The 72089-nt window shown below is 44.4% G+C and overlaps 1 protein-coding gene across 1 annotated transcript; it reads right to left on the bottom strand.

Annotated features, from left to right (window-relative positions):
- Positions 1-35821: 35821 nt before the first annotated feature.
- On the bottom strand, positions 35822-56441 carry LOC100273613 (putative tetratricopeptide repeat domain containing family protein). Its single transcript, NM_001148029.1, has 16 exons — positions 56069-56441; positions 55018-55152; positions 54857-54930; positions 54532-54571; positions 53651-53696; positions 48153-48232; positions 47881-48056; positions 47675-47800; positions 47244-47318; positions 40032-40157; positions 39580-39649; positions 38247-38329; positions 37661-37774; positions 37084-37183; positions 36395-36430; positions 35822-36100 (listed from the first exon to the last, which is right to left on the bottom strand). The coding sequence occupies exons 1-16, from the start codon at positions 56429-56431 to the stop codon at positions 36002-36004; spliced, it is 1743 nt and encodes a 580-aa protein (NP_001141501.1). The 5' UTR covers positions 56432-56441; the 3' UTR covers positions 35822-36001.
- Between the last annotated feature and the right edge of the window lie 15648 nt (positions 56442-72089).

Raw genomic sequence — 72089 nt, 5'->3', positions numbered from 1 at the left:
ACTCCTAACCCCCCCTTATTATCCCCTAAGACCCTCATGAAGCATTATATTCATCTTATGCATGCACCATGATTTCTAGTAGCACTTCACATAGAGTATTTCATTTTGGACACCTAGGAAATTATAAGAATTTTTGTTTAAAGGAAAATGGATTAAGAAAATGGAAATAGGAAAGAAATAGAAAAGGAAAATCCCCCCTCGGCTGGGTCGGATCTGGCCCAAGTCCCCCCTCTCTCTCGCGCACGCGCCTCTTCCCCCGCTCACGGCCCATGGGGCCCATCTCCCGCACGCCCGCCCACGTGCCGCTCTCTTCCCTCCCCCGCTGACTGCCCGGTCCCACCCACCAGCTACGCCCTCTCTTTCTCCCTCGCACCCGCTCTTCTGCTGACAACCTGGTCCCGCTCGTTAGCCCCTTCTCTCTCGCCCGTGATCGGCCATCGACGCGATCGTCGTCGGCCACCGTCTGCCACATCTCCTTGCCATTACTCGCCCACCAGCTGAATTGGTGCCTTGCGTCCTCGCGCCCTGTGACCGAGTCGTCCCGTCGCCACTGCCTGCCCGAGCCATCCCGTCGCCACCACTGTGTGCCATCATCGCTGTCGCAAGCGCGCCTCGCCGGTGCACGCCACCTCCTCCTCCCCCCTCCCCGGCCGCCTATAAAAGGACCGCCCTGAGCCCCTCAGCTCCTCACACCAGCCTCGGCCATCCCTCACCCCTCCCCCGAGCTCAATCGAGCCAGCATCGCCGCGTTCTCCCTCTGCTCCGGTGAGTTCCCTCTCCCCTCTCAAGTAGCCTAAGATTCAATTAAGTTATCTCATGAACTTCACCACCTCTCCACGATCACGAGACACCACTTTTGCCTCCCCGTCACGACCAGTGGTCTCACCAGCGACCTCACCGCCATGGGAGCCCGCCACCTCGCCATGGACCGGCCATCCCAAGTGCCTATCGGTCAAATTGACCCCTCCACCATGACCCTCTACCCCTACACATGCTTCGCGACCTCCCCAACCACCCAGAACCGGATCACCATCGTAGAACCATCGTCGAACTCCGGCAACCGGTTTTTCCCCCGGCCAGATCTCCCCGTCTCGCCCCCTTAACGTCGTTTCCCTCCCCCTCGCTGGCACGTGGACCCACGCCCACGGTGCCGTCCCCACGTTGCTCCTGCTGGCAGGCCGAGTTGGGTCGGCTGCCCACGTGGCCGCGCACGCGAGCACGCTCGCTGGGTCGAAATCTCCCCCCTGAGTCCCAGCTAACCAGGAATCCCTTTTCCTTTTTCCTTTTTTCCCTATTTATTTTCCTATTTTCATATATTTGTATATATGTTGATATTTTATGCGCCAAAATAGTCCAAATATTTTCTATGACGCAAAATAATAATATTTAAAACTTGGCACACTTTGGTAAGCCACAATGGTTGATGTAGTGTTTATTGCTTGTTTGTACTAGGAGAAGAGGGATCCGATCCTCCGGAAATCGTAGCTCTGGAAGAAGGGCAGGAGCCCGACCTCTCGGAAATAGACCTTTCGTGCCAAGAGAACTTCGACGAAGGCAAGTCCATTCTTCCTTTGATGCATGAATTACCTATTCTTTCTACCACTGCCTAAGCGAGGATAAGGGTTGGGTCTCTTGCATTGTGAGTAGAGAGATGGCCCGCATTAAAGAATATCTTTTGAGTACAAAATATGGGTTGAGGAAAATGGTGTTTTTTTCTAAAAAGGAAAATGTTTTCAAAAGTGTATGATGAAGGGTATTCACCCTTATCACCTTTTGAGTGGGATAGTCAGGGACTCCCTGGTTTAGGGGAGGGCCTCAGGTGTTGGCTCAGCCGGGTTAGGTGTGAGCAGAAGGATTGTCCCCTCATATAAGGACTGGTTTGTCATCCTTCACTACCTGTACTCATGACAAGTACAACCACTCGGGACTGTATGGGTAGTCACTCAATCTGAACTTGTACAGTCCAAACCCAGGGTTATGATGGCTGGGGAGCACCAGGAGGATAAGGAGGGGGAATGTTTTGTCCGGTTTGGGCATGGCAGTGGCCTAACTCCTTCCGGTATAACCGTTAAGGTAAGGACGTGCAAGGAAGGAAAGAGATTTGAATTCGGGTCTCATTGGCCATGAGACCGTAGAGCCGGACTAGTGGGTAAAGTGTACACCTCTGCACAGAGTTGAAACCTATTCGAATAGTTCGTGTCCACTGGTATGGACAAGTCTGGTGTGGTATGACAATTAGTGTATTTGATCTTCATAAACAGGGAAATGTGTGTGGGTGTTTTGGAAATAAAAGTAATACCACGGGAGCGGGAAGCTCAGTGGTGGTTGAGTGTGAAAATGTGCTACTTCTCTCTCTGGGGTGGTAAACCATCAAAGTATAGCCTTTCTCTGAAAAAGAAAAGAGTGACTTCAACTCCACCATACGAAGCATGTACTACATAGGTCTCTATCTCATTACGGACGGGATGGGCTTGCAGAATACCTGGTGTATTCACCCAGATTTATTTATGTTTTTTAGCAGCTGAAGACTTCTTTTCTGCTATGTTCGACTAGAAGGGGGTTGTGTCTGCACCCAGTCTGCCTGTGGCTTGGGCTAGATGATCTTCCACTGTGCTTTGTATTCCAGGCTCGCTAGAGCTTGTATTTTGGTATTGTAATAACTGTTATTCGAAACTCTGTACTATTTGAAGTAAGGAATGTGTTTACTAGCCTCCTGGGACTAGTAATTGTATCACATTTGAGTCCCAAAGGATCGGGACACTTCAGGTGGTATCATAGCCATAGGACTGGTCGTAGACCGTAGCCCTGACCTAAAAAGCTTTCCTTAAAAAGAAAAGACCTCTTAACCTCTTAAAGAACCTTCTCTTCTTTCCCTGATATTAACAACCCTTCTTCTCCTTGCTACCAGATGGAGGGCTCCTTTGTCATTAGGACATCCTACTGCTCGGATGTGGAAGGATTCCCTCACCTTCTTCAGAGTTACATGCTTCGCATGGGGATCTGCAAGAAGCCAGAGTATGTCTGGAAAGAATACCGCGAGAACGGGATTGAAAAATGCTCTATAGAAGTCTACCTGGGAGAAAGCCGAAACTACCCAAATCACCCTCCCTTCCAAATCACCGCCACTGGACACCGCTTCCTAGGCACTTGCCAGAATGCTGCCCAAAAAGCCCTCCGTCGGCTATGCCAAAACTACAGCAGGGAAGTCTCTGAGATGCTCCTTCGCTACTTTCCACCTAGCAACAAAAATACTCCTGCTTGGAGGAAAAGACTCTAGGCCTTGTCAGGAAGAGATCCCAATGAAGATGACCCTACCTTAGTCTACATGGCCGGATATCTCCACACCCTCGACAACCACTATGATGACCTTTTCTCCCACTGCACCCACCTAAATTCCCGGGTGGAAATCCTAGAGCAACAAATCAAGGAACTGAAGGAAGAAAACGCGTCTCTTCAAGACAGCCTCGAGATGGCGAAAGGCGAAGAAGCCAACACTCGTGAGGCATATCGGACCCTGAAGATGGACTGTGCTAAGAAGTTAAAGAAGCTCGCCCCTGTCAAGAAGATCCGAAAGCGATTCAAGAGCCAAGGATGCCAGACTGACCCGAAGGAGGAAGCCTCGCCAACACTGCCTCCCCTAGGGATAGAAAACTTTTCTGACGTTGAGGAAGTGTCCCTGGAGCTAGCCTTGACGATCTTCTCAGGGAGTTTGGGGACACCTTAGAGAACGCTCGTGCGTAATGTGGTCAGTGGTGATTGTATGCTTGTAATGAACTGGAGTGCTGAATAAAATAACATGTTTGAGGAAAAAATATGGCATATTCATAGTAGTAATCCTTTCTCCCCTCTAGCAGATGGCCTCGGATAAAACCACACCTACCACCTCAGGGATTGGAGCAAGGTCTCCCCTAGGTGCTGAAGGAGAAGTCGGTGGAGAAGGGAGTGAGACTCACCTCCCCGCACCTCCAGAGCTGCCATTAGACCTAGCCCAAGTTCTGGCCAACCAAACTCGACTCATTGAAGTCCTCACTAGAAGCCTTGAGACCAGCTCCCGAATGGAGGAAGACCTCAGGACATAGCCTTGAGACCAGCTCCCAAATGGAGGAAGACCTCAAGCCACCCACATTCGCCGGATCCAGCAACCCGCTCGATGCTGATGATTGGCGCGCACAGTAAAGAGGAAGTTAGAGGCCATCGGATGCCCTGAAAACCAGCATGTTCATCTAGCTGCTCATCAACTCTCTAGGATGGCCCTATCCTGGTAGGATACTTTCAGTGTTGCCGTCAAAGATGCTACCTGGGCAGAATTTGAAGCCGCTTTTCGAGAGCATCATGTGCCCATGGGGATCGTCTAGCTCAAAGAAGAAGAATTCTGGGAGTTAACTCAGGGAGGGAGATTTGTAAGTGAATATGTTCACAAATTCACAGAACTGGCTCTCTATGCGCTTGATGATGTCAGCACAGAAGCCAAGAAAATGGCATGTTTCTTGAAGGGGCTGAGACCAGAACTCAAGACCATCCTTGCTAGCCAAGATTTTCTCAGTTTCTCGCACCTCTCAAACAAGACCATTCAGGTGGAAAGAGCTCAAGAAGAAGAAAAGGGTCACCTCAAGAGGAAGTTTCAAGTTCTCCGAGCTTAGCAGCAGGACAGGCACCAGAGAGTTCGATCTTTTGGGTTTCCTCCCAAAGGACTGAGCTTCAGCAAGCCAATAGGGCCCGCTCCATCACGTTTCAGCCAGCCGGGTCAAAATTCCCTCCACACCCCATCTATTGCAAGCAGCCAACCTCCAGCCAATGCTTGTTGGCACTATGGAGACCCCAGTCACTACAAGAATAATTGTCCTCAGTTGAAGACATTCGTACCTACCTACTCCAACTCGGTGAATGGCCCCAAGAATGTTTCAGCACCTCCCTCCAAGGCACCCTCCTCCAACAGCCAGCTAAGCAAGACCCGGTTTCACGGCAGGGCATGAGTGAATCACGTCGACGCTCAGGAAGCCCAGCAAGCCCCCGGAGTAGTGCTCGATGAGTTCCTAGTCGAGTTTACCCCTGCTGCTGTACTTTTTGATTCTGGAGCATCCCATTCCCATTCATTCATCGCAACTAGTTTTGTGGAAAAGCATGGCATTCCCACTGCATCTTTAGAAATTCCTTTGGTCACCTGAACCCCAGGGTCAGACCTTCTATGCCACCTCAAAAGCTCCCAAGTCAGAATTCTTTTAAGTGGGGTAGTATTCTTGGCGGACTTAGCCGTACTCCCATCCCACGGAATTGATGTGATCCTAGGGATGGATTGGTTGACCAAGCACAATGGCATCATAAGTTGCGCAGATAAGATTATTCTTCTCATTGACTACCAAGGAAAATTAGTTTTGTGTAAGGCTCAGCCACCAACCCAAGATCCAATGGTGTTTAGCCTAGCAGCAGAAAGTATATCTATGGTAGAAGTCATGGATGTGTTCTCGGAAGAATTGCCAGGAATGCCTCCGGAAAGAGAGGTAGAATTCTACATTGATCTCATCCCAGGCACCGCACCAATCGTAAAGAGACCATACCGCATGGCTCCCACAGAATTGGCAGAACTGAAGCCCCAGATAGAAGAACTTCAACAGAAAGGGTACATTCGTCCCAGTTCATCTCCTTGGGGATCACAAGTCTTGTTTGTCACCAAGAAGGATGGAAGCATGAGAATGCGCATTGACTACCGATCCTTAAATGAAGTTACAATCAAAAACAAGTATCCACTACCTTGGATTGATGACCTCTTCGACCAGCTTCAAGGGGCCAATTATTTCTCCAAGATTGATCTAAGGTCAGGGTATCATCAGTTGAGAATCAAGGAAGCAGACGTTCAGAAGACGACATTTGTCACCCGATACAGACAGTATGAGTTCACAATAATGCCCTTTGGACTAACCAATGCACTCGCCTTCTTCATGAATCTAATGAATAAAGTATTTATGGAAGAGTTGGATAAGTTTGTCGTAGTCTTTATTGACGATATCCTTATCTACTCCAAGAGTCGTGAGGATCATAAGCATCACCTCTGGATTGTCCTCGGAAGACTCAGAGCACATCAACTCTATGCCAAGCTCAGCAAATGCGAATTCTGGTTAGAGAAGATAGCCTTCCTCGGGCATATCTTAACAGCAGAAGGGATAGAAGTGGACCATCCAAAGTAGAAGCAGTGTCCAAATGGAAGCAGTCATCCAATGTCAGTGAAGTTCGAAGCTTCTTAGGAATGGTAGGATACTACCGCCGTTTTATCAAAGGATTCTCCAGCATAGCAAGACCCATGACCGAGCTCCTCAAGAAAGACAACAAATTTGTGTGGACCCCAAAGTGTGAAGAAAGTTTCCAAGTCATAAAGAAGAAACTCACAACCGCGCCAATTTTGACACTACCAGACATCCACCAAAGTTTTGTCATCTTCTGTGATGCTTCGAGACAAGGTTTAGGATGTGTACTTATGCAGAATGAGAAAATCATCGCCGATGCATCTCGCTTACTCAAGCCTCATGAGCAGAATTATCCAACCCATGATTTGGAATTAGCAGCCATAGTGCATGCTCTAAAGATATGGAGACATTATCTGATTGGAAACAAATGTCATATACTCACAGATCACAAGAGCCTAAAGTACATTTTCACCCAACCAGATCTCAATCTCCGTCAGCAAAGATGGCTAGAGCTGATTAAGGATTATGACATCGAGATCCACTACCACCCTAGAAAGGCCAATGTAGTAGCAGACGCCCTCAGCTGGAAACCTTTCGGGGAGAAAGCAACCAACTTCTTGGAAGACTGGAAGAGAGAATCAGCTTAGCTAAATGCTTGTTTGGGAGAAAATGGCAGTATCGAAGTTAAACCGATGCTGGAAGATCTCATACGCAAAGCTCAGCGTTTGGACACCGAGATGGCAAGACTTGCAGAAAAGGCTAGCAAGGAACAACTTCCGGATCTCAAGACAGATGAAAAAGGGGCCCTTTGGTTCAGGAACCGTCTGTGTGTGCTGAAAGGAGAGGCACGAGGAATCCTGCTGGACGAGGCCCATAACTCAGCCTATTCTATCCACCTAGGGACTACCAAGATGTACCTATACCTCAAAACCAGATACTGGTGGAGACGAATGAAAAAGGAGATAGCTCAGTATGTGGCCCAGTGTGATACTTGTCAATGAACCAAGGTAGAGCATCATAGGCCTGCAGGCCTACTGCAACCCCTCCCAGTGCCCAAATGGAAGTGGGAAGAAATAGGCATGGATTTCGTAATCGGACTGCCCCAGACCCAAAAAGGGAACGATTCTATCTGGGTTATAATTGACCATCTTACCAAGGTAGCTCATTTCATTCCAGTAAAAACTACCTTCGGGGGAGCCACCCTTGCATGGATATACCTCAAGGAAATAGTCAGAATTCATGGCATTCCACGAAAAATAGTGCTAGACAGGGGAACACAATTCACCTCGAAAAGATGAGCCTGCAACAAGCTATGGGCACCAAGCTAGACTTCAGCACCGCCTACCACCCCTAGTCAGACGGACAGACAGAAAGAGTCAACAAAGTCCTCGAGGATTTATTGAGATCTTGTGTGTTGACCTTCGACAGAAACTGGGAGTCCAGTTTGCCGTATGCAGAGTTTTCATATAACAATAGTTACCAAGCCAGTATCAAGATGTCACCTTTTGAAGCCTTATATGGAAAGAAGTGCTAGACCCCTCTGATGTGGTCTAACATAGGGGAGAAGACCCTAGAAGGGCCTGCCTTCATTAAGCAAGCAGAAGAGAAAGTTACCCTGATCCGCAAAAGACTACTTGAAGCTCAGAGTCGGAAGAAGAGTTACGCAGACAACAGAAGGAGAGAACTCAGTTTCGAGGAAGGGGATTTTGTCTACCTCAAGGTCTCCCCAATGCGTGGAGTCAAAAGATTCCAAGCAAAAGGGAAGCTAGCTCTGCGATTCGTCGACCCCTATCCTATCATCGGTAGAATAGGGCCCGCAGCTTACCGCCTTCAATTGCCAGAGTCCATGTTAGATATCCACAATGTATTTCATGTATCTCAGCTCCGCAAATGCTTGAAAGTACCAGAGAGTCACATTGCAGAAGAGTCAGTTCAGATTCAGAAGGATCTGCAGTACCGAGAAAAGCCAGTAATGATTCTCGATTCAGGCATCCGAAAGACCCAAAACTCATAAGTAAGGCTCTATAAAGTCCAGTGGAGCAGAGAAGGAGAAGAGGAGGCTACCTAGGAGAGTGAGGACTCATCGAGGAAGTAATACCCTTACCTTTTCTCGAACCCAGTCTGAATCTCGAGGGCGAGATTCTTTTAAGTGGGGTAGGTCTATAACATCCCAATTTTGATCCCAAGGTAAGAAACCCTAAACTCCTAACCCCCCCTTTTATTATCCCCTAAGACCCTCATGAAGCATTATATTCATCTTATGCATGCACCATGATTTCTAGTATCACTTCACATAGAGTATTTCATTTTGGACACCTAGGAAATTATAAGAATTTTTGTTTAAAGGAAAAAGGGATTAAGAAAATAGAAATAGGAAAGAAATAGAAAAAGAAAAGGAAAAGGAAAATCCCCCCTCGGCTGGGCCGGATCTGGCCCAAGTCCCCCCTCTCTCTCGCACACCTGCGCCTCTTCCCCCGCTCACGGCCCACGCGGCCCATCTCCCGCGTGCCCGCCCGCGCGCCGCTCTCTTCCCTCCCCCGCTGACCGCCCGGTCCCACCCGCCTGCCACACCCTCTCTTTCTCCCTCGCACCCGCTCTTCCGCTGATAACCCGGCCCCGCTTGCCAGCCCCTTCTCTCTCGCCCGTGATCGGCCATCGACACGATCGCCGCCGACCACCTTCCGCCACATCTCCTCGCCATTACTCGCCCACCAGCCGAATTGGCGCCTTGCGTCCCCGGGCCCTGTGACCGAGCCATCCCGTCGCCACCACTTTGCGCCATCATCGCCATCGCAAGCGCGCCTCGCCGGTGCATGCCACCTCCTCCTCCCCCTCCTCGGTCGCCTATAAAAGGACCGCCCCGAGCCCCTCAGCTCCTCACACCAGCCTCGGCCATCCCTCACCCCTCCCCCGAGCTCAATCGAGCCAGCGCCGCCGCGTTCTCCCTCCACTCCGGTGAGTTCCCTCTCCCCTCTCTAGTAGCCTAAGGTTCAATTAAGTTAGCTCATGAACTTCACCACCTCTCCACGATCACGAGACACCACTTTCGCCTCCCCATCATGATCAGTGGTCTCACCGGTGACCTCACCGCTGTGGGAGCCCACCACCTCGCCGTGGACCAGCCATCCCAAGTGCCTATCGGTCAAATTGACCCCTCCAGCATGACCCTCTACCTCTACCCATGCTTCGCCACCTCCCCAACCACCCAGAATCGGATCACCGGCGGAGAACCACCGTCAAACTCCAGCAACCGGTTTTTCCCCCGGCCAGACCTCCCCGTCTCAGCCCCCCTAACACCGTTTCCCTACCCCTCGCTGGCGTGTGGGTCCGCGCCCACAGCGCCATCCCTGGGCCACTCCTGCTGCTAGGCCGAGTTGGGTCGGCTGCCCGCGTGGCCGCGCGCGCGAGCGCGCTCGCTAGGCCGAAATCTCCCCCCGGGCCCAGCTAACCAGGAATCCCTTTTCCTTTTTCCTTTTTTCCCTATTTCTTTCCCTATTTTCATATATATATGTATATATGTTGATATTTTATGCACCAAAAATAGTACAAATATTTTCTATGACACAAAATAATAATATTTAAAACTTGGCACACTTTGCTAAGCCACAATGGTTGATGTAGTGTTTATTGCTTGTTTGTACTAGGAGAAGAGGGATCCGATCCTCCGGAAATCGTAGCTCCGGAAGAAGGGCAGGAGCCCGACCTCTCGGAAATAGACCTTTTGTGCCAAGAGAACTTCGATGAAGGCAAGTCCATTCTTCCCTTGATGCATGAATTACCTATTCTTTCTACCACTTCCTAAGCCAGGGATAAGGGCTGGGTCCCTTGCATTGTGAGTAGAGAGATGGCCCACATTAAAGAATATCTTTTGAGTACAAAACGTGGGTTGAGGAAAATGGTGGTTTTTCTAAAAAGGAAAATGTTTTCAAAAGTGTATGATGAAGGGTATTCATTGTTATCCCCTTTTGAGTGGGATAGTCAGGGACTCCCTGGTTTAGGGGAGGGCCTCAGGTGTTGGCTCAACCGGGTTAGGTGTGAGCAGAAGGATTGTCTCCTCATATAAGGACCGGTTTGTCATCCTTCACTACCTGTACTCATGACAAATACAACCACTCGAGACTGTATGGGCAGACACTCAATCTGAACTTGTACGGTCCAAACCCCAGGGTTATGATGGTTGGGGAGCACCGGGAGGATAAGGAGGGGGAATGTTTTGTCCGGTTTGGGCATGGCGGTGGCCTGACTCCTTCCGGTATAACCGTTAAGGTAAGGACGTGCAAGTAAGGAAAGAGATTTGGATTCGGGTCTCATTGGCCATGAGACCGCAGAGCCGAACTAGTGGGTAAAGTGTACACCTCTGCGTAGAGTTGAAACTTATTCGAATAGTTCGTGTCCACTGGTATGGACTAGTCTGGTGTGGTATGGCAATTAGTGTATTTGATCTTCGTAAACAGGGAAATGTGTGTGGGTGTTTTTGGAAATAAAAGTAATACCAATGGAGCGGGAAGCTCAGTGGTGGTTGAGTGTGAAAATGTGCTACTTCTCTCTCTAGGGTAAACCATCAAAGTATAGCCTTTCTCTGAAAAAGAAAAGAGTGACTTCAACTCCACCATACCAAGCATGTACTACATAGGTCTTTATCTCTTTACGGGCGGGATGGGCTTGCGGAATACCTAGTGTATTCACCCAGATTTATTTATGTTTTTCAGCAGCTGAAGACTTCTTTTCTGCTATGTTCGACTAGAAGGGGGCTGTGTCTGCACCCAGTCTGCCTGTGGCTTGGGCTAGATGATCTTCCACTATGCTTTGTATTCCAGGCTCACTAGAGCTTGTATTTTGGTATTGTAATAACTGTTATTCAAAACTCTATACTATTTGAAGTAAGGAATGTGTTTACTTGTCTCCTAGGACTAGTAATTGTATTACATTTGAGTCCCAAAGGATCAGGACGCTTCATTATGGATGGGGGATGCCTTTGCCCAGCAAAGCTAGCTAAGGTGGAGCAGCGAGGGGTGCTGAAACGGGTGGAGCTGTTACGATGGCTCGCGAGCTTTCTATTAATGATTACTTGCACGAGGGTGTGAGCGTGTTCGATGCCCACACCGGTGTAGCAGCTGGTGGTAAGTATTTTTTGCTCGTCTCTGGGGGATTTTGTTTTGTGTATTTTGTCAATGTTTTGACCCGAGTGTGCTAACCAACTAGTGAATTAGTGTTGCGTGTTCCGATCCAAGTGGGTGATGCAAGAAGACACAAGATCTATCTTGGTTCAGGCAATAGAAAGCCCTACTTCCAGCGGGGGGATGAGACATATATTATTTTGCACATAAGTTCTTGTATTAGGGGGTACAAGCTGGACGAGAGAGAAAGTGGACCCCAAGTATCTACGGATGATTGAGGCAAGTGCCAATATCGATTGTGGGGGAACCGGTGAAGTGTTCTCCTCCTCCCCCTAGAAGCCCTGGACTCCTTTTATAGCCTCAAGGAGGGTACCTAGGGCCACCAAGGTTGTCGTAATGTGGAGAGGAGGCGAGCTTGAGTCCCTATATCAGTATGGCCACCGGAATGGCTCTTGTCCTTGCTATTGTTTTTATCATGAGAAGGATGGTCGGTCCCTATATCCCGTATCTTGGCCAAGCAGATACTAAGGCCAGGGTCGGAGACTCGGACGCGTACCCGAGGCCATCTTGTGGATGTGTCGTAGTTGTTAAAATAGTGATAAGTATGGTGAAAAGTGCATGGTAATTCGTCCCGTATGGCGTAAAGTAGACTTGACACTAGCCCTATTGTTTCTATGGTGAAAAGTAGATTGAGCTCAGGCAAGGCAGAGTTTCCTCCTGAGGCTGAAGTTGACTTCGGGCGAGGCGGAGCTCTCTCCCGAGAGTGAGGCTGTGGCTAGACGTTGCATGTCCCATCCAAAGTTTGTTCGAGAATAATGACCATAGTGGGGGAGCAGTATCTGGTATTCGCGGGCGTGCATAATTGTAGACGGTGAAAAGTAGATGGGACAGTGGTCCCATCGTCCTCTGTTGACTGCGGTATCACATGGAGCGGATATTTGTATCGGTCGCATTTAATGCGCACATCCTCATGGTTCCCGAGAACTTTGGACGAGGCTAGGCTCGAGGTTGTCCTATGTTCGAGATGCACTCGGGCGAGACAGAGATTGCTTTCCATAAATGGGGCCCTTCGGGTGAGTCGAGGATCGGGCACAACCTTCGTTCGATGGTGGGCCCGTGCGAGGCGTGGTTTTGAGCAACCGTCGAGCGGGTCTCGTGCGAATCATGATTCGACGTCGCTTGACCTCGGGGAGCGCGTTTTTTGGTTTATGATTTCTTGGTACTCATGTGTTAGGTGTGTTTAGGGGCATAATCTAGGTACCCCTAATTATGATACCTAACATATTTTTCTATTTTTTCTACTGTAGTTTTCGTTTGTAGGGTCGGGGTCTGGCCAGGTGGTTGCGACCAAGGTGGAGTCAGCGGTGGAGACACCATCTGACCCGTGGGCGCAGTTCTACGTTGTTGTCGACAGAGGCGAGGTGTCGCTGAGGCATTTGCAGTGGCAGCTGCGCTATGTAAGCAGCTCTCTTTATCATTTTTTGTGACGGTGTCTGTACATGTTAGGTTGCTGCCTTCGCTGAATAAGTGGTGTCTAGGACGCTAGTGGACCTCACAACCTCATAGTTGCATTCTGAGATGAAATGGCTGGAGTACAAGGTTGAGCATCTCTAGACGCAAAATACAGAAGCTATCGGGGACAAATCTACTACCGAGAACAAAATTCGCAACCATTTTGTAATATCCTAAAAAAATTTGTTGACCAAAAGTTGATCTTCGGTGCGTGGATGAGGGAAAGTGTTGTGGGCCGTTGGATGCAAAGTCAGAAGTCATCTGAGGCGTCGTTTCTTTCTCCCACAAAACCCTAGGTGGCCACCCCTTTTCCCTCCCCCCCCTCTCTTGGCTGCCACCCCCCCTTTTCCCCTTGGCTGGCCGCCCCCTCTCCTCCCATTGCAGCCACCCTCCATTTCTTCCTCCTCCCTAGATCTCCCCCCCCCCACGCAGCAAGGATCGAGAAGAGGAGGAGCACGTTGAACTGAAGAGGAAGAGATGTTCTACCCCATCTCTTCTTGCAGATTTTCTTGGGGAAACCCTAGGTAAGGATAAGATCCATGTTCCTCCCTTTAATTATGTGTTTTTGGAGGTTGTGGATCATGGGGATTGAAGGATCAGAGGATGGATTAGATGTGGGGTTAGATTTTGATCTCGAAATTAGTTTTTGCAGAATGACAGATTCCACAGTTTCTGTCCATACCAGTTTTCTGTTCTCTTAGTTGCCTCAAAAAAATAAAAAGTCTATCTATGAGTCGTAGATAATTTGTAGATCTTTCTGTGGCCGTGAAGAACACCTCAATCGAACATCAGATCAGAAAGTTATTGTAGTTTGATTATAGTAGTTTTTCAGTCTCATAATTTTGTGCAGAATCTGTTCTCTTAAGATTTTAGGCAGTTTTATCAACAGAATTAAACTTTAGGTTGGTAAAAGAAGTTGTAGATAATTTCATAAGATTTCCAGATTGTTAAAGAGTGCATTCATATGAATTTTGAAACTCTAGTTATGTTTGTTTTACTGTGGCTGTTTCTGTTTGCCTGACAAAAATGAGCGGGTTTGTTCACTGGTTTCATCTAGTAAATTGCCGAATTGGCTCTTTCAACTATGGAGACTTTTGTAGAGGGATGAAAGTTCTTACTTCCAGCAGAATGTCATAATGTTTGGTTGAGTAGTTTTGGAGATATAGAATTTTGAAGTTAACTATGCTGCTGTCTGAAACAGATTCAGTCGGTTATCTTGTCAGATGTTTTAGAACTTATAGATGGCAGATTTTAATTTTCCATTGAATAGCGAAGTTGTAGAGTATTTTGTGTAGATACTTCTAGAGTATTTGTTTGATATCACCATTGTTATAATTTTAAAGATACAAAATTAACAAATAGCGCTGCTGCTGTATGGCATGTGGCTCAGGGTGTGAGTCTTTCCACTAGGTCTTGGTTTCAAGTGTAGGAGCGATTTGTTGATTGTTGGCAAATGTTTGTAAAATATTTGTACTAAGTTTTATGCCCGCTAGCAGGTGGCTACACTCTAGATCATGCCTAGTACATTTTTCTTCTTCGATGAAGACAAGTGAATGTAGCGGCGGTTGCTACCGTTTTGACATGTTATTTCTATCGCCTACACTCTAATATTCAGAATTATTGGATTCTTCATAATTGAACTCTATGATGATGTTTTACTTGTTTGTATTATGTTGATGCTCTATCATATATTGATGATGATTATGGTTCGAGTATGACCCATGAGATTAATTCACACCCCTGAAGGCAGATGAAGTATTATTTGAGGTTTGTATTGTATTTGAAGGCAGATGAAGTATTATTTGAGGTTTGCATTTTATCTGAAGGAAGTGAAGTTTATTGATAAATGCAGCATGCCATATACATTGCATGACTCATTTGCATCTGAAGTTTTGTCGTGACCTATGGTCTGACCGTACCGGTACAACTTAGCATCGTACGTTGCCCGAGGAGGGGTACGATACGGCTTCATACCCTTAGAGGTATGAAGGCAGAGGACATATGCACTGCATTCATTGAAATGATATTTGCAGATGATGTGGTTTTATACCCTCAGAGGTATGAAGATAGAGGACCTACCCATTGCATTCTTATGCATACATTGAAGTGATTTTTGCAGGTATTGTTGACGCAGAGAAGTGTTATACAACCTATTGTGGTTGTTCGAGGAAATGAGATGGTATTGGTTATATTGGGACTACGGAGCTCTATATCTACAAGTATTTCTGATCTTAATTGTGATTCTTTTAAAATGTTGATTAATTCAATTTGTGGTTTAAATATCTCGTCAAAACAATTTGCTTACTGAGATGTTTCATCTCACTCTTGCATTACTCAATGCAGGTGCTTGTTACTCATCAGAGGGAGTGGGGAAGTAGTAGCACATCCACCTTCACTCTCATAATAACGCTGCCTAGACGCAGTCATGATTTAATTAGAAACTTCTTGTCAAAGGATGTTTGTTTTTAACTAGTTGTGCACACTGGTTAATTCAGTTCATGTCGTTATGGTTATCTTTCCACTGCTAGCAGATTATTAATGTCTATTATGTTTTCTTATCATGATATCTATTTATACTTTGTTGCTTCCCCGTTTATGCAAATTTTCAAAGGAGATGCTATCGAAATTTTATATATGAATGTTAGATGTGTAGTTTAGTAGCATTCTAGGATGTTTGTGGATCCCGGGGTGTTACACATTTGGACAAGGTTAGCGCTCTTGAGAAGGAGAACGAGTAGGGGTGATAATGGATCATGATCCAAATGCTTCTTCACAAAATGGTAGGGCCCTAAATAAATTTTAGTTCAAAAATGAATAGAAATAGGATCTGATCCTTAAATCTTATAGTGTAAAATTTAGAGCCCATTGTCACCCATAAGAACGAGGGGCTCACCCGTCAGCTGGGCGAGCTATAGGATGTCGTGGCCAAGTCGCAAACGGAGGCTCAGATCTCCCGAGAGCGCGTTGCCACGTTGGAGCTGGAGGTGAAGAACGCAAGGACTTATCTTGATAAGGAGGAAGCTACCATGCGGGCCGGTGTGGATCAGGCGCATACGCTTTTTTACACCTATCGTGATTTAGGTGCTGAGACAGCCCCCTTCGATGGATCTAGGGGAGGTGGGGACTTGCTTCCTTAGTTGGCTGCAAGAGGAGCTAGAGTCTCTCCCGCCCATCATGACGGGTCCGATGTCCTACGCCTTCCTCAATACTTGCGAAGGCGTTGTAAATGCCTTGTCCCGCAAAGGTTGTCGACAATTCGAAGCTTTTGACTAAGGCAACGAGGACCTCAATTGGGCGGTGTTCTAGGTCGAAGAAGTTGTACCGAAGAGGTCTGCTAGAGCGTTGTATGATCGGATGTGGGGTCGCATGATCACGTTGTTGTTAGGGGAAGGGCCAGTCGTGCATTGGAGCAAGTGAAGGCTTTTTATCTGGTAGGCGCTAATGGACGAAGAGATTGAGGACCTCGCTGGCTTGGTGGGCTCCCTGGCCACTTTGGACGATGACGTTGCTGAGACGGGTGCGGAGGAGCAATCGTTCCATGTGGAGGCTGGCCATGTCGATCCTAGCGTGGCAGGGACTTCACGCCATTCTGCTAATGAGCAGAAGTGATAGGAGTAGACTTTCTAAGTGATGATGCTTATGGTGTATGCTGATACTAAGTGTGGCCTACACAAGTAAATTTTGGCTCCCTAGGCAAGGGGAAGGAAATCATTGGGGCTGTCGAATGCGTTACGCCACTGACTCGCTGGAGTCTGTCTGTAAACAATGGTGAGGACCCTTTATTTGGCTTGTGGTCGTTAGATAGCGAGGGGTGTTTGAGTCCCTTCTCTAAGATGGATGAAGAGTCCTCTAAGGAGGACTTAGATTTTTTTTGGTTGCATTGGATGTTGCGTCTATGATAGAAGTTGAAGTGAATGAGGGGCCCTTGACTAGGGCCCTGATACCTATGATTAAGGGAAAAAGGAGCCAAATTGGCATTCCGAAGCGAAGATTAGGAAGTGCCGATGTGTATATACGTGGTCGCGAAGGCGGTCGTAGATGGCGACGTATGGGGATGGGCAAACCCCGCTCTCAGGTTTCGCTCCACAAGGTGTTGGGCATGTCGCCTTCGCGCCTTCAAGAGGGGGAGATAGCGCGGTCATACGAGGGACCTCGTCGGATTCTACCAGCGCAGATGACTGAAGGGGTCCTTGGCCCTTGTTGTATTGGGGAGTAGGAGCTTAGGGCACTCTTTGAGGGAAGCCTGTCTTGTACCAAAGGTGGAGCCTTTGTAAACCTAAATAATACGCTTTTAGATCAAGGGGCAAGGACTCTAGGATTTAGATCTGTGTATTATCGTTGCTCGACAATTTTGGAGTGGAACGCTGCCCTCGCCCCCTTTGCCAAGTGACGACTATATTGCCTTCGTGTCCGCTGAGTTTCCTCGTGCACTTTTTATGCTAATTCGGCTGCACCCTTAGGCGACTTTTGCTCAGAATGTTTGTGTTTGATAGGATGACTTCACACCCTTTGGTGTCTTCACACACTTTTTGTGCTATTCCAACTGCACTCTTTGGCGACTTTTGCTCTGAATGTTGTCGCACATGATGGCTAACTTGATTTTTTACCGTCATGGTGACTGTCTCTCTGTCATGGCCTTTTTTGACATTTTTGATGTGGTACATTTTCTTCGTGGAGGGATTTCCTATTTTTTTATTACATGACGCTGCCTCATTAAAAACCTCGCCCCCTACGAGAAAAAGAGTGTGTGCCCAACCGAAAAGTGTATCAAATGCCTTTACAAGGGCGCGAAGGCCCTAGCAGTGTGTTGTCCTATAAATAATATTTTCTTAGATTGTCTACATTACAAGAGTGTTCGAGGTCCGTGCCTTCTTGACTGGCGAGTTTGTATGAGTGCGGAGACGTCTTTTCTTGACGATGAAAGGTCCTTCCCACTTTGGTTCAAGTTTGCCTTTGGATTCTGTTCTTGCTGTCCTAATGAGGATGAGGTCTCCTTTGTACTCCTTGGGTATGACGGTTTTGTCCCTATTGTTTTTTGTTGTTGCTTGATATCTGTTTAGTGCATCGAGGGCCTCTACCCGGTCTCCATCAAGGAAATCTTTTGTTGTTAGCTCGTCGACGTCTGGGTGGCGTTGGGGTTGGTCCGGGGCGAGCCATGCTTGAGTACCTATGGGGTCATCGCTTCGGTTCCGTACACCATCCTAAATGGTGTGAATCCAGGGTGCGAGATTCCATTGTGTTTAGCGCCCATACTTCTTTAGGTAGCTACATTACCCACTTGGATTTATTGTCTTCTAGCAACCTCTTTTTGATTGCTTTGAAGATCTTGCCATTTGCACGCACTACGACTCCGTTGGATTGTGAATGATATACTGATGTGAAGACTATGCGTGTACCAATAGAAACACAAAATTTACGAAAGTCTTGATTGTTAAATTGTTTTCCATTGTCTACCGTCGGCTCGGAGGGGACTCTGAAGTGATAGAAAATGTTCTGCCAGAAGAAGTTTTGCATTGTTTTCGCTGTGATTGTGTATATAACCCTTGCTTCGATCCACTTGGTGAAGTACTCTACCGCGACGAAGGCAAATTTGAGGTTGCCCTGCACTATGGGTAGCAGACCGACTATGTCGAGCCCTAGTGTTGCAGAGGCCAAGTGTGAGTGATTAGGTTTGTGAGCTGTGAAGGTGCCCATGCTCGAGGTGAGAATTTCTGCCATGCCTCGCACGAACGGACTACGCGGTTGGCTGCGCACACGATGGCAGGCCAAAATAACCCTTGGCACATGACATTGGATGCAAGGGCCCTAAGACCCGAGTGAGAACCGCAGACGCCTTTGTGGACTTCTCGGAGGAGCTTGATGCCTTCGATTATAGTTATGCACTAGAACAATGGTTGACTCAGTCCCTTTTTGTAGAATTGTCCTTTTATTATAAGCAGATGTCTCTGAAAGGGAAATGTGCCCTTGGGCCATTCCTAAGTATTTTGGTGATTAAGTGTCAACACAAGTGCTTAAATGTGAATCTATGCCCATGGATGAACAAAGTGCAAATCACAAGTAAAGGTATGTTTCTAAGCCTTAGTACATTGGTTTTGTGTACTAATATATTTATCTAAGTGTTAGAAATAGAGAGAAGAAGAAAAGGAGATTGTTGGCTGTGTACAGCTGTCCGGTGGTGCACCGGACAGTGTCCGGTGCGCCAGGCTGCCTCGACCTAAAGACGCCGATCTCGGGAATTTGCCGACGGCGTACGGCTAAAATTCACCGGACTGTCCGGTGTGCACCGGACTGTCTGGTGTGCACCGGACTGTCCGGTGAGCCAACGGTCGGCCGAGCCAACGGTCGGCCGCGGAATCTGCGCGCGACACGTGGTCTGGCCAACGGTCGGAAGGAAGCACCGGACTGTCCGGTGTGCACCGGACTGTCCGGTGCGCCAGATCTGCAACGGTCGGCAACGGTCGGCTGCGCTGTTTAAGGAAATAAATCGGGCACCGAACAGTGTCCGGTGTGCACCGGACTGTCCGGTGCGCCCGATGACAGAAGGCAAGGATGGCCTTCCAGTTTTGTTCTCAACGGCTCCTAGCTGCCTTGGGGCTATAAAAGGGACCCCTAGGCGCATGGAGGAAGAGACCAAGCAACCTAAGAGCATTCTTGATCATCCACACTCATTCTTTGCGCATTCGTTTGTCATTCTAAGTGATTCGAGCTCCGTTCTAGTGAGAACTTTGAGATAGTCTTTTGAGCTCGATTCTTGGCCGTGTGTGTGCGCATTTTGCTGTGGATTTGTGTGTGTTGCTTCCCTCCCTTACTCCGTATTTCTTTGTGAATCTCAAGTGTAAGGGCGAGAGACTCCAAGTTGTGGAGATTCCTCGCAAACGGGAAATTGAAAGGAAAGCATAACACTGTGGTATTCAAGTTGATCATTGGATCACTTGAGAGGAGTTGAGTGCAACTCTCGTCCGTTGGGACGCCACAACGTGGAGTAGGCAAGTTTTGTACTTGGCCGAACCACGGGATAAATCACTGTGTCTTCTCTGTGTTGAAACTCCTTGTGATTATCATATTGTGCAAGATCTTCTCTCTAGCCACTTGGCATTAACTGTGCTAACACTTAATCAAAGTTTTGTGGCTTAAGTTTTGAAGTTTACAGGATCACCTATTCACCCCCCCCCCCCCCTCTAGGTGCTCTCAATTGGTATCGGAGCCGTTCTCTTCAAGAAAGGGACTAACCGCCCGAAGAGATGGATCCTAAGGGGAAGGGAATCGTGATCAACGACAAGGAAAAGGAGTCCTTCGTCAACTAGCCAAAAGACGACAAATCCAACGACTCCGGCTCGGGCCACAGACGTAAAGATGGGAAGAAGAAGAAGACAAGACGTATCAAGGAGATCGTCTACTACGACAGCGACGAGTCTACTTCTTCCCACAAGGACGACGACAACGACTACAGGAAGACGGTCAATTCGAACTTTTCATTTGATTATTCTCGTATTCCACATAGTTCGAATTCGCATTTGCTTTCCATTCCTCTTGGCAAACCTCCACACTTTGATGGGGAGGACTACGGATTTTGGAGTCACAAAATGCGTAGCCATTTATTCTCTCTCCATCCAAGCATATGGGAGATTGTAGAGAGTGGAATGAAATTTGATAGCTCGGATAGCCCTATGTTTATTAACGAACAAATTCATAAAAATGCACAAGCTACTACTGTGTTGCTAGCCTCTTTGTGCAGGGACGAGTACAATAAGGTGAGCGGCTTGGACAATGCCAAGCAGATATGGGACACCCTCAAGATTTCTCACGAGGGGAACGACATCACCATGCTCACTAAAATGGAGTTGGTGGAGGGCGAGCTTGGAAGGTTTGCAATGATAAGGGGCGAGGAGCCAACCCAAACATACAACCGGCTCAAGACCCTTATCAACAAAATAAGGAGTTATGGAAGCACGCGATGGACGGACCATGACGTCGTCCGACTATTGCTAAGGTCTTTTACCATTCTTGATCCTCATTTGGTGAATAATATTCGTGAGAATCCCAGGTACACCAAAATGTCGCCCGAAGAAGTCCTAGGAAAATTCGTCAGCGGGCGAATGATGATTAAGGAAGCAAGGTACGTGGACGACGCCTTGAATGGACCAATCAACGAGCCGCAACCTCTTGCTCTCAAAGCAACAAGAAGCAAGGAGGCGCTACCTAGCAAGGTGGCACAAATTGAGGCAGCCGGACTTAATGATGAAGAGATGGCTCTCATCATCAAACGCTTCAAGACGGTGCTAAAAGGTCACAAGGGGCAGCCAAGCAAGACCAAGACAAAAGGGAAGCGCTCATGCTTCAAGTGCGGTAAGATTGGTCATTTTATCGCTAACTGCCCCGATAACGATAGTGACCAGGAACAGGGGAACAAGAGGGAAAAGAAGAAGAATTACAAGAAGGCCAAGGGCGAGGCACATCGGAAAGGAGTGGGATTCGGATTGCTCCTCCGACTCCGACAATGAAGGACTCGCCGCCACCGCCTTCAACAAGTCATCTCTCTTCCCCAACGAGCGTCACACTTGCCTCATGGCAAGGGAGAAGAAAGTAAGTACTCGAAACTCTACTTATGCTTCTTCTAGTGAGGATGAGTCTAGTGATGATGATGAGATAGACTATTCATACTTATTTAAGGGCCTAGATAGAACCAAGGTAGACAAAATAAATGAATTAATTGATGCCTTGAATGATAAGAATAGGCTTTTAGAAAAGCAAGAGGATTTGCTGTATGAAGAACATGACAAATTTGTAGAAGCACAAAAATCACTTGCATTAGAGATTAAGAGAAATGAAATGCTCTCTTGTGAGTTGTCTACATGTCATGATTCAATTGCTAGTTTAAAGAGAAAAAATGATGATTTAAATGCTAAGCTAGAAAAATCTAGTAAATTAACATCTTGTGTAGAACATGTTGTGATTTGCACTAGGTGTAAAGACTTTAATGTTGATGCTTGTAGTGAACACCTAGAGTGCATTTCTAAATTAAATGATGAAGTAGCTAGTCTTAATGCCCAACTTAAGACTAGCAAGAGTGATTTGGATAAACTAAAATTTGCAAGGGATGCCTACACAATTGGTAGACACCCCTCAATTAAGGATGGGCTTGGCTTCAAGAGGGAAGTCAAGAACTTGACAAGCCATAAGGCTCCCATCTCCGCCAAGGAGAAAGGGAAGGCCCCTATGGCTACTAGTGTTAAAAAGAACCATGCCTTTTTGTATCATGATAGGAAAAATTCTAGAAATGCTTTTAGAAGATATGATGCTTTTGATTCACATGCTTATGATTCTTATGCTATGACTGCTTCTAGTTCTCATGTTGTGCATGATAGAAAAGTTGGTAGGAGGAATGTTGTTCATAATATGCCTAGGAGAAATGTTGTTAATATTCCTAGGAAAGTTAATGAGCCTTCTACAATATATCATGCTTTGAATGCTTCCTTTGCAATTTATAAAAAGGATAGAAAGGTAATTGCTAGAAAGTTAGGGGCAAAATGCAAGGGTGATAAAACTTGCATTTGGGTCCCTAAGGATATTTGCACTAACCTTGTAGGACCCAACAAGAGTTGGGTACCTAAGTCCCAAGCCTAAATTTGCCTTGCAGGTTTATGCATCCGGGGGTTCAAGCTGGATTATCGACAGCGGATGCACAAACCATATGACGGGGGAGAAGAAGATGTTCACCTCCTACGTCAAGAATAAGGATTCCCAAGATTCAATAATTTTCGGTGATGGGAATCAAGGCAAGGTAAAAGGGTTAGGTAAAATTGCCATTTCTAATGAGCACTCTATCTCTAATGTGTTTTTAGTTGAGTCTCTTGGTTATAATTTGCTATCTGTTAGTCAATTATGCAACATGGGGTATAACTGTCTATTTACAAATGTAGATGTGTCTGTCTTTAGAAGAAGTGATGGTTCACTAGCTTTTAAGGGTGTATTAGACGGCAAACTTTATTTAGTTGATTTTGCAAAAGAAGAGGCCGGTCTAGATGCATGCTTAATAGCTAAGACTAGCATGGGCTGGCTGTGGCATCGCCGCTTAGCACATGTGGGGATGAAGAACCTTCACAAGCTTCTAAAGGGAGAACACGTGATAGGTTTGACTAACGTGCAATTCGAAAAAGATAGACCGTGTGCAGCTTGTCAAGCAGGTAAACAAGTGGGAGGAGCACATCACAGCAAGAATGTGATGACCACTTCAAGACCCTTGGAGCTGCTGCATATGGACCTCTTCGGACCCGTCGCCTATTTGAGTATAGGAGGAAGTAAGTATGGTCTAGTTATTGTTGATGACTTTTCCCGCTTCACTTGGGTATTCTTTTTGCAGGATAAGTCTGAAACCCAAGGGACCCTCAAGCGCTTCCTCAGGAGAGCTCAAAATGAGTTTGAGCTCAAGGTGAAGAAGATAAGAAGCGACAACGGGTCCGAGTTCAAGAACCTTCAAGTGGAGGAGTTCCTTGAGGAGGAAGGGATCAAGCATGAGTTCTCCGCTCCCTACACACCACAGCAAAATGGTATGGTAGAGAGGAAGAACAGGACGCTAATCGACATGGCGAGGACTATGCTTGGAGAGTTCAAGACCCCCGAGCGTTTTTGGTCGGAAGCCGTGAACACGGATTGCCACGCCATCAACAGGGTCTACCTTCATCGCCTCCTCAAGAAGACTTCATATGAGCTTCTAACCGGTAACAAACCCAATGTATCTTACTTTCGTGTATTTGGGAGCAAGTGCTACATTCTAGTGAAGAAGGGTAGAAATTCTAAGTTTGCTCCCAAAGTTGTAGACGGGTTTTTATTAGGTTATGACTCAAATACAAAGGCGTATAGAGTCTTCAACAAATCATCGGGTTTGGTTGAAGTCTCTAGCGACGTTGTATTTGATGAGACTAATGGCTCTCCAAGAGAGCAAGTTGTTGATTGTGATGATGTAGATGAAGAAGATGTTCCGACGGCTGCTATACGAACCATGGCGATTGGAGAAATACGGCCACAGGAACAAGATGAACGAGATCAACCTTCTTCCTCAACTATGGTGCATCCCCCAACCGAAGATGACGCACAGGTACCTCAAGTGGAGGCGCTTGATCAAGGGGGAGCACAAGATGATCAAGTGATGGAGGAAGAAGCGCAACCAGCACCTCCAACCCAAGTTCGAGCGATGATTCAAAGGGATCATCCCGTCGATCAAATTCTGGGTGACATTAGCAAGGGAGTAACTACTCGATCTCAATTAGTTAATTTTTGTGAGCATTACTCCTTTGTCTCTTCTATTGAGCCTTTCAGGGTAGAGGAGGCCTTGCTAGATCCGGACTGGGTGTTGGCCATGCAGGAGGAGCTCAACAACTTCAAGAGAAATGAAGTTTGGACGCTGGTGCCTCGTCCGAAGCAAAATGTTGTGGGAACCAAGTGGGTGTTCCGCAACAAACAGGACGAGCACGGGGTGGTGACGAGAAACAAGGCTCGACTTGTGGCAAAAGGTTATGCCCAAGTCGCAGGTTTGGACTTTGAGGAGACGTTTGCTCCTGTGGCTAGGCTAGAATCAATTCGTATCTTGTTAGCATATGCCGCTCACCATTCTTTCAGGTTGTACCAAATGGATGTGAAGAGCGCTTTCCTCAACGGGCCAATCAAGGAGGAGGTGTACGTGGAGCAACCCCCTGGCTTCGAGGATGAACGGTACCCCGACCACGTGTGTAAGCTCTCTAAGGCGCTCTATGGACTTAAGCAAGCCCCAAGAGCATGGTATGAATGCCTTAGAGACTTTCTAATTGTTAATGCTTTCAAGGTTGGGAAAGCCGATCCAACCCTTTTTACAAAGACATGTGATGGTGACTTGTTTGTGTGCCAAATTTATGTCGATGACATAATATTTGGTTCTACTAACCAAAAGTCTTGTGAAGAGTTTAGCAGGGTGATGACGCAGAAATTCGAGATGTCGATGATGGGCGAGTTGAACTACTTCCTTGGATTCCAAGTGAAGCAACTCAAGGACGGCACCTTCATCTCCCAAACGAAGTACACGCAAGACCTGCTACAGAGGTTTGGGATGAAGGACGCCAAGCCCGCAAAGACGCCGATGGGAACCGACGGACACACAGACCTCAACAAAGGAGGTAAGTCCGTTGATCAAAAAGCATACCGGTCAATGATAGGGTCTTTACTTTATTTATGTGCTAGTAGACCGGATATTATGCTTAGCGTATGCATGTGTGCTAGATTTCAATCCGATCCTAAGGAATGTCACTTAGTGGCGGTGAAGCGAATTCTTAGATATTTAGTTGCTATGCCTTGCTTCGGGCTCTGGTATCCAAAGGGGTCTACCTTTGACTTGGTTGGATACTCAGACTCCGACTATGCTGGATGTAAGGTCGATAGGAAGAGTACATCGGGGACGTGCCAATTCTTAGGAAGGTCCCTAGTGTCATGGAATTCTAAGAAACAAACCTCCGTTGCCCTATCCACCGCTGAGGCCGAGTATGTTGCCGCAGGACAGTGTTGCGCGCAACTACTTTGGATGAGGCAAACCCTCCAGGACTTTGGCTACAATCTGAGCAAAGTCCCACTCCTATGTGATAATGAGAGTGCTATCCGCATGGCGGAAAATCCTGTTGAGCACAGCCGCACAAAGCACATAGACATCCGGCATCACTTTTTGAGAGATCACCAGCAAAAGGGAGATATCGAAGTGTTCCATGTTAGCACCGAGAACCAGCTAGCCGATATCTTCACTAAGCCTCTAGATGAGAAGACCTTTTGCAGGTTGCGTAGTGAGCTAAATGTCTTAGATTCGTGGAACCTGGATTGAATTGTAGAATACATGTAGTTATGCTTTTGATCATGTTCCTTTTTGCATTTTGTTGCTTATTATGGTGCTCAAGTTGTACAAACACTTCCTGGACCTCACAAGTCCGTTGCAAAGTGATGCACATGTTTAGGGGGAGATGTGTTACAACTTGACCCTTTGAGACTAACCATATGCTTGAGTTGATGATTTAGTCTCAAAGGAGGATTGAAAGGGAAAAGGTGGACTTGAACCATGCAAGACTTCCACTGCACTCCGATGAGAGGGTAACTTATTCCAAGTTCATCTTTAAACTCTTATTGCCTATTTGCTCTTAATTGAAGATTTTGGTGAGGCAATGGGGTTAAAGAGGCCAAGATTGATCCCGTTTTGGTGCTTGATGCCAAAGGGGGAGAAAATAAAGGCCAAAGCAATAAATGGATCAGCTACCACTTGAGAGATTTTGAAAATAGTAGAATAGAGTTTTTGTTTTGTCAAACTCTTTTATTGTCTCTTATTGTCTCTCTTATCAAAAGCTGGCTTCTTGTGGGGAGAAGTGTTGATTATGGGAAATAGGGAGAGTTTTTGAAATCTTTAATCAATCTCTTTTGGGATGACTCTCTTTATGCTTCAACATGTGTGCTTGACTTAGAGATAGAGATTTGAGTTTGATTTGCAAAAACAAACCAAGTGGTGGCAAAGGATGATCCATATATGCCAAAATTGAATCAAAATCAATTTGAGTTTTATTTGAAGTGATTTTGCACTTTTTCTAGTTGCTTTATATTGTGTTGGCATAAATCACCAAAAAGGGGGAGATTGAAAGGGAAATGTGCCCTTGGGCCATTCCTAAGTATTTTGGCGATTAAGTGTCAACACAAGTGCTTAAATGTGAATCTATGCCCATGGATGAACAAAGTGCAAATCACAAGTAAAGGTATGTTTCTAAGCCTTAGTACATTGGTTTTGTGTACTAATATATTTATCTAAGTGTTAGAAACAGAGAGAAGAAGAAAAGGAGATTGTTGGCTGTGTACAGCCAACAGGATGTTTCGGTCTGGGGCACCGGACTGTCCGGTGGTGCACCGGACAGTGTCCGGTGCGCCAGGCTGCCTCGACCTAAAGACGCCGCTCTCGGGAATTTGCCGACGGCGTACGGCTAAAATTCACCGGACTGTCCGGTGTGCACCGGACTGTCCGGTGAGCCAACGGTCGGCCGAGCCAACGGTCGGCCGCGGAATCTGCGCGCGACACGTGGTCTGGCCAACGGTCGGAAGGAAGCACCGGACTGTCCGGTGTGCACCGGACTGTCCGGTGCGCCAGATCTGCAACGGTCGGCAACGGTCGGCTGCGCTGTTTAAGGAAATAAATCGGGCACCGAACAGTGTCCGGTGTGCACCGGACTGTCCGGTGCGCCCGATGACAGAAGGCAAGGATGGCCTTCCAGTTTTGTTCTCAACGGCTCCTAGCTGCCTTGGGGCTATAAAAGGGACCCCTAGGCGCATGGAGGAAGAGACCAAGCAACCTAAGAGCATTCTTGATCATCCACACTCATTCTTTGCGCATTCGTTTGTCATTCTAAGTGATTCGAGCTCCGTTCTAGTGAGAACTTTGAGATAGTCTTTTGAGCTCGATTCTTGGCCGTGTGTGTGCGCATTTTGCTGTGGATTTGTGTGTGTTGCTTCCCTCCCTTACTCCATATTTCTTTGTGAATCTCAAGTGTAAGGGCGAGAGACTCCAAGTTGTGGAGATTCCTCGCAAACGGGAAATTGAAAGGAAAGCATAACACTGTGGTATTCAAGTTGATCATTGAATCACTTGAGAGGAGTTGAGTGCAACTCTCGTCCGTTGGGACGCCACAACGTGGAGTAGGCAAGTTTTGTACTTGGCCGAACCACGGGATAAATCACTGTGTCTTCTCTGTGTTGAAACTCCTTGTGATTATCATATTGTGCAAGATCTTCTCTCTAGCCACTTGGCATTAACTGTGATAACACTTAATCAAAGTTTTGTGGCTTAAGTTTTGAAGTTTACAGGATCACCTATTCACCCCCCCCCTCTAGGTGCTCTCAGTCTCTCGAGAAGGTGATTGGCAAGTTTGTGAGCTTTGAACTTATGATCAAAGACTCCAAACACATTGTCAACTTGGAGCAAGGCGCCACCTCCACACCTGATGTGCAACCCATTGCATTCAAAGCAATAGAAGAAAAGAAGGAAGAGCCTACACCAACAAATAGGCTCCTAATTGACGCCTCTAAGCTTGACAACGAGGAGATGGCTCTTATTATTAAGAGCTTCAGGCAAATCCTCAAACAAAGGAAGTGGAAGGACAACAAACCCCGCTCCAAGAAGGTTTGCTACAGGTGTGGTAAGTTCGGTCACTATAACGCTAAATGTCCATACACAAGTGATAGTGATAGGGACGACGACAAGAAAGGGAATAAGAAGATGGAGAAGAAAATATACTACAATAAGAAGGGTGGCGATGCGCACATAGGACAGGAATGGGACTCCGACGAGAGCTCCACCGACTCCTCCAACGATGAGGACGCCGCCAACATCGCCGTCAACAAAGGTCTTCTCTTCCCCAACGTTGGCCACAAATATCTCATGGCCAAGGATAGCAAAAAGAAGAAAATACATTCTAGAGATACCCCCTAATACACTACTTCCGATGATGAGGGTAGCTCTAGTGAAAATGATGATGATTTATCTTCTCTTTTTGCAAACCTTACCATGGAACAAAAGAAGAAAATTAATGAATTGATAAAAACCATTAACGAGAAGGATGAGATCTTGGAATGCCAAGAGGACTTGCTCGTTAAGGAAAATAAAAAATTTGTTAAGCTAAAAGATGCTTATGCTCTTGAAGTTGAAAAATGTGAAATCTTGACTAAAGAGCTAAATATATGCAATGATTCAATTTCTTGTCTTAGAACTGAAAATGTTAGTCTAATTGTTAGATTGAAGAATTGAATGTTTGCAAAGTTTCTACATCTACCATTGAGCATGTTACTATTTACACTATATGTAGAGACGTTAATGTTGATGCTATGAATGATCACATTGCCATGATTAAAGAACAAAATGATCACATAGCTAAATTGAATGCTTAAATTGTCGAGCATGAGCTTGATATGAAAATTTTAAATTTGTTCGTAATGTGCTTCATAATGGGAAACACCTTGGCATTAAGGATGGCATTGTATTCCAACATGGGAGCCAAAGTAACATCAAACTTAATGCCCCTAGAAACAAGCTATCTAATTTTGTTAAGGGCAAGGCTCCCATGGTTCATGATAGAGAAGGTTACATTTTATATCCTGAAAATTATCCTGAGCATAAGATTAGAAAAATTCATGGTAAGAAATCTCATTCTGCTTCTCATCATGCTTATATGTACAGTAATGAGGCTTCTAGCTCTAGGCATACAACTCATATCAAAATGCCTAAGAAAAAGACTATTAATGCATCAAATGAACATAGAATTTCATTTAAGACTTTTGATGCATCATTTGTGCTTACTAACAAATTAGGCAAGGTAGTTGCCAAATATGTTGGGGGCAAACACAAGAGTTCAAAGACTTATGTTTGGGTACCCAAGGTGTTTGTTTCTAATGTAAAAGGACCCAAGACCGTTTGGGTACCTAAGAACAAGGCTTAAATATGTGTTGTAGGTTTATGCATCCGACGGAACAAGTTGATAATCGACAGCGGGTGCACAAACCATACGACAAGAAAGAAAAGGATGTTCTCCTCATATGAGAAAAATGATGATCCCCAAAGAGCGATCACATTTGGGGATGGAAATCAAGGTTTGGTCAAAGGATTGGGTAAAATTGCTATATCTCCTGACCATTCTATTTCTAATGTTTTTCTTGTAGATTCTTTAGATTACAACTTGCTTTCTGTTTCTCAATTATGCAAAATGGGCTACAATTGTCTATTTATTGATGTTGGTGTTACCATTTTTAGAAGAAGTGATGATTCAATAGCTTTTAACAGAGTGTTAGATGGTCAGTTATACTTAGTTAATTTCAATGATAACAATGCTGAACTAGACACTTGCTTAATTGCTAAGACTAACATGGGCTGCCTATGGCATCTCCGGCTTGCTCATATTGGGATGAAAAATCTTCACAAGCTTCTAAAGCGGGAACACATTTTAGGACTAACCAATGTTCATTTTGAGAAACACATGATTTATAGTGCATGTCAAGCAGGAAAGCAGGTTGGTGTTCATCGTCCACACAAGAATATCATGACAATCGAGAGGCCGCTTGAGCTACTCCACATGGATCTATTCGACCCGGTTGCTTACATAAGCATCGGTGGGAGTAAGTATTGTCTTGTAATTGAGGATGATTATTCTCGCTTCATTTGGGTGCTCTTTTTGCAGGAAAAATCACAAACCCAAGAGACCTTGAAGAAATTAGAAGCGACAATGGAACGTAGTTCAAGAACTCTCAAATTGAAGGATTTCTTAAGGAGGAGGGCATCAAGCATGAGTTCTCTTCCCTCTACACACCTCAACAAAACGGTGTTGTGGAGAGAAAGAATAGAACTCTTTTGGATATGGCAAGGACCATGCTTGATGAATACAAGACATCGGATCGCTTTTGGGCTCAAGCGATTAACACTGCCTGCTACTCCATCAACCGACTCTACCTTCACCGAATCCTCAAGAAAACATCATATGAACTCTTCACTGGTAAAAGGCCCAATGTTTATTATTCTAGAGTTTTTGGGAGCCAATGCTTTATTCTTATTAAAAGAGGTGGAAATTCCAAATTTGCTCCTAAAGCAGTAGAAGGCTTTTTACTTGGTTATGGCTCAAACACAAGGGCATATAGAGTCTTCAACAAGTCCACTAGATTAGTTGAAGTTTCTTGTGACATTGTGTTTGATGAGACTAACGGCTCTCAAGTAGAGCAAGATGATCTTGATGAGTTCGATGATGAAGAGGCTTCGTGCGTCGCGCTAAGAAACATGTCCATTGGAGATGTATGTCCAAAAGAACTCAAAGAGCCTTCACAAGCACAAGATCAACCATCATCTTCCATACAAGCATCTCCACCAACTCAAGATGAGGAACTGACTCAAGAAGAAGAGGATCAAGATCAAGATGATGATCCACCTCAAGAAGAAGGCATCGATCAAGGGGGAGATGAAGATGATCAAGAAAAGGAAGATGAACCAGAGATTCAAGATCAAAGACCACCACACCCAAGAGTCCACCAAGCAATTTTAAGAGATCACCCAGTCAACTCCATACTTGGTGACATCCACAAGGGGGTAACCACTCGATCTCGAGTTGCTCATTTTTATGAACATTACTCTTTTGTGTCTTCTATTGAACCATACAGGATAGAAGATGCACTTAGAGATCTAGACTAGGCGGTGGAAATGCAGGAGGAGCTCAACAACTTCACGAGGAATGAGGTATGACATTTAGTTCCACGTCCTAACCAAAATGTTGTAGGTACCAAGTGGGTATTCTGCAACAAACAAGATGAGCATTGTGTGGTGATTAGGAACAAAGCTCGACTTGTTTCCAAAGGATATTCATAAGTCGAATGTTTGGATTTTGATGAAACCTATGCACCCGTAGCTAAGCTTGAGTCAATTCGAATATTACTTGCCTATGCTACTTACCATGGCTTTAAGTTACATCAAATGGACGTGAAAAGTGTCTTCCTCAATGGCCCTATCAAGGAAGAGGTGTATGTTGAGCAACCTCTCAGCTTTAAAGATAGTGAGTATCCTACACATGTTTATAAGCTCTCAAAGGCGCTTTATGGGCTCAAACAAGCCCTAAGAGCATGGTATGAATGCCTAAGAGACTTTCTTCTGACTAATGGTTTTAAAGTCAGAAAAGTTGACCCTACTCTCTTCACTAAAACAATTGACAAAGACTTGTTTATATGCCAAATATATGTTGATGATATTATCTTTGGGTCTACTAACAAGTCATCTTGTGAAGAGTTTAGTAGGATTATGATACAAAAATTTGAGATGTCTATGATGGGGGAGTTGAAGTATTTCCTTGGATTCCTAATCAAGCAACTCTAAGAGGGCACCTTCATTTTCCAAACAAAGTATATTCAAGACATTCTCAAGAAGTTTGAAATGAAGAATGCCAACCCCATCAATACTCCCATGGGAACAAATGGGCATCTCGACCTCGACACAGGAGGTAAATATGTAGATCAAAATGTATATCGGTCGATGATAGGATCTCTACTCTATTTATGTGCACAAAGACCAGATATTATGCTTTTAGTATGCATGTGTGCAAGGTTCCAGGCCAATCCTGAAGAAATCCACCTTAGTGCCGTGAAAAGAATCATGAGATATTTAGTTTACACTCCTAAGTTTGGGCTATTGGTACCCCAAGGGATCGACCTTTGATCTAATCGAGTATTCTGATGCTGATTATGCCGGATGTAAGATTGATAGAAAGAGTACATCAAGGACTTGTGAGTTTCTGGGAAGATCCCTGGTGTCTTGGGCTTCAAAGAAACAAAATTCAGTAGCTCTATCCACCGCCGAAGCCGAGTATGTTGTTGCAGGACATTGTTGTGTACAATTACTCTAGATGAGGCAAACCATCAGGGACTATGGCTACAAATTAAGCAAAGTCCCTCACCTATGTGATAATGAGAGTGTAATCTACATGACGGATAATCCTGTTGAACACAGCCGCACTAAGCACATAGACATCCGGTATCACTTTCTGAGAGATCACCAACAAAATGGGGATATCGAAATTGCCTGTGTTAGTACCCACAACCAATTAGTCGATATCTGCACCAAGCCTCTAGATGAAAAGACTTTTAGCAATCTTAGGAATGAAATGTCTTAGATTCTCGCAACTTTGATTGAAATCTTGCACACATTGCTCATTGTTTATACCTTTGATCATGTCATATCTCTTTCATTTGGTACAATCGCATATTTCTTATTCTTCATGTGCCAAAGCTAAGACTAATGTGCTTCAAAGAGTATTCCTATGCTTAGTCTTAGATTGAAAGGGAAATAAAGTTGTAGGCAAAGTCAAGGCTTCCACTACGACTATGTCGGTATTATATACCCTTTGCCCTACTTTACTTTCATATCTTTATTGTTAAAGACCTCTCGATTTCTCTGTTTTTGGCGCTTAATGCCAAAAGGTGAGAAATTAATAGGCCAAAGCAAAAGGACCGCACCACCACCCTATTTTCTGAAAACTTTTTACAAAGGTTTGCATTTGCAAAACCCTCTTGACAACTAAGGGGAGAACTTTTTCAGGGGTAGCTTTTACTTAGCCAAAGGAAAAGCATTTGAAAAAGGGGGGAATCTTTCAAAACTTGAAAATGCTTGCTTTTGAAATCATATTCTTATACCATTGGCTAACTGCAAAAGAATTTGAAAAGACTTTTCCAAAATATTTGCAAAAACAAGCTAAGTGGTGCAAAAGTGGTCCAAAATGTTAAAAATATAAAACAATCAAATATGCTTAGAACTGCTTTCATTTCAAAGTAATTTATGCACATCTATCAAAATCCAAATTAGCTACATTTCTACACTTTGTATTTGATTTGGTTTGTGTTGGCATCAATCATCAAAAATGGGAGATTGAAAGGGAAATGACCTCAACCATTTCCTATAATCGATTTTAGTGTTTTACGACCATCACATACCTTATGGACTAACTAGTTTGCCTAGTTGATCTTTTCTCAGGTGCATAAAGTTCACATACACATATAAGAAAATAACCCTTGGGGAAATTCTATAAGTATGGAGCAAAACAGATTTGCACCAGCCTGCGGCGCACCAGACAGTGTCTGGTGCCCAGGCTGGAGCGCCCAGCGAACTGGTCGCTCTCAGGAATTCTCAGAGCTCCGTGGCTAAAATTCACCAGACTGTCCGGTGAGCCCACAAGCAACAATCAACTTCGCCAACGGTCGACTGCCACCGTAGTCTGAAGCGTCGAAGGTCAGAGAGAGTCTGCGATGTCAGATCGCACTGGACTGTCCGGTGCGCCACAAGGACAGACGACTTAAACAGTCAACTGCTTCAAATCCCAACGATCGATTGACGTGGCACGCACTGGACAATGAACAGTGCTTACGATCCTCTCCAAGTCCCATAATTAAGAAAAGTGATCAATAGCGCTTAGTGACTTGAGAGAGATTTGTGTTTCATTTGTTGCCCTTGTTGCTTGGTTGCTTTCTTCGTCTCCCTCTAAACATTCTAAGTGAGTTGTAAAGCTAGCAAGAGACACCTAATTGGATGGTGATCCTTGTGGAGTCTGTGTGACCCATGAGATTAAGAAGAAGCACTTAACCAATCTAATGACCGATTGAGAGAGGGAAAGGGTTGAAATAGACCCGGCCTTTGTGGCCTCCTCAACGGGGAGTAGGTTCATTGGAACCGAACCTCGGGAAACAAATCACTGTGTTCATTTGTGTTGATCATCACCATTCGATTTGTTTCTTCCCTCCCCTCTCTCTCTCTCTAAAGTTCTCTTGCTCACAATAATTTGAATTGGCTTCCAAAGTTATCTGCATTGATTGAACAACTCATAGCAAGAGGAACTATCTTTCGCACTCCGTTATTAATTTCTAATTCTAACCCCGGGTGAAGTGCGTGTTCAAAGTTTATAATTTCTAGACTTCGTCTATTCACCCCCCCTCTAGGCGACTTTCAGTCATGCCCGGAGCATTGTTAGCAGCTCCAAACTCTGCTGGCTCCTCCCATGGCGTGGGGAGCTCCGGCTCCACCAGCTCCTCACACCATGGGTCAGGACGCACTAGCCTCGCCGGACCTCCCACCTGCGGGTTGGGAGGAGCCAACCACTTCATGGCAAAACATGTCAGCTCTATCTAGGACTAGGGGAGAACCATTAGTGTTCAACCCCATCCCTGTACGCAAGACTTCCCTTCCCCTCAGGATGCCTTAACTCCAAGGAAGAGGATGGTCCGGGCCGACTTCTTCGGGCTTCGCGACCCTAGGGCCTTGCTGCAGTTTCTATTCGCGTGCAACAAACTGCTCTCCGACAGCTACAACACCGATGAGGAGGGTTACATCTTGTATTTAGTTGTCCTATATAAACAAATTACATCGGATAAAATTGTGTTCATCTATTTATATTTTAATTGCATAGTCATCTTGTTTGTTCTACATATTTCTAATGAAAATAAAGAATGTAAAATATTTTATTTTTATGTGCCATCACCGTATGCAAATATGCATTGTCTAGTACAAACAAATCTAACATGTAGCTAATGTTGCATTGGCAGCTTTGAACACTGTGTAAAGACCTGTTTAGTAACAATGTTTCTTAAAACCATGGTTGTACAATACTATACTTTGCAAATATTATAACAATGCTATAGTTCTGGTTAGTTGCAAGAATATTAGTTATTGTTTGGATACAATATTGTAAACTATAGTATTTAGACAAAAGCTAGCCATGATATGAAAACTTTATGTTAAAGTAGAGTTTTCAATACTCTAAAATATCATAGCATCTAGATTACCATATTTTTTAAAATATAGTTTTAAGAATACATCCAAACACCTCATAGTATAAAATACTACATTATTTTTATAAACCATAGTGTATATATAAGAAGCTCTATAGCCAACTAAATGTAGACAAACTATATTGTACAGCACCGAGCTAATGCAGACAACTAAGGAATATCGAGACCTTTAACCTCCCGATAAACCTCTCCATAAAAAAAAGTTGCAAAGCTCCCTCTATCCCACAATACATGTCGTTTTAGGATCTGCTGCTGCTACCAAGGTTAAGGCTTAAAGACGTAAAAATACCTATAAAAAATCACGGCTGCTGCATGACCGCTGTGCTATTGATGACACATCCATGCACTGGAACACAACGACATTTCCATGGAGGGAGAGCACCGCCAGGAGACGGCCACCGCTCCATTTTCTTGATTTTATTTAGGGGCCGTTCGTTTTATCCGGAACGGAGGCACGGAATAATTCCTAGCTGATTTATTTCTCTAATTTATATAAGTTTTGATCAGCTGGAATAATTCTTGGTTCATTTCTAGACAAACGAACAAGGCCTTACCTAGATGGAAACACGAAGGAACGAACGGATTCACGGATTGACTGTCTAGTAGGCTGGGTAGCGTGAGACCTGTCTTTTGAAGCTATAGCATCGGGACGAACTTAATTATTATATGACAACGGAGGGGGTGTATAAAAATTAAAAGATCGAAAACTTTGGCTTTACAATGCGATCAGCCTCAAGTGGCTGAAATGAACTTGAGCAATTACATATTGTACAACAACAAATTTACATATAATTTGGCTACTAGTCTTGTAAGGTAAAGAATATCCTAGCATGTTGCGATTAGCAAACCTCAACTAGGCCTTCTACGAGCAGTGCTTTGACAGATGGACTCAAGAGCATATGTTAGCATCTCTGTGCAAAACTGGTCGTCTGGTTTCAACCATAGAGCCTGGCCAAAAAAGGACACACATGAGAAAGCCACTGGCCAATAAAGCATTTGATGCTGAATGCAACGGACACAAATGAACAAAAACTTCGTCCCCTTTACCCAACACATCTGGTTAGAGACAATTTTGGGGGTATGGATTGCAGACTTGCAGGCATGTATTAACAAAAAGTCAAAGCACAGAGAACTCCAGGAAAGATGCATCTCACTGAAATAATACGTACTATTTTTGCATAACCAGTACTACGAATTTGCTTAACTAGAATAGACAAATATGAAATGATCAAAAGGGCACACCTTGTGGTAATAATTTATGGCAGCCTCAAAATTATCCTGCATAGCAAAAAGAAGGTATGCGTAAAATTCAGGTTACTGGATATATATGAAGATCAGCAGCCAACCAATCAACGTGGAACATAAAAAAAATCAATTCTATGGTCTACAGTAGTACTCATTTATATGCAAGTTGAACTTCTGTTTAATTGACAGTGCACACATGTCATTTTTCAACAAACTGCCACTACAATTAGAAAGCTTGCACCACGACAGTGATCCATTATTAAGCAGATCTTATTTTTAAGAGACTTAAACAACAGCATCCCTAGTTAACAGATATACCTCAAACATCACTCAGTATAAAATAATTGTCACCGTAACTGAAGAATTGAGATGCATATGACCGTGGGATTGTGGCTAAATCTTTGCCGAATATCAATGGACCTAAAATCTACAAAAACTAAATAATCTTTAACATATACCACAACTTCCAGCCTATATAAATATATTTTTAGTATGATAAAGCAGCATAAGGCTATCTCTAGCAGCTTATTCATCCTCATCCATATTTAAAGTCTAATCTGAGAACAGTGCAGTCGCAGTACAAAGCAGTGTTGTGAGTGGTCATATGGGTGAACTGCTGGACACGGTCTAACAAAAGCAAACATTGTATGAAACAATAAATGAAAGAGGATCAGAGAAAAAAGTACCATAAGATGGTAACTATAAGCAAGACCAGCAAATGCACTCAAACTTTTGGTTGGAAAAGTGAGTGCCTTTTCATAACATGATACTGCTTTCTGATATTCCCTGTTCAAACAATAAATACTTAAACCTTGGACGATAGTTCAACAAGAGTTAATAAAAATAGAAATTAGGGATGAAAGAAGCTCTTCATCTGAGAATATCTTAAGCACAAAAACTATAGTACGCATATACTAGTAAAGTTAAACCGTGACTGGCGGCTTTACATTGAATGACAAGACAAAGAATCCTACAAATTCAAATGGAGTGTGGTGACCCAAAATAAGTGTCATGTGTTCTTGTAAGTTATACAAAACAATGACCAAGAAAACATCTATAGTTCCATACTCGCATAACTTTGATAGATCAATTCAACAAACTAATTTGTCATTTTCATGCATAAAATTAGATTCATTAACTGAGAAGGTTACTGAATCAGCAAAGGCAAGTCTATAGTTGAGTCGGTATTAAATAAAGAAGCTCACAGAAAGAAAGAACTCGGTAAATACTAAACATGGCAATATGGCGTAATTTATCAATTACTTGAGTTTCCGAAGTGCATGCCCAAGATTCACCAATGTTGGTTCCCACATTTCATTCAGAGAGGATGAAGTATGGTCCAATGTTAACTCAAACAACTGAACTGCTTTTCGGTACCTAAATGTTGAACAAACAACTCTATCAAGTGTTTGCAGAGCAAACAAACGTTAAATATGAATTTAGCAGTGGATATTGATCAAATTGATATTCTATCCAACAAACTATCACATCTGAATTAATGGAATGTCATAAGGAATTCGGTGCTGAACAGAACAAATTGAGTATCAGATTATCAGTAAGCAAAAAACATATTGTACAAATGCAGACAGCAAACTTGCCCCACCCAGTTGAAGACTTTTTTTGCGGGCATATTTCATGTGGAGCATCTGGCATTGGATCTGCCCTTTTTTGTGGGCATATTTCATGGTTTCCAGAGCTCTGTATGGTGCATTCAGTTTTTTTATTTTCGGATAATAAGATATATGTAAAATGGCACTACTAATTCTAGAGCAACTAGTAGAGCTAAGAATGGTGCTGTTCATGAAAGCAAAGCATCTAGAACCAAAGGTAGAACAAAGGTGTTTCTTACTCCTTCATATTATACGCAACAACCCCCAACTCATTGTAAATAAGTGGATCAGATGGGCAGATGGATTTTGCTTGTGTGAAGAACTACATCACAGAAAACAAAAATAATTTGTATCAACATCAAGTGAGAAAAGAACATTTCTGTAATGCAACAATCTCAGGATGACTGGTTATTAGTAGTGCTACAATCTGTAGTGTTAGAACTGACGTACTAACCAGTTCAAACCAAAAGCTTAAGCTGATGGAAGAAGTTAGTTAATCCACTTATGCACTTCAACACCCCCACTCACGTTCAACCCGAGAGAAACGCGCAAACGTGGAAATAAATGGGTGGAGACACAAAAAAAAGCCTCTACCAGGACTCGAACTCGAGACCCCTAACTTTGATACCATGTTAGAATGAACGCACTAACTAGTTCAAACCAAAAGCTTAAGCTGATGGGAGAAGGTAGCCAATCCACTTATACACTTCAACATGTAGATGCAAGAATACTTAAACAATAGAGTTGTTAGCAAGCAAAACTTGATTGCGGTTTAAGCACAATGAGTCACTAAGTGCTAGTTTGGGAGCCATAAAACCGGAGGGGGTTGGAGGGGCTAGATTTCCCTTCTTATTCAATTTTGAATAAGATGGGAAATTTAGCCCCTCCAATTCCCTCCGGTTTTCTCGCTCTCAAACTAGTCCTGATAGTTAAACAACATGGGAAACCAGCTCAGATTTGGCTCATTTGGATCAAAAGCCAAGCTCCAGCCAAATTTCAGACAAACCAAAGTGCTGAACTAGAGCATGTTTGTGTATCACGATTCACAAGCGCCTTCTACAGTGTGTTTGAAATATTCTCAGGTGTGGAAGTTTACCAATGACAAATACTAGGTAAGGTGACCACAGGATGCAAGTTAGCATTGCTCTCATTATGAGATACAATAAACAGAACCTCACCTGGAAGGAGATCAACAAATACCAAAAGAAACATGTTGATTTCTGGATTGCAATTGCCAGGCTGCTCATTTGTAAGATGCATTTGGACAACAACCAATGCCATTTTCAAACATGTCTTTGGCCAAAAACCAGTAGTCCTGAGGTAAATGAGGGGGGTATGGCAAAAAAAAGATAAAAAGTGTGTTTGGTTCGTTGTATAACTTGCCATAGGTTGCCTAACTTTTTCTGCATAAGGTTAAGTTTTTCAATTTGGCCGACTAACCTTAGGCAAGTTGTGGCAGAGTTAGCCTTGAAATAAACAGACCCAAATTGCCTCTAGTCACAGTTCCTCTATCAGAATGAAATTCCACATAAGAAAATCAGAACCAATAAGCAGTCTGTCAATTAATATTACCTGCTCTGCAAGTTTGAAATTGTGCATTCGCACATATTGCATGCCCATGTATAAAGTTGGCAGATGACATCTGAAAATGCATTATTGGAACTAATTAGATGATAGCTTGAGAACAGGTACCACAATGGGACATTTGAAAGAATTTTATACCCCAAATTAGAGAGCAGGCATAAATTCAAAAACTTTACTGTGAAATAGCTACATTAAGAAAGCTCGTCAAACTTTCAGAAAAGAAACACCGAAGGTATCATAGTTAGCATCCCAGAAACATCCAAAGTACACCAGACAATGTTCATGGGCAAAATGTCCAGAACAAAAGATAAATGTGTCAACATTCAGTACAAGTACAAAGTTTTTTTTTCTCTAGCCAAAGTCATGAAAAGTAAGTTGGCATCAACAACCACTTTTTGTCTTCAAAAAATCAAGAAAAATAAAGGAAATGGATTACTCACCCAGGAAATAACCGAGCTGCCGTCCGAAATGCAGCCATTGCTTGGTCACCTTCCTCTTGAGCAGCATAGGCAATGCCTGTACCAATCCAAGCAGGAGGAAACGTCCCATCTAAACCTGTAGCTTTGCTGAAAGAAAACATATTAATGTACTGTAAACCACAGTACCTACCAAGTTTTATCAATTAAAATCATTCCAGTGAAACATAAAAGTTTGCATGGATCAATGATTTCAAGTCGCCTAGTCGCCTGGTCGAACCCTGGAACCGACCAGGCGACTAGTCGCGATTAGGCGACGACTAGGGCGACTAGTCGACCCCTAGTCAGTCCCTGGTCGTCCTACACTAGTAGCTATACTTATATAGGTATATATATAAATATACCTGTATACATTATATAAATTAGAGACTGCAGTAGTGCAGCAGGCTGCAGGGCTCTAGGAGAAGGGGCAGGGACGCAGGGTGCTGTAGCCGTCGCCCGCCGGTGTAGCCGTCGGCAATGAAAGTCCAGGACTGCAGGGGCAGTGCAAGAGAGGAGAGGAGACGTGCAGAGAGCCAGAGACTGTTGGTGGGTAGGTTAGAATAGGAGAGGAGAGGAGACGTGCAGTGACTGTAGATGGGCTAAAAAAGGCCCAATAACTAAACCCTAGCCGGGACGACCAGGACACATAAGTCGGACGACCAGGACGACTAGGTTGTCTGGTCGAGTCGTCCAGCAAATCGTGTACTAATTACCGACCAGCCCGACTAATCGCGATTAGTCGGACGACTTGAAATCATTGGCATGGATAATAAAATTCAAGTGCAACCTTATTTAGTGCTTACTCATCCTTTATGCCAGAAGTAGATGTCTTAGAACAGGGTTCAGCATATTATTCAAACTGATTAGAGTTAGTTGATGCATAACTTTGGGATAGAATGTTGGTTGTTTTTGTTCACTTGTTTGAAACTACAGTTCTGCATATTGATGCATGGGCTTTCCCGCAGGTTCAAGGGGAAATAGTACTTCATCCAACTTATAAATTGTGCCTTGCATTTTGTTTACATTTTGAATGGGGAGATAGTATCAACAACAACAACAAATTCTTTTAGTTCCATGCAAGTTAGGGTAGGCTAGAGTTAAAAACCTAATAGAAACCTACAAATCAAGATTCATGCACATGGATAGCTGTTTTATATGCACTCTTATTCAAGGCTAAATCTGAGTATATTCCATCTTTTAAGTCTCTTTTTACTGCCTCTTTTTTTCTCGAACGTGTAGAAGAACTACACATCATTATATTAAGAAGATTGGAGGGTCCAAAATAGACCAATACAAGAGTAAAAACCACCTTACAGCGGCAAAAAAACAAAAATACAAAAAGGCATCCATAGAAAACAAACTATTAAAGCGACCACCTAAGGCTATAATCCAGGAATAGGGGCCGTTAGGAGGGAGAGACTCTTGGCCCCTGCCATCTCCCACAGCTCTATCTTCTTCAGTTTTCCTAAAGGCTGAATCCACATTTGGGGTGACCTTCTCAAAGACATCCGTTTCCGTGGTTCCAAAGTGTCCAGAACCCCAAGATGATTAGGGAATTAAGCCCCTTTGCCGCAATGCCTTGCACTTGATCAATGCCCATCATCAACCAATCCATGGTGTTCCTTTGATTTGATTGACCTGCCCAAGTAACCTTGTTATGTACGGCCAGGCCTATACTAGGCGCAACAGGGCCTCAGGATAGGGTCCAAGGCCCATAGTTCATACTTATCTAGATAGCTAGCTTTCTTATAAATACTTGTAAGACACCTTGGGATTTTTTAAGCAGAAACGAGATTGTTTCCGGCTTCCTTTAGGGAGTCGGGATCCCTCCAGTTCTAGCCCTAGCCGCCACCTCTAGCCCTAGCAGGCTGCCATGTGGGCTGCGCCGTCAACTATGGCGTCGGCTCGGGATTCCTCTAGATGTCGGACTTCTCCAAGCTCTTCGTCGTCGACTGTGACGCGTCAGGTACGGGGTTCGGTGTCGTCCTTCATTAGGGCGTGGGACCCCTCGCCTACTTCAGCAAGCCGTTTGCAGCCTGCCATCTTAAGTTGGCAGCCTACGAGAGGGAGCTCATCGGCCTCGTGCAGGTCGTCCGTCACTGGCGCTCGTACTTGTGGGGGCGTCATTTTTCTGTTCGCACTGAGCATTACAGACTGAAATTCGTGCTTGATCAGCGCCTGTCAGGCTGCCATGTGGGCTACGCCGTCAACTATGGCGCCGGCTCGGGATTCCTCTAGATGTCGGACTTCTCCAAGCTCTTCGTCGTCGACTGTGACGCGTCAGGTGCGGGGTTCGGTGCCGTCCTTCATTAGGGCATGGGACCCCTCGCCTACTTCAGCAAGCCGTTTGCAGCCTGCCATCTTAAGCTGGCAACCTACGAGAGGGAGCTCATCGGCCTCGTGCAGGTCGTCCGTCACTGGCGCCCGTACTTGTGGGGGCGTCATTTTTCTGTTCGCACTGACCATTACAGCCTGAAATTCGTGCTTGATCAGCGCATGTCTACAGTTCCTCAGCATCAGTGGATCAGCAAGCTTTTTGGCTTCGACTTCTCGGTGGAGTACAGGCCGGGGCGCCTGAACATCGTAGTGGATGCCATGTCCCGCCGCGACACTGAGGGCGCCGTGGAAGATGCGACCATTGCGGCCCGGCCCATCTCTAGTCCTACGTTCACCCTGTTGGACGACATCAGGAGGGCGACGGCAGCTGCGCCCGACGGGCAGCACCTCCAGCAGATACAGGAGGGCCAGCTGGCTACTCCGTGGCGCTTCGTCAACGGACTGCTCCTGCATGGGTCACGCGTCTTCGTGCCGGGATATGACGACCTGCGCCACCAGGTGCTGACATTGGCGCACTCAGCAGGGCATGAGGGCGTCCATAAGACCCTCCACCGGATGCGGGCAGACTTCTACATTCCCCGCGATCGCGCGCTCGTGCAGGATTGGGTGCGAACGTGCACCACGTGCCAGCAGAACAAGACGTTGGCACAGCAACCGAGGGGTCTCCCGCAGCCCCTTGAGGTGTCGTCCCAGGTGTGGGCCGACATCTCCATAGACTTCATCGAGGGGCTGCCCAAGGTGGCGGGCAAGTCTGTCATCCTCACGATAGTGGACCGCTTCTCCAAATACGCCCACTTCATCGCCCTCGGCCACCCCTACACCGCGTCTTCAGTCGCACGGGCGTTCTTCGACGGCATCGTACGCCTACACGGGTTCCCGCTGTCCATTGTCAGTGACCGGGACCCCGTCTTCACCAGGCACATATGGCGGGATCTCTTCAAGATGGCGGGGGTAACACTAAAAATGAGCACTGCCTTCCACCCGCAAACGGATGGGCAGTCGGAGGTGGTCAACAAGATTATTGCGATGTACCTTCGGTGTGTCACCGGCGACCGGCCACGGGCCTGGGTGGACTGGTTGTCATGGGCGGAGTATTGTTATAATACCTCCTACCACACAGCCCTACACGCCACTCCATTCGAGGTGGTCTACGGCCGGCCCCCACCGCCTATGTTGGCCTACACACCAGGGACGGCGCGTATCGAGGCCACCGACGCCATGCTCCGTTCCAGAGATGTTGCCTGAGGTACGCCAGCGTCTCATGCAGGCCCAACAGCTCGCCAAGAAGTACTACGACGCCGAGCATCGGGAGGTACAGTTTCAGGTGGGTGACTAGGTGTGGCTGCGCCTGCTGCATCGCACTACTCAATCCCTCCACTCAGGCACGAAAGGGAAGTTGGGACCTCGCTACGCCGGGCCTTTTCGTGTCCAAGAACGGATTGGTTCGGTAGCCTACTGCCTACAGCTGCCGGAGAGTGCCCGCATCCATGATGTCTTCCACGTCAGCTTGCTGAAGCAGCAACGGGGGGACCCTCCTGCAGCTCCGGGGACGCCGGTGCCCGTGATGGATGGTCGGCTACTTCCTGTGCCGGCCAAGGTGCTTCGCGCCCAGCCTCGGCGCGGCACATGGCAGGTCCTCGTTCAGTGGCACGGATTTCCTGAAGATGACGCAACTTGGGAGAACCTCGACGACTTATGTGTTGCCTACCCCAACCTACAGCTCGAGGACGAGCTGTTTGAGAAGGCAGGGAGAGATGTTATTACGGCCAGGCCTATACTAGGCGCAACAGGGCCTCAGGATAGGGCCCAAGGCCCATAGTTCATACTTATCTAGATAGCTAGCTTTCTTATAAATACTTATCTAGATAGCTAGCTTTCTTATAAATACTTGTCAGGCCCATAGTCTAGATTCCTCCAGTTCTAGCCCTAGCCGCCACCTCTAGTCCTAGCCGGCCGCCCCTGTGGGCTGCGCCGTCAACTACGGCGTCGGCTCGGCGTTCGTCGCGCTTGAAGCCTCGACCCCCAATCTCCCACCGTTATAACCTACAATCAGCAAGGCTAGAGGATTTGGTACATAACAAACCTAAACAAGAATTGTCTTGCAAAGACACATCCAACCATTAAATGTCAATGTTTTCAGGTTATTAATCACAAAGAGGGCAACGATCAGGGTGTTGAAGCCCCCGCTTTTGCAGCCAATCTGTTGTCCAGCATCTTCTAAGAGCCACAAGAAAAAAAAATCATTTCGGAGGAACCCAAGACTGTCAAATTCTCTCACAAGGCTCAAACTATGTTAATCCCATAAACAAGCTCTCATATGTTGCCTTGGCTGAGTATTTACCATTGTTCACCAACCTGAAAATGTGATTATCTTCTATCTTCGGCTGCAGCTCCACCAATCATAAAGCATCCCAAAGAGTAAGGAACTCGGCGATGACTCCAACAGTTAGAACACCTCGGATATCAGAAATCCATCTCTTGTCCACAAGAGCCTCTTGCAAGTTCCTATCATTGGCAATGCGTCTTTGGACAGCCTCAACCAACCTAGGTGCCAAATCCTTAATACATATGCCATGCAACCATAGGTCCTTCCAAAACAAGGTTGAAGTGCCATTGCCAATTTATGTCACAATAGCTATAGAAAAGAAGGTATTGACTTTATCATAGAACTGCAATGGAAGGGAAGACAAAGGTCTCACAGGGTCAGTCTTGGCTAACCACAGCCATCTCATCTAAAGGATCCATCCAAGCTCCTTTAGACTAAAAATACCTAGCCCTCTAAACTCTAGAGGCCGACAAACTCTCCCCAAGCCACCAAACAATGACCCCCTTTAACATCTTTTCTTCCACGCCAAAGAAAGCCATTTCTAATTTTATCAATAGCCTTTAGGGCCCAAGCGAGCAACTCCACAGCCACTGCAAGATAAATAATCATTCCTGTTAGAACAAACTGCACTTGGACCTTGCACCCATCCTAGAAGTTGATCTGCAATCTTGTCAATGATTGGTTGTACTTGGCTCTTTAAAAGCTTTTTTTAGGGATAAAGCAGACAACTCACAAGGAAATTGTTTTTTCAAAACTGCAATATCTTGCTCATCACACCGAATAGGATAAACATTGTTGTTCTGAACATTCTTTTTTAGACCTGAGGCTTCCCCGAAAAAGTGTAGGATGTTGAGAACCATCTGAATATCACTCTCCCTTGGTTGCAAGAAAAGAACCATGTCGTCTGCATACAAAGAAATCCTATGTTGTAAGGGTCTCAAAGAAAGAGGTTGCAAAAGCCCTTCCTCTTCAGCTTTAGTGACCATGGCCCCAAGATCATACATAACTAGAACAAAGAACATTGGAGACAAGGGATCACCCTGCCTCAAACCCCTTTTGAGGTGAATGGTCTTTCTTGGGATCCCATTCAAGAGCACTTGTGTGGAGATGAAGCTAGCAATCCACTAATAATATCTCTCCAAATTTGACCAAAGCCATATCAACTTTAGTCTTCGCTTACTCTTCCTATTGCTACCGCACTTTAGAATCCCACTACATACTAGTGCCTCTAGAGGTCTTCACTAGACATGTCCAAACCATTTAAACTGGTATTGGACAAGCTTTACTTTAATTGGTGCTATCACTAGCCAATCGTGTATATAATTGTTTCTGACTCGACCCATTCTTGTATGGCCGTAAATCCAACGCAATATACGCATTTCCACAACGCTTATCTGTTGAATATGTTGTCCTTTTAACTTCTATGGTACCCTCTTGTCACAGGATGTCAAATGCATGTCGCCACTTCATCCACCCTACTTTGATTTTATGGCAAACATCTCCATCAAGATCCCCGTCTCTCTTTAGCACTGATCCTAAATACCAAAAGTTATCCTTCCTAAGATGTGAAAGGGCCTCTAACTGAGTTGGTTAGTGGTCACAGTAGCACTCCTCAGTGTAAGATGTAGTACTTGATGTATTGCATAGGAGATGGGGTACAATATATAGACTCACATGACCCTAACCCTAATGGGCCATCAGCCCAACAGTGGTGCCGGCCCACACACACACAGTCTAACATCCCCCGCAGTCGCAACGGGGGCACCACACACGTTGAGACTGGTGTAGAAGCCGAAGGGTTGAAATCCCCCCGAAGTCGCAGTGTCGTGAGGGTGCGAATGTTGAGGCTGGAGTAGAGACCGGTGTATGCTCCAAGAAGACGATAGCCCCTAGATGCCGAGGTAGCCGAAGTCGAGGTGGCCGCGGTCGGGAGACACGCAGCAGAAGCCTGTTCTTCGGGAGGGGTCGATGTTCGAGTGTCAACGATCGGCGAGGGCAACACAACAAAAGAGCACCAGCAGGCCGACCTTCTTGCTTCTTCGGTCGTCAGGACGTCGAGGAGCCCCGCCAGGGAGGCCAACGGCAGCGCACGCGTTTGCGCCGGTCATGGTGGCCGCGCTCGCAGCAAAATATAAGGGGTAACGGCGGATACGGCCGGGAAGGCCACGGGAGTTCACTCAAGTTATCACATGCTTACTACTGCTAAATAACATCCTTTTCACCATAGCATGGCATCAAAATCAATAAATGCATAATTTCTTCGGAAGCAAGGTCACACATTACTTTGAAGTCAGTGTTTTCACGGCATGTAACTACATGTCGTCCAAGCTGTGTGTTGGCTCAAAGAAAGGTAGTGCTACAAGTTCAACAAAAAAATTTAATAGTAGTTATCGTGACAGCATAGCAAGTAGTGCCATAGTTTGCGCACTAAGAACATTTTTTCCAACAGAATAAAATGGTAGAATAATGAAGCTACAGATGAAAATGATAATGTGATGAATTTTGACATTTAAACGGGACAAGATGATCACCCGAAGTATCTTCGCGCTTGATCATACTTCTTAATACAGTAGTAATAGCAACCGACAGCAAACCATGAAAGAGCTCTGCAAATAAAACAAGTAGAACTTAAATATATGCAATGATCATGAATTCATGATTGACCACAAACTATCAAGGACAAAAAAAAACTTCTTCCTGGTTCATGCAATGAAAGGTTGCATGTGGTGCACAGTTTAACCAAGTCTTACTATATCTCGAATTATTGGCAGGCAAATGAAGTGTGAATCAATAAATCAGGGCATCTAGCAGTAATAGTCTTTTTATATAATCAAATAAACTTTCAGTCAGAGGGGATACACCCAACTTTTGTTGAAAATTAAGTCAGGATAATGATCATATTGTATCATGGAATGAAAATCACGAAATAATTAATCAACCAATGATTAAGATCCATACTCACTTTTCAGGATAATCCTTCACTAAGTTGCATGCTAAAAGATAAAGATCATTGGAATGACCAAGCTCCATTGCAGTTGCCAAATGAACTAATGTGCACTTTAGATGGAAAGGGTCTCTCTCAAGTAACCTGAGAAAAAATTACAACATATGTGATAAACATTTGCAAGTAAAAGGAAAGTGAAATAATATTTAATTCTACCAACTTACGAGGATGTGAGTTTAAAACACTTTTGGTACTCTCCACTCTGGTGGTAGTATTCAGCTTTGCAAACCAAAACATCAATGTTGTTTTTCATTGTTTCACCAGAACTCGAGGACAAAATATTGCAGGCCTCTTCTTCAAGTTTCTTGAATTTTGCTTCAACTAAATATTCTTTTTCATGCTAAAGGTAGAAGAGAAACCATGAGCAAAAAGGAAGCAAGTACGATTATACTTCCATCATTTGCATGTGTCAAACTTCAGATATTAATTCAAGTACCTTCGTGATCAAACACGAGTAGAATGATGATAGCCACCCATCTTCTTCCCCAAATTGCAGAGAGGATAATAACTCAGATTCTGAAAAAATACCGTTGTGCCATCTTAGTGTTACACCTCAGGTGAGCAAAGGAGATTAACCCAACACACACTCCTTAACCAATTATCACATGTGAATTACCTAGGGCAAAAGACACCACACTTAAGGAACAAGGCTCTAATTAGGTACTAACCAACCTAAAGGGCTTAGCTTGACCATCTCATAATAATCAAAGGGAGGGGATTAACCAAAACCCTAAGTTTACCCCTTAAGAGCATAGAGAGCACTATAAACAAGCGACTAAGAAAACTAAGTCTCCTCATCACAAAGTAGACAATTAACAAAAGTTGTAGCTAACTAAGTACCCAACAAAAGTTGTTAAGGGTTAAGCCCCAAAAAGGCTTAACAAAACCTCAAATCATGTCAAATATGTGGAAGAAGAGAGGGAAAAAACAAAATTTTCTTTAACCCAAAATCAGCCCTACAATCAAGACCACACAAGCAATGTTTTCAAGTCGGACGATTTGCTAGTCGTTCTGACTGACCGACTAGGGCGATTAATCACGATTAGTCGGACGACTTGGGCGATTAATCGCGATTGGTCCAAACCGACATGGACGATTAATCGCGATTAATCGGACGACTTGAAAACAGTGCACACAAGTGTGTCAAATTACCCTAAGTATACCCTGGAAAAGTTTGAACCCGAGGCACCACCGTTTGACATGACAAAACAGTGATTTGCTCTCGAATTCGAGCGGTAAGACAAACCAAACTTGGGGATTAGACAACTCCTTAACCCTGCCACAAAACGCTTGGCTACTGCAAAAGATAGATAGAGTAGAGAACCAGGAAGAAATCTTACACAAGGATTTTGCCCAAATACGCTCGGATTTGCGACCTATGGGCGCTTGAACCAGAGGCGACGGCAGGGGGGCACAGGGGGGCAATGTCCCCCCTAATGCTCCCCTAATTCTATAGGGGCTGTTAATTTCTTTAGCTAATTCTCATGTAAATAATGCAAAAAATGCTTCTAACAGCCCCCCACGTAATCTAATTTGGTCCCCCTAATCTTAGATTCTAGCTTCGCCCCTGGCTTGAACACAGGCAGAAGCAAAGTTCCACGTGTTCGCCAACTGACGGCACGCCAACGCGCGAACTGGGCAAGCCTTGAGTGCGCCCCACGCGCTGGTCGGCAACCGTCATGTCACGCCCGCGGCTATTTAAGGGGGGCACTGGGTTAGCTCTCGGCTCCCTCATCCATGCCGCACACTGCCGCCCCAGTTTCCTCTCGCCGGAGCTCACACCGCCCTCCACCATCGCCGCCGAGCCACGGCATCCGTGGTCGGGCCCATCCAACCACTCCCCCGCCCGCCTAAGCTCGCTACGAGTTCCCCCACACCTTCCCGAAGCTCGTAGACTCGCTCACTCGAGCTCTACCGCACCAGAGAAGGCCCAACACCGCACGTCGCTCACCATCCGTCGTCGAAGCATGAGGATCGGCCAGCCCGAGCCACCATTACCCAATTCGAGCTCGGGGACAGCTTCACCGAGGCCCCGCAAAGCTCCCAGAGCTTTTCCTCGAAGCTCTACCACACCAGGGCCTCGGATTGGAGCTCGCCGATGAACCCCACCCGCCTGGGCCGACCAATTCCGGCCACCTTCGGCCGATCGCCGCCGCCCTCAAGCCCGCTAGACATCCACGACGCTCCCCGACCTCTTCCCCGACTCGCTACCATCGCCGGTAAGGAAAAATTCCTCGCCGGAGAAACGTGTTGCATGTTCCAGGTAAAGTGGAGTGCGGGTTGAGGGAGAGATAAGTCTAGGGGGCAAAACGCAAATAGTATTCAAGGGGTGCGGTTTTAACAGTTTAGATAAAAGAAAGGCTAGGGGTCGTGATGCAAAGTCCTTTTCCTTTAAATCATTTTGTTTTATTTATTTTATTTAGACAGAGAACTTCAAAAAGTCATAACTCGAGTTTTGTAAATCCAAAATTAACCAAACAAATTTTATAGTACTCTGTATGTATCTATATGGCTTCAAACTAAAAATAGGAAACCACCTGGTTTTAGTGATAATTGTAGGACTTTTGATTTAATTAATTAAAATGCTCATTTTAAAATATTAGAGGAGAAAATAGTTATATTGTTGATCTAGGCTTCGAAAATTTTGAGAAGCCATGTAGGATTTGTCACTGTACAAAATTGTAGAACCCTTTGGTCTAAGGCTTTTGGTAGAGTTTATCCACTTAACCATTTGGGCCCTTATCTAAGTAAAAGCAAGAAAAATGATAAATAGATGAAACCAGAGAGCTCACTATTTCTCCTAGACTAAGTGAGTAATGTAAGCCTAGGAAATACAAACAACCCTAGTATAAGAAAGAAAGAAATAGAAACCTTTTATTTTGGCAAAAGAAGGAAAACTTTAGAAAATCATAGGAAATTATCCTTGAAGAAATAAACCCCCAACTTTAGGAATGATTGCTCTTGTGTTAAAAAGAACCTAGAAAAATTTCTAAATCTGTTGTTTGACACTTTTCAAAGGGCAAGTTAGTTGTAGGTGCTTTTCAAGCCTTAAACTTTAGAAAAGCGTAGATAAAAGACCACTAAGTGTCACTCTATGAAATTTGGTATAAGTCTCTAATACTTCACCTAAATACTTGGGAAAATGCCCAATAGGATAGTAGCCACTGTTATATAAGTGTTGTAGTGTTAAGTGCCCTCTCTGCTCAAGAATTTGGTATTTTTGTTTAGAGCAAACTCTAATTAATCTTGACCCCAAATTTCAGTGACAGTCTCTAATAATTAGTAGAAATCTACTGTAATTTTTGTAGAATTTTTAGAAATTTCTTAATCATGGTTGTAGTTCAACTCACCCTTTAAGCCTTGGTTAAAAAGAAAAGGAGAATTAAGGATAATCCAAGGTTAAGTAATGGACACCTACCAAACCTAATTAGGCATGTACTAAACCTCTGTCAGGACTGTCAGGGCCCAAGGGGGTTGCAGCAAGGAGCACAGGTCAAAGGATAAGAAGATTAGTTGAGATTATCTAGGAAGGTTATCAGTTAGTAGTTTGTTGAGAGTTTTAAGAGATTTAAGGAGATAAAGATCTCTAGCTAGATAGGGGCAGTCAGTCGGCCTATTTATGTAATCAATAGATGAGAAATAAAGTAGGCAAGAATTAGAAGGGAGAAACTCTCCTCTTGCTCGGTCGTGGGCAGAGGCCCCCGATCGGCGTTCCTGCCCATCGATCCCCCTCTCCAATCCCCTCTACGCATCTAATGTTCATTGGCGGGTACTGTTCACGTGCCACCTCCACTAGCAGCTCCAATCCCTCACCAATCTAGCAACCATAACAACCTCTCCAAGGAAGAGTTTACTAAGTCCTAAACCACTTCACCAAGTCAAACCTTAGGTTAAGCCTTATATAAGTATTACCTCTTATAAAACTTACACTTATAGTGCAAACCCCAACGTAATGCTAAGTAACTAAATCTCAATCTAAATCATGCATCATCATTAAGCACATTAGCCTATCATAGTGTATATCTATATATATCCCCTGCATTGCATTCGATAGATTGCAACCTCGTTGACGGAGAGTGTGTGCTAATACCGGAGCAAGAAGTTGAGCCAAAAGGAGTTCAAGAACCTACTCCCGAGCCAGTTGTCGAGGATATCCCAGCAACACCAACACCTGAAGGCAAGCCCCGGTTCTATGCATAACCTGTTATATGCTATTTTACTGCAATATTATTTGTAGGCTTGTATTGTGCATTTAAGTGTAGGATTTGTTTGAAGCCCTAGACGCATGAACTTAGGTTACTTTTTTAGATAAATACTATTATGCTAGGTCAAGTAGCTACTATGCTAATTAAGGATTCGGGTATTAGTCAAGTGATTTTTCTAGCACTCACACAAGACCAGGAGTTAATTGTACTCATTTTGATAACAGGATTGTGATTGTTTGTGGACACGGATCCCTGGGATGCCCGGTCTATGGAACGGAATTGGAATAAGGATTAATGTGTGGATACTTGTGTCAAGCGTTTGAAAGTACTAAGCACATGCTAAGAAATATGGTAAATCGGTAAGCCTAGAATCTGAGTGAACCTGCTCGCGGTCATACTCCCCACTTACTCTGAAATGTGGTTTCCCATGCCGGTAATGGTGGGTACAAGTGCGGTCACTGCACAGCTGGGTTCGAGGTAGTGGAGCATTGTACCCTAGGAAAGTGGGTCTGATTCGTTGACGGGGAATCGATGAGGACGGTTGATGTATGTGGGGACCGAGTGCCCCTACATGTCGTGTGATTAGGTTACCTTGCAAGGTTAAAACTCGATTTAAACCGCCTGCTTGTCGCAGCTAATGAGACTGTTTGATCCATTATACTGCATTGAGTAATAAGTAGTAATGAGGTTGCTTGCAAAAAGATGTTGATTGACTAAATGGGTGATACCATGTATGGATAGCTAGGTGCTCATCTAGTTTAAAGTATTATTCTAGAACCTGGAAAGCTAAAATTTGACTTAGACTCAACTAGTGCTTTTGGCAAACCAAACCCCTCAACCAAACAGTTTCATGGTCTAGAAGTAGAGGAGTAGACTACTCATATCGGGTGAGTCTACCTGAGTATTAGTATACTCAACCTTACTTGTGGCACAAATTTTCAGGTATCTTGCAAGATATGGTTGACAGTGTGACTTGGCCATCCACCCTGCCACCGGGTTAGACGGTTGAGTGGGATGTTGTCTCTGCAGGAGAGGACCAGGAGGAGTAGTGGGCCAGGCCTCACCCTACTCTCCAGTTATCTGCGTTAATTTATTCCGCTGCACTAAAAACTATGTTCCCCTACTTTTGAACTCCGATATTGTAATAACACTTAAGTACTCCTTTAAATTTGTGGTATTATAGTTTATTGTATTTATCTGTGACTCACCTTCGAGTGAGCAAGTGGTATTCGATCTGGTTTGAGTGGTTGTGTCGGACTAGATCCTACAGACTGACAGTTTATTCTGATTTAAGTTTGTTGCTGCCTCTAAGGCGGGACTTGGGCACTTAAGCTGGAATAATCTAGACGATTCCGCCTCACTTAGTCTCTATAATGCTCCAAACTACATGAGATTCCAAGTAAAACATGTCCTACAAATTATTTCAATGAAGAAAATAGAACTTGTGGTATTTTACAGAAATACTCACAACAGATACATTTTGCAGATGTGCAATCATATTAATCAATCCTATCAAACTGGTAGTAGAATGTCTAGCCATTTCTAATTATAAATTATCTGCTTAAAACATGATTGAAATGGATAGGTTAGCCAACCACTATATGACTGGTAGATCATATTGGGAATGAATGTGGTTCTAACTTCTATCTTTAAAAGTGACGCAACACTTAAAACTCATTCAAGATAAAAGAAAGACTCAAGACAAGCCAAAGCCCAACTTTAATATTACCTTCCTCACATGTCAACATATAATTATCAACAAGACGTTCGAGAGCCTGGAACATATATAAATGGATTACATTTAGGAGCCTACAAAGTTAGAACATCATATACCATTATATCAACATGATTACATGAGATGGTCAAAAGGATTGTGGTTGCCAAAATATCCAATAAACGATGGTTTTTTATACAATGCTACAGTTCAGTTTTCATAATTTGTGGAAACAACAGTAGTAAACAACGTGTAACATATTGTTCATTTGACACTACAAGTAATAGCACTACAGTTCTAACTTATAAGACACATGTCCACAATATTCTAGGCCTCAAAGGTTAGGCATATTAAATGGTCAGGTATTTCAGTATCATTTAACTTCAACACAAACAGCATGTGCATCACGAGTGTCATAGTAGATAGACTCAGCATGTCATACAGTTCAGACTACCCAAGTTAGAAATACAAAGATCAAGTAAATAAGAAACACATAAAACAATTTAGATATTGCGTGTAAGGTGTGTGCATTGTACATGTACAGAATTAGATACTCCATCCATCCCAAATTATAAGTCATTCCAACTTTCTTTAAGAGTCAAAACATCTCAAGTTTGACCTAATTTATATAATAAAATAATAACATTTATGGTACCAAATAAGTATTATTAGATTCTCCATTAATTATATATTCATAGTATACCTATTTGATGTCATAAATATTTGTAATCTTATGTATAATTTTGGTCAAATTTGAGATGATTTGACTCTTCAAGAAAATTGTAATGACTTGTAATTTGGAACGGAGGAAATATTAAGATAATAATAACATGGTACTGCATGTTCTTTTTCTCGTAGAAAGAATAGTACTGCCATTGAGTCACTGTTCTTCCCACCTCATAACACAGAGGATCGGCTTTAACAGCTGCCTTGTACCTGAGACCAAGAGGGAAGAAAATCATAAAAGGTCAGGTACAACAGAAGACTAGCAAGAAGCAGCATATCCAAACTTTGAAGTTTGTTTTACTATATAATTCTAAATTAAGGATACAAGCGTGAAGAGATAAAGCAGAGCTAATTCAACTTTAAAGTGCACAAGGAAAAAATATTTTAGCAAAAGTTCATAAAAACTAATTGAATATATTGCTGATAATGGTACTATTTTGAAATACACAATCAATTTTAACCAAAAGAAAAGCAAATTAAGCTATTTAGTTTTACCATTGGCGAGCAAGATCACGGTTGTCCAGTGCTTCATATGCCTTACCACGTAAGAAACATAGAGCTGATTTGATCTGGCAAGCAAGTATTACAGTAGTAAGCAATCATCCAACAACCAGAAAGGAGGAAGGTGTTCAGGGAGGGAAGGAGCATCATCACACATTGATCTCATGATCTTCCGCGTCCTTATCAAAATAAATATCACTGTCATCATCATGATCAAGGACATTTCCATGCTCATCCACTTTTGCATCCCCAAGCATCAACAAACACTGATGCCACTCTTTCAACTCCTCCTAATAAACAAAGAAACAAAATTGTGAAGTTGAAATTGTAGAAGAAGCTCAAAGCTCTCACTAAGTTAACAATCTAGACTAACCTAGAAACGGAAAACTGAAACCTTCAGCCAAAAATCCATATGTGACAAGTGCATTTTATTGAAGTGTATAAGTGGATTGACTACATTTTATCGAGTTCGAATCCTGACAGAGGCTTTATTTATGCATGCACCCATTTATTTCCACGTTTGCGCATTTCTCTCTTGCTGCACGTGAGTGGGGGTGTTGAAGTGTATAACTGGATTGACTACATTCTCCCATCAACTTAAGTTTTTGGGTTGAACTGGTTAGTGCGTCCACTCTAACACATTTATGTAAATCGCATGTCACATCATCTTATATGCCAACATGCTCTTCTCATTGCTTTAAAAACCAGGATTAGGAGAAATACATCAGAAACATGCTGTTCATTCCATGCAGCATTACTATTGACCATTTTCCCTCTAAGAAATCCTGACATTGTTCTAAGTAGCAGGAGACTGGTAAAAAAAGAATACAAAAACACACAATCAATTTGTTTAGTGGCGAACATAAATCAAAGCAGTGTGTGGACATTTAGAAGTTTTCCACACAGGCCCAAAACGAAACTGATGGCACTAGGGGCGCAATGTATCTGAGCAAATGCCCAGCCACACTCAAAAGCATCACCCGAAATAGAATCAAGCGAATCTCAGTATTTTTAACAATCAGTTGAGATGCCCGCGAGGTGTTCGGCCAAAGTACTAGCCCAGAACGCCTGATGAAATGTCGAGAGCTGCCGGTAATCGGCCCGCAATCCAAACAGCGAAGAGCAGAACGCCCCGCACTGAAACGCATGGCGACGTGCACGACGGGATGAAACGGCGGTGAGGGGGGAGGTGCTCAGCAGCCTTACGAGGCACTTGGCGGCGAGGAATCTGAACCGGAGGTCGCGGAGCAGGCGAGAATTGTTGAGGAGGTGGAGCGCGTGACGGAATTGACGGCCGAGGAAGAGTGCCTGCGCGAGCATGTAGACGTCGCCAGGGTCCCCCGTGGCCGCCGCCACCTTGTCGGCGAGGAAGATGGCCGACGTGTAGAGGTGCTTCCCGGCGCTGTCCCGTACCACCCCGCGCAGCCGCTCCAGCGCCTCCTCCCTCATCTCCGACGGCGGATCGGTGGTCTCTCCTATTCTCCTCCGCTTGGAGCTCGGCTCGGCGGCTGCGGCGGCTGCGGAGGATGTGGGCGGGACGCGAGGGAAACCGAAATTTGAGTTCCGCATTCGAATTAGGGTTCAGGATCGTTTCGAAGGAAAAACAAATCGATTCAGCAACGGATTGTGCCATGCCTCGTGTAGTCGTGTGTGTCTGTGTGTGACTGAGTCGCCACAACTAGTGTAGTTGTGAGTTTTTTCGCCAGGAACTCGTATAAAGATAGCCATTGGTACGGTACCGGATACATAAATACTCAATTTATAATTCGTAATTCGTTTGACTTTTTACCAGTTAAAAACGGTTTGCTTTATTTAATTTAAAAAATGAAGAAAAAACAAAATCATACTTATTACTGTCTCCAATAGATAGTGTAAAATACGGTTTGCTTTATTTAATTTTAAAAATGAAGAAAAAAAACAAAATCATACTTATTACCGTCTCTAATAGATAGTGTAAAATAAAGACACAAACTGTAGATGACATTGTTTGCATGGTTTAGTTTAAAATATAGGATGATATAGAAATGAGATAAGGGAACTACTGTAGATATTCTATAGTATATCATACGCTAAAAGTTATCATAGTAAAAGTTAACAATAAGTATAATTTTTTGGATAAGACGAGTTGATAATCTTAGGATAGACAAAATCAAACGAATTGTAAATTAACTCGATATGCCTATAACTCTTCTCTGTCCCAGTATAGCACCACAAGTTTCTATTGTTTGCACCACCATAAATCACGCGCGAAGCGCTACTCACCTAACAACAAGTAATATTTGATGTGGTCGATAAAGATATCTAACTACATACAGACGAAATAACTCCAATAAATTAATCACCTTGCCCATCTCTCTTCATCTTCCGTATCATCCCACCACACCATGCATCTCCATCCCCGACTCGTCTCCCACCAACGGACGCCATGGCACAACAAATCCCACCAAGTCAGCACCACCATCATGCTCTCGTTGGATCCGATTGAGCCATGTGTGCCGACACCGACGATGGACGCGTTGCGCCCACTACTGCCGCCGAACTCGAGCTTGCGAAGTCTGCGCCTCGACTGAACTCGCCTCGAGGATGCCTCCATTGCCTGCCTCGCGTGGCTCAACCTGCACAAGCTCCCTCTTGCTTAACTACGAGGACATCAGCGATCGCTTGCTCTACGAGCTCGGCACCACGTGTGTGTACGTATCAAAATAATGGTTTTAACGAATACTAACAGGAGAAGAGGTCGGTATCCTGTTACTCCTTTGAGAACAGGCTCCACTTGCAGGCTAGGATGTCTAGCTGGTCCACCCCCATCGAGACCAAGTGCATTGCACTTATGCCCGCACTCCACTAGGAAGTGTGGCCGCAAAAGCTCCACTCCCACTTTCCATAGAAGTATGATGGGACCGCTATCCTCCAGATATATGTCACTTCTATCCTCGTCGTCGCCAAAGACAAAGATGTGGTGTAGAACTATTTTTATGTGGCTTTGGTAAGCCCTACCCAGCTTCGGTTCATGAATCTCCCTAAGGCCTCCATTTGGTCTAGGGGGAAGCTCTAAGGTAGTTTGTATCAAACTTCAAGGGCACTTACTCATGGCCCAATATGGAGTTTGGCCTCCATGACATCCAACAATAGCCTACTAAAACATTGTGCGCCATCGTACAACATTTGTGAAGGATCAGAAAAGCGACCAGAGGGGGTGAATGGGAGCCTCTAAAATTCTCAAACTTGAGCACACGAGACTTGATTACCGAATTCAATCCAGACCCCTGGAACACCAGAAGTACTTCAACAGGAATAGCGTAATTCAATGTCGATTGGCTGCACCAAACAATTTTCAGAAAAAGCACCTGCAGAAGCAAACTGTAGTGCCACGCGTAGGTCCGGCAGCGCCGAGGAGTGGTAGTGTCGCGCGTTAGAGCAACAGTACTACACGGTGAAGAATGATCAAAATGGTCCCAAATTTTGTAGGCAGCAAGCGCAGAGAAAGAAGAAGTGGTCCGTGAAGTACGAGCATGAAAAGATCAGTGCAACCAAAACAGAATAAAAAATTCAGTTCTGAATGGGTTTTTGTTGGGCTTTTACAATTTTGAACAAAACTGCTAGAGAGCTACTCACAAACATGATCTGCTCGACCCAGAGCCTTGTAGTGAACCTAGGGCAGTCCTCAAATAGCATGTAACCTAGAACCTCACAACCATCAAGAACAAATACTAGCTCAAAATACAAAGTGAAAGGGTTGATGTAACACCCTGAATTTGGGGGTATAAAATTTCTTTCTAATGATCACCCAAATTCATGTGTTACTCTTTTCTCTCTCACTCTAGGTTTTATCTCTCTCTAGATCCTCTCTTCCTTCTTCCCCTTTTAAGTAGAATTAGCTTAAAGTTAGGGGGATTTAATTATTTATTTTTGCCAAAACATTATGGGTCATGACATGTTGCATCATGCTGAGCTTAAAATATTCTTTGAAGTGTTGTACATGTTTGAGTTTATTTGAATTTGAAACCTAATTTGAATTTGGAATTGAAAACCCTATAGAAAGGAAATAGAAAAGGAATTAGAAAATCCAGAGAAAAGGAAAAACGCAAAGCAGCCCAGCCGGCCCAGCCAGGCCGCGCGCCCGCGCCGCCTAACAGGCGGGCCCCGTCTGTCAGCGGCTGTTCTCTCCCACGCGCTCTCTCTCTCGCTCTTTGGCCGTTGGGGTCGACCTGTCGTCGCCAGTTGCTTCGCTCGCGCGTCCCTCTTCTCTCTCTGCCTCGCGAGCCCGGTTCGCCAGGCGCTGAGCCGTTTTCCCGTGCGTCCCTCTTCTCTCACTGCGCCGTGGATCCTCCATGTCAGTTTCGCCCTCCCCGCGCTCGCCGTGGACCAGCGTGTGCGCACTCGCGCACGTCGCCGGATTTCTTGGCCACGACGCCTGCCCACGCGCCCAGCCCAGCTCCCTTCTTAGAGCCCCGCCAGTGCCTGCACTCACCCCCCGCCTCATTTCACACATTATCGCCCTCTCTCGCGCTCTGCCCTCGCCGCCAGACGCCACCGGAGACCCGCGCCCGTGTTCTCGACCATCTAGCTCGCCGGAGACCGCGCCAAGCCTCCCCGAGCTCCGCCCCGAGGTGAGACACCTTTGACCGTGCTTAATTCCCCTAATTTCGCTCTGTGCTCGGCCAATTTTGGCATCGCCGGTGCTCGGTCGTGGCAGACCGCCGTGCTCGCGCGGTGGCCGGCCAGTTTAGCCCGGTCTAGTTCCCCGGTGTAGGTTCCTGTGTCACCCCTGCCTCTGCTGAAGCTTTCCCAAGCCTTAGCACGCCTCAAGCCCCCTCCCAGTGGCCAGAATGCCTCGCCGGAGTTCCTCCGGTCCGCCCGAGGCCTTCTCCCCGCCGTTCTCCCCTCTCTGCCCTCGGATTCGTGGCCTTTTCCTCGCCATTGAGTTCGTCGTGGCGTTCTCTCCCTCTCTGACCAACCCCGACGACCCCGGAACCCCCCTAGCACACGCCTGCCTCAGCTTCGGCGACTTCACCGTCGCGGAGAGGAGCAGCGCCGCCCACAGCCGTTCACCCCCCCCCCCCCGGTCTGATCTCCTCCGTCTGATCTTGATCGCACGGCCCAGACCGCGGATACCGCTTCGCGCACGCTTGGCCTGCCTATCAGCGCTCTCCCCTCGGTCGCTGACACCCTCTGGCCCGCCTGTCAGCGCTCGCCCGCCCGCGCGCGCCCTCGGCCGCGGATCTAATCTCGGTCGTCGATTGCTGATCTAACGGTTGGAATCGTCCGATACCCCTTCGCGCGGTAGTTTTATTAAAAAGACCCTCGGTTTGTTTAGAATCAACCCGTTGTCCCTGGTTTTCGCGCGCAGGCCCCTGTATTCTTGCAGATTGAACCCTGGACTTTTAAATATTCATAGAATTAGACCTAATTTCATATTTTGAATTCCCAAACTTGTTTATTTCATATCTTTTGCATATGAACTCCAAATTTAGTGATTCAAATTGCAAAATATTCATAGTATTATTCTCTGTTCAAATAAATTAGTTCCATTTACACCTTTTGCTTCCTAATTTTATGGATAACTATTAACTAGTGTATGTATAGATTTGGTGTATTTAATAAAATAAAATGGGAAATTCTAGAGATTAAAACATGCTTAATCTTGTGAGATTAATAATGTGTATTACACGAATTCATCTCTATTCTAATTTTTAGGTCACAATAAAATAAATTGAACTATGTTATGTATTTGTGAGTAACACTTAGAGAAATAATAATCTATTTCCAAATGAAGTTAGTTTATGTTATAGTTTATGTTATACTTTGAACTCATTATCCCTTATGTAGTATTGTGGCCTTTAAGATGTATTCCTATGTTTGTACATGTCTGGTGTGTTGTTCATTTGTACTTTCCAAATGTATTGAGTGCATTTTCGCTTTATTTAGACAACGAGCAGTCTGAGGTTCCTGAGTGTGTTGTTGGAAACCTTCCTGAGCAACAACCTGGTGAAGGCAAGTGTCCTCTAACCTATTATGTCCTACATACTTTATGATTCATTGTCTCACATTACATTATCTAAACCTAAGGATTTACTAGTTTGTATGTACCTTATCCTTGTTCACCTTTTGGGTTATCATGGTTAGCATTTTGCTATTGCCTTAACTTTAATCAATGAACATGATGTGAACATTTATGATACAATATTGTTATCTTGATTATGTTGATGATATTGTGATACTTTAGGGGGCTCAGGCCTTTTTCCTGAGTAGCTCTCCGTAAGGACCTGTTTGTGGAGTGACCACCCAGGATAACATTGCAACCATGAGGGTGGAATGGGACGCCCTTAGCTGATTAATTAGATGAACCTGGGGGTGTAGTTGGCTTTGTCGGAGCGCCGTCAATGGGCGCCGGGGCGTATTGCTCACTCTGCCAAGGTTGGGGTGCAGAGGTTCATTCGATTTGGTTTTGTTAGTCACCCATCTTGGGGAGGTGTACTGCATTTGTACGACTGCCGAAACCTAACGAGCAGCTATGCACCAGGGGAGTCTTTGTAAAGGCTACGCAGTGTATCCCTAGCCATTCACCTCGGTAGTGAAGATCGGGTCTGTACAACCCAGGCTGGAAAGGGATCACGACTCGTGGGTAAAGTATGCAACCTCTGTAGAGTGTTAGAAATTGGTATATCAGTCGAGCTCACGGTTAAGAGCAGCCTTGGGATCCTCTTTGATTAGAAGAATTTTAGTTACTTTTATGATGATGGTTAACAATGATGTTATAGACCTGATCTCTGGTATTTCCTCTTTTGAGGGAGTACTTTTGGGTAATAACTGGGTTATTACTAAAACTTGGCTCTACTAATAATAATAAATACTTGACCAACTAAAAGCAACTGCTTAACCTCAACCCCATATACAGCTAGTCTACTTTAGCCAAACAGGACATTTGCTGAGTACGTCCATGTGTACTCACCCTTGCTTTTCAAACCACCCCACCCTAGGTTGTCCCCACTATACTCAGTGCTCAGGTGGTGTTGCTGGCAACATGGAGGACTTCGAGGAGTTCCAGGATTACGACGGGTTCTAGTTTACTTAGTGGCAAACCCCCAGCCAGCTGCCTATGTAGGCTTATCATCTACGTTTCGTTTCTCCGCACTTTGATAGTTATGCTAAAGACAATGGTTATGTAATAGACTCTACGGATGTCTTGGACATCTTGTTGTAATAAAGTACATTTCCGCTATTTATTTCGAGCATTGTGTGATGATGTCCAATTATGTAATCGTTGTGTACGTGAGTTCTGATCCTGGCACGTACACGGTTCACATTCGGTTTGCCTTCCAAAACCGGGTGTGACAGTTGAGAAGAAAAGAAAAAACACACCAAAGAAAAAATGAATCTGATCCAAGACAGAAGGAAAAAGCACATTGGTTCATGTGGTTATGGCCACACTTCCTAAAAATCTCACAATCTTAGACTAGTTCAAAGCCACCTAAGGATCTCCAATCTAGAAAACTAGAGAGCAATTACAAACTAAGTGCTAGAGAGATAACTAAGAGATAACCTAATTGAGATGCATAAAAGAGATAATGCCCAAAGAGATAAGTAAACAACCTGCCCTCTATTTATAAAGAGTTACTCCACTTCCCTAAACTATCCCTAGATACGTAGAGCTTATTCACTCAGCTAAGGCAAAATGGACCAACTCCTGGATTTTTTATCTGACGACCACACACTCTTTACGAAGTTGCTTCGCCTCGACGCATCTTTCGTGATGACACCACGTGTCACTCTTTAAGGCCCAAAAACCCGGCGAAACCAGCAAACTGTAGCGTTGTGTGGTTTTGAGGCTCAACCACCAGAACCTCAGTGGGTAGCGTACTCCATACACGTCCCCCATGTGCTACACATGTGACCCGTCGGTCCGCAACCGCATCGGCGACATGATCTGCTCCTCCTTGTCCTCACGTCTGTTATTGTCCCTAGGTATCAGCCACCATGGCTAGTCACCTATCTTTTGCAGTCCCTTGGTCAAGACTAAGCGCATGTCCTTCACCGCTCCTGGTCCATCGGCACAAACCCGCATGAACTTCACCCTCAATATCGACCACCATCTCCTAACTGCACACCTGCACACCAGAAGTCGAGAGACATGTTTGCACACACACACAAACTCACACCTTGGTTAGTCCAACTGACTCACTCCAAATCGCTACTCGTTGATGTCGATGTTTCGAACCTACGCTCCAACAAGTAAATTTACATGTGTGCATTCCATGGCCCGTATGGTGTGCTCAGTGGGCGCAAGATTTATACTAGTTCGGGCAGAACGTCCCAACATCTAGTCTTTGGTGGCTTGTGCTAGCACCACCTTTAGAGATGGCAATGGGTACCCGGAACCCGAAAATCCGACGGGTTTTACACGATATGTAGGCGGGTATGAGATGGTTTCTCTACCAATGGGTATGTTAGTGGGCAAGATTCTCTACCCATTAGGGAGATGAGTATGGGTATGAGCAGGTACTACCCATACCTGTGTGCATGAGGGTAAATATATACTCGCATCATACTATTATTACCAATAATAAAGCACATCTTAGTTAAAAGAAAAAACTTCTCAAACTATTATTTGTTTAACTATTAAGTTATGTAATCACATGGTCAGCTATATTTTTAAGTTGAACTTATATTTGTTTGTTTATTTGACATTTTAAGTGATAGGAGTATTAGAATTTGAGACCTTCCTAACGGGTATGGGTTACCCGACGGGTAAATTTATTGTGCGAGTATGAGCATTAGTAAGATTCTATACTCGCTAACGTATATGGGTAACTCGACGAGTATAATTTTTATTGATGGGTACAGGTATGGAATGATACTACCCAATAGGTATATACATGTTGCCATCCCTACGCTACTTGTTACTCAAAGCTCGTAGTAGGGGTTACAAGCGGGTGAGAGAGGGAGGAGCTCCTAGGTCTCTTATGCATCGGTGGACCTGAAGACTAAGGGACTGGAGTTCTAAGCTAAGCCTTGGACGTCGTGGTCTCTCGCGCCTTGGCTCCGGTCTCCGGGTCTTCTAGTCTCGATGACAGTGTATGTCAGCCGTTTCATATGCGTCTCTCCTATGCATAAATCCTCGTGCTCTGGTCGACCACCCCCTTTTATAGGCCAAGGTGGAGGTCGACTATCGGTAGCTTCCCAAGGAAGGAGCTACTGCGTTGTGGTAAAACGAGACATTTTACCTTGGTAAAGTCATATTTGTCCATTCATGCCAGGTTGTCTGGTCTTCCTTGGTTGTACTCTTTATGGAGGGAGGCATGGGCAGCGAAGAGTCCCAACATCATCATTGCCGTCTATATGCCGCACCAACCCCTGGGCGCCATAGCTTGGGTCTCGGCATGACTTGTCGTGTTTGCAGGGCCTGTAGGCGACCAACGTGCTCAGACCTTGGCTTGATAGGCCATGAGTGTACCGCAAGCCTAGGGCCCATGGGTTATGATTGGTAAGTGGATCAACTCACCCTCTATGGTTCGCCGCTAGGCGTGGTTAATGTGGCACAATCGGTCAGTCCTAGTCAGGTGTGGACTCCACTCGAGGGGCTTCCCCTTGATCCGCCTGACCCCTTGCGGCTCCGCCTCACACTCTCACCTAACCCTTTGTTCGGTGCTTCATGCTTATCCAGGGCGGGTCCATCTGGGTTAGACCTCTCCCACGCCCTTCTACTAACTAATGGGCCCTAGGGCCCTGAGGATCATTTCCCCGACAATTAACAACAACTCAACACAACCCAAACACAAGGGCACATGTCAACCTTGTTTTTGCAATCTCCCCCTTGACGAGTACATTGTCAACACCACCATAGAAACACAAAAATCAGCAGAAGAGAGAAAAACTAGGGAGAAACCCATTCAAATGACAAGAAGCTAGAGAAAGGCCAAATGCAAGTCATGAAAGTGAGCAAATCTTGGTCCCCTAAGATATGGGCATCGGCTCAACACGACCAAGCAAAGACAACAACATAGCTGAAAAAAGCTAGTTCCTCCAAAAAGAGGCAAATGACTCAACACAACTAGCAAGACACATACCTCAAAAACTTCCCCTGTCAAAGTCAAATCCCCATAAGTACTTAGAACCTCACAAAGAAATTCATGCATCCCCAACAAGATTTGTGTGGGTATGAACCCCCTCCAAAATTCTCCTCCGTGTTGATACACACACTCGGCAAGAACCACATAGATGCACAAAAACAGCAACTCCCCCTCAAAAAGAAATCTCCTCCTAAGATATGCAAGAGAGTAGAATGAGGTATAGAAAATGCAAGAGCTTCAGGAGTATAGCAACGATAATGCAAAAATAAGTGTTGTGGTACAATGTGAGCTGCAATATATGCATGTGCTAGCAGGTGTTCAAACTGATCATATGCACAAGATATGTAAACGATAAGCATTTGAATCAGTTTAAGCTTATCAAGAAAGAGAAGTTCACCACTAAAACAACACTAAGCATATGTAAGCAGGAAATCAACCAAGTGCTAGTCAAGAATATACAAGGTGAACTACCCCTTACAATAGTCACTCATCATGCCAAATGCAGAATTGAACTTATATTTGATTATTTTTTGGGAATTTCCAGTGGAACACGAGTTTCATTTAAGAGCGAGTGAGTGCAAGAGGTTGTAAGCATTGTCAAGTCTAAATTTTCAACCAGGTGTATCCTATGCAAAAATCCAATCAGAAGCTAAAGACACAGGTTTCGAACATCCACTACGATGGTCAAGTTTTTCCAAAAGTGTGAGTAGAAGTAGTCTTGATACAGTGATGTGACGACAAATTCAAACCCATCTCGATCTTTCTGGTTTTCACTTATCTTGATTCAAATGTTAACATAAAATTATTGTAACCAGATAATGAATGACTTAAAACATGAGACATAACAACCTAGCATACTAGTGATATCAAAAAGTATCTCAACTTATCATATACATGTTAGTTGCCAATCTCATCAGTGAACAATTTTCATATTGAACAAGTAATAATCATGTTCACAATTTAGAAAATAGGCTTATCTCAACAACATTGTATCAATATGAGCAAAATGAGTCTAAGCTTGACATAGCATCATCGTGTACACAAGGAACATACTACAAAGAGCATAGTCACATTCTAACATATATACACATGAAGCTCAAAACGCATTATGGTAATATGAAATGCAGATATATTACAAAAATGAGAAAATAAGACCTACATAATGCAAAGAAAGGGCAAATAAGCAAAAAGGCCAAATGGGTCCTTCTTCCAAAAGGGGAACACACACCTAATTCTCCTCGCAAATAAGCAAAAGTGGACTGATCAAGGGGTTTGGTGAGAATATCAACATGTTGTCTATGTGTGACAACATGCTAAAGATCTATGTCCCCTTTCTCATAATGATCTCTTAGGAAATGAAAGTGAACATCAATGTGCTTGGTCTTATAATACAACACTAAATTTTTTGCAACACTGATGGCATTGGTGCTATCACAAAGCAATGGCACATGCTGAAAATCCAAACCAAAATCCCTTAGAGTGGCTATCATCCAAAGCAACTATGAACAACATCTAGCGGCAACAACACACTCAACCTCTGTGGTAGATTGGGCTACGTTAGACTGTTTACAAGAGGACCGAGAGACTAAAGAAGATCCCAAAAACCGACAAGTCACAGAAGTAAACTTGCGATTCAAGAGACAACCCGCAAAATCCTCATTAGAATATCCACACAAAGATAGGATTGAAGAAGAGGATACCATTCATCCATGTCTTTGTGTGGTTATTCTTATGTGAATTTTGCTGGTTTGCTTGGATCACAAGTCTACTTCTAGGACTTGTTAGTTTTTGGGATCTTCTTTGGTCTCTTGGTCTTCTCGCAAACAGTCTAGCGTAACCCAATCCATCATAAAGGCTAAGTATGATGTTGCCGCTAGATGTTGTTCTTAGTTGCTTTGGATGATGGCCACTCTAAGGGATTTTGGTTTGGTTTTCCAGCATGTCCCTTTGCTTTGTGATAGCACTAGTGCCATAAGTGTTGCCAAAAATCCGATGCTTCATTCAAAGACCAAGCACATTGATGTCCACTTTAATTTTATGAGAGATCATTATGAGAAAGGGGACATAGATCTTTGCCATGCTGACACACATAGATAGCTTGGTGATATTCTCATCAAACGCCTTGATCAGTCCACTTTTGCACATTTGCGAGGGCAGTTGGTGTGTGTTTATATTTTTAAAAGAAGGACCAATTTTGCTTCTTACTTCCTTTTCTTTTCTCCTTGCACTTTGTAGATTTCCCCTTTTTGATTTTTGTAATATATCCGCACTACATCTCATCATATAACATTTTGAGCTTCATATGTATATCCGTTAGAATGTGATTATGCTCTTTGTAGTATGCTCGTTGTGCACATGACGATGATATGGCAAGCTTAAGCACCTTTTGCTCATATTGATACAATGTTGTTGACCTAAGCCTGGTTTCTAGTAGAAAGTGAACATGATTAATACTTGCTCTATCTCAAAATTGTTCACCACTGAGAATGGCAACTAGAATTTGTAGGACGTGCTGAGATCTTTTTTTTGCTATCACTAGTATGTTAGGTTGCCATGTCTCATGCTTTGAGTCATTCATTATTTGGTTACATTAATTATGTGCTAAAATTTGAATCTAGGTAAGTAAAAAACAGAAAGACTGAGATGAGTTTGCATTTGTCACAACATCATTGTATCGAGGCTGCTTTCCCTTGCACTTTTGGATGAACATGAGCAGTATAGTGGATGATCGAAACTTGTGTCCTGCAACAAATTTGTCCTGCTTTCCTATTTGAAAAGTGAAATGGAAATAGGGTTAACCTTTTCCTATAATTAATTTTGGTGGTTGATTGTCCAACACAAATAATGGATTAACTAGTTTGCCCTAGAATATATGCTCTACAGGTGCATAAAGGTTCAACACAAACCAATAAAAGATTGAAGATAGGGCTCAAATACAAAGGAGCAAGAAACCGAGTGTGCCCTGGTCTGGCGCACCGGACAGTCTCCGGTGCACCAGGACCATACAATCCCAAACAAGCCACTCTCGGGTTTTCGCCAGTGCACTCCGCTATAATTCACCGGACTGTTCGGTGCACCAGCGGAGTAACGACTATCCAGTGCAATGGTCGACTGCAACGACACCTGACATAACTACAATGAAGCACAATGCGCGCAAAGTCAGAGCACAGAAGTCAGAGGCGCATCGGACACTAAACAGTGCCTGACCGGTGCGGCACCGGACTGTCCGATGTGGCAGCTGACTGTCTGGTGCCACAAGAAGACAAACGCGCCAACGATCGACTGCTCCAAACCATAACGGTTGGGTGACGTGGCTGGCGCACCGGACTATCCGGTGCGCCCATCGACAGCAGCCACCCCCAACGACTTGTTGGTGGTTGAGGGCTATAAATACCCCCCCAACCATCACCACTCCAAGCATCTAAATTTCCAGCACTTCACATTCAATACAAGAGCTAGTGCATTCACTCCTACACACAAATCAAAAGAATCAAAGCCTCTCCAAGTGCTAAATCCACTCCAACCACTTAGTGACTTGAGAGAGAGTTTGTTCGTGTTCTTTGTGCTCTTGTTGCTTGGATCACTTCCTTCCTTCCTCATTCTTGTTCCCAATTGAATTGTAATCAAAGCAAGAGACACCAAGTGTGTGGTGGTCCTTGTGGGGTCTAAGTGACCCGTTTGATTAAGGAGAAAGCTCACTCGATCTAGGTGAACGTTTGAGAGAGGGAAAGGGTTGAAAGAGACCCAGTCTTTGTGACCACCTCAACGGGAACTTAGTTCTTTAGAACCGAACCTCGGTAAAACAAATCTTCGTGTTCATCTGCTTTATTTCTTGGTTGATTTGTTTTCCCTCTCTTTTGGACTCAGATTTAATTCTAATGTTAACCCCGACTTGTAGTGTGTGCTTAAGTTTGTAAAATTCAGATTCCGCCTATTCACCCCCCTCTAGGCGACTCTCAAAAAGTTAGACTTGACAATGCTTAAAACCTCTCGTACTCACATGCTATTAAATGAAACTTGTGTCCTGCAACAAATTTTGATAAATCGATCAAATACAAGTTTAATTATGAATTTGGCATGATGGTTGGCCATTGTATGGCGTAGTTCACCTTGTTTACTTTTGACTAGCACTTTCATTGATTTTCTGCTTACGTGTGTTTAGTGTTTATTTCAGGGTGAGCTTCTCTTTTTGATATACCCCAAATTGTTTCAAATGCTTATATTTTACATATCTTATGCATATGATCAGTTTAAGCATCTACTATCACACGCATATCTTGCTACCCAAATTGTACTACACCACTTAGAGCATTTTTGCATTCTCATTGTTGTACTCCTGAAGATCTTGCATTTTCTACACCTCATGCTGCTATCTTGCATGTCTTAGGGGGATATTGGAAAAACATATTTGCATCTAGAATGCAAACACACTCCTTTGTAGTCCCTCACATCCAACACATGGAGGCCCACATAAATAGAAGAAAACCAAATTACCAAGCGGTTAAGTTGCAAATTTTGATATGTTTTTGTGAGTCTCTAGATTGTGGATGTGATATGATGTAAAGGAATGCATTTGCATCCGGATGCAAAGAATTTTTTTCCTGGATATTGCCATTTTTAGAGGGGGGTTATTGTTTTTGTGCATCTATGTGGTACTTGTTGAGTGCATATATCAACAAGGGAAGAAGTTTGGAGAATTTTGAATTATAGAGACTTTTGGAGCATTTTGTAGAGGGACAATTAGGGGAAGAAAGGTTCCATTTCTTTGAGACTCTGAGTATTTCTTCAGTGGAGTTGACTTTGATAGGGAGAGTGTTGGGCACTGAAACACACTAATACGCTGTCAGGTGGACCCAAACACTCAGAAAGTAGGTGAGATCTCAGGTGCACGATGAGACAGACGATGAGAAACAATTGTTATAGTTGAATTCCGACGTCTGTTGCTTCACTGACCTCGTCGTAAGGATTCTCGCTAGCGTTGAATTTTGATGACGACAGACAAGACACATGGTTACACCCTTCGGGGATCAGCAACTCGAAACTACTTTCATAGGTCACGAAGGCCAAGAAATTCATCAGTCCCCTAGTCACGTTAGGAAGCCCCATAGTATCCGTTCGCAGCCACGCGGTGTAGTGATCGAAGAAACCTTTGCCCTCTTGGTCAAGCTGATGAATGGTGGCCCCTAGGTTTTCATATTAGGATTTGACTGCTTCATATGTACAATTGTTTATAACTTGTTCGATATAGTTGTTTATAATATGACTTATGTCCTTTGCAGCCTTTTCAACCTACACCAATACCTATCCCACCTCTGGATGGGTCATGTCAAACCCTCTAGTAGTAAAACATCATGTTGTGTCTGGCGGTGCCATTGGATTTGGCACTCCTACAAATCCTAGTATTTATGGCATCCTGTTGCAAATAATAATGAAATGACCTAAATCAAAGTGAATTCGTGTGTTTTTTGACTAATATATATCTGTCTTTACATCTTGTAGCTGCTATGTTAAAGCATCCAAGAACACCCACAACTGTTAATCCTGGTATGGATTATCCATCAGGAGGTTCTGACTACATCTCCAAGAGAACTATACTAGTTGGCATGTGTGAGGAGGTGTTTGTGATATATTGCCTTGAGATATGCATTGCTATTACTAGATTCTTGCTCTTAGTAGTTGATACTGTTCGTTACACCTAACAATGATCTAACATAGCATGAGAATCTTTCAGTGAACATACTGCTTATGACTTATCCATAGAGCCATAATTACCAACAAGATGATTTCCACAAAGTTGTTGCACATGTCTTGAGCCAAATATCAGCAACTATGAGCATGGATTTTATCCACTTCAACAAACTCTTCTTCTTGGTAAATTCTTACTGAAGCTTTCTCATTATATAAGTTTGGATTAGTCTATCTCCTACCATCACATTGTGTTGTATTCACATTATATAAGTTGGTACAAATGTTGGTGACATTGGATTGTGGGATGTTGGTAGTTGGAACCAAAGAGAGATTCATTGTAAGAAACTTAAATGTCTTGGACCTTGGTAAATGTACAATGACCCTCCAGGTTGGTTTGTTGCACTATGTGTTTCAGGAACTGATATTATATTAGCCATCATATAACACATAAATTGATCAACAAACATCACTAGTTAAGAATCCAACTATGTCAGTTAATCACATAATATGGAGTCCCGATGGAACCTTGTTTGGTAAGATGATATGATTTAATCAATGTTTTTGTTGCCCTTTTATACTGCAGCTCTTTAATGTATTTATCATTTGAATAGGTGTTGCTTATTCAAGACATTTTGTACAAATTTATTCCTATAATGACGACGACGATATTAGACAACAATTGGATGTTTGATTGCATCTTAGTTTTTTCTACCTCATAGTTGTTTGGTTTTCTCTTTTTACAATTGACTATCTTGGTTCTTGTATTTGACTAACACTTATGTCGAGCACCTGAGAACGGGGAGCCCAAACGAATCCCAATAAGCTCCTTGAAACGACCCACTAAACAACTCTCTGCCGAGCAAACCCGCGAGGCAGAACAGACGACCAACTCTCTACCGTGCAAACCCACAAGACGGAGCGGAAGACCAACTCTCTGCCAAGCAAACCCGCGAGGCAGAGCGGACGACCAACTCATTGTCTAGCAAACCCGTGAGGCAAAGTGGACGACCAACTCTCTACCGATCAAACCCACAAGGTGGAGCGAACGACCAACTCTCTGCTGAGCAAACTCGTGAGGCAGAGCAGACGAATGACTCTCTGTCGAGTAAGCCCGCAAGAGGGGAGGGCTAGAACCACTGGACCACATCTGGCACGACAAGACTCATCAACACCGAACCATGCCTGGACCATGCGTACAGAGCCGAAAGAACCCTGTCGTATGTGACGATACGCCCCCCGCACACATCCTCAGGTATGCCCTCGCTGACTTGAAGGGCCAGTCAACCCCTGTCGCAGGGACCTCAACACTGGGGTCTCTACAGTAACCCGCATACGTGTCACACCCGGTTTTATAAGGCAAACCGAATACGAACCATATATGTGCCAGGATAAAAAAACTCACGTACACAATGAATACATATTTGGACATCATCACACATTGCTCAAAATAAATAACGGAAAAGGTACTT

Source organism: Zea mays, chromosome 1 (genome assembly GCF_902167145.1).
Source record: "Zea mays cultivar B73 chromosome 1, Zm-B73-REFERENCE-NAM-5.0, whole genome shotgun sequence".
Taxonomy (NCBI): Eukaryota; Viridiplantae; Streptophyta; class Magnoliopsida; order Poales; family Poaceae; genus Zea; species Zea mays.
Note: the sequence above shows the minus strand (reverse complement) of the source record. Positions and strands in the feature narration are given on the sequence as shown.

Coding starts and splice junctions, on each gene's coding strand:
- LOC100273613 (NM_001148029.1), bottom strand. CDS start 56,431: ATGCGGAACTCAAATTTCGGTTTCCCTCGCGTCCCGCCCACATCCTCC. Junction 37,775..38,246: donor GTTGCGTATAATATGAAGGA/GTAAGAAACACC, acceptor TTCAACATTTAG/GTACCGAAAAGCAGTTCAGT. Junction 36,431..37,083: donor CTTATAGTTACCATCTTATG/GTACTTTTTTCT, acceptor TTTGCTATGCAG/GATAATTTTGAGGCTGCCAT.